General features: G+C 35.5%; 1 protein-coding gene, 2 long non-coding RNA genes and 1 pseudogene across 4 annotated transcripts; 2 read left to right on the top strand and 2 right to left on the bottom strand.

Annotated features, from left to right (window-relative positions):
• Nucleotides 1-37883: 37883 nt before the first annotated feature.
• On the top strand, nt 37884-53882 carry LOC123554118 (E3 ubiquitin-protein ligase XIAP-like; annotated as a pseudogene).
• LOC123540269 (uncharacterized) lies at nt 48529-51066 on the bottom strand. Of its 2 annotated transcripts, XR_008369556.1 has the most exons (7): nt 51001-51066; nt 50473-50530; nt 50181-50249; nt 49794-49859; nt 49512-49581; nt 49217-49326; nt 48529-48819 (listed from the first exon to the last, which is right to left on the bottom strand). It is a non-coding gene; the product is annotated as an uncharacterized LOC123540269 (long non-coding RNA). The 2 variants fall into 2 exon arrangements; XR_008369555.1 differs by having other exon boundaries at nt 50473-51061.
• A 1564-nt stretch (nt 53883-55446) lies between the features above and the next one.
• On the top strand, nt 55447-58339 carry LOC128554221 (mucin-5AC-like). The gene is made up of 3 exons (XM_053535471.1): nt 55447-55575; nt 55662-56288; nt 56427-58339. Exons 1-3 carry the CDS (start codon nt 55447-55449, stop codon nt 56802-56804), a joined length of 1134 nt encoding a protein of 377 aa, XP_053391446.1. The 3' UTR covers nt 56805-58339.
• A 4407-nt stretch (nt 58340-62746) lies between these two features.
• Nucleotides 62747-67241, bottom strand: LOC128554220 (uncharacterized). The gene is made up of 2 exons (XR_008369554.1): nt 67071-67241; nt 62747-66568 (listed from the first exon to the last, which is right to left on the bottom strand). It is a non-coding gene; the product is annotated as an uncharacterized LOC128554220 (long non-coding RNA).
• Between the last annotated feature and the right edge of the window lie 6 nt (nt 67242-67247).

Below are 67247 nucleotides of genomic sequence, written 5' to 3'. Positions count from 1 at the left end.
CAATAGAGTTAGTGTAGTGTTGCAGTGGTTTTTCTGGCTACCTGTGGTCAGTGATACATGTACAGACATTCCAAATTAAATTTGCATGGGGTTGTATTTTTGTGTCAAATGCAACAACCATGAACAATCTGGGGAAAAAATCCATAGGAGTTTGTAGTATAAGGATTGTTCTTCAAAAGTAACTGAATTGTGTCTTTGTAAATAATTATGTGTTTTAATGGAGTTTGACTGCACATAAGATTTCAATATTTTGGGGTAAGCTTCCTCTCTAAATGAGACTCAAACATTTTACTAGTGGCATATGTACTATAAATCATCATGTGCTTCTAGTTGATGATAATTTGGCAAACTGTTAAGGCTTTAGTGCAATTTCTATGAGAGAAATGCTTGGCCTGAAAACCTAAAAATTATGAACTAAATTGGGACAGTGGCGGCACCTTAATGTATGACACACCAATGCAAAACTCAAAACATATACATGCATCGCGTTTTTTTGGATTTGATACTATTAGCTGATTAGCGGGAAGCTGACCATAGAATATTGCATAGCTTACAACATCTGGCACCTCATTATGTAAGATTATCAAACGATTTACACACCCCAATGTAGGCATTGTAACTGAAAATACAAACTTCAAGTAGGAGCTCTCTATATTATATGTATGTGAAGTTAACTGCATCAGAATACAAGGACTGAAAAAACTATTAAAGTATCATTTCCTGAAAAAGAGTTATTTGAGCTGAAAAACATGATCCCGGATGGAATATTTGGAAAAAATGGAGACAACTCCGCAAAGACTTTATGATAGGTTATAATGCAGTAATGCGGTCAAAATGTGCTTCCGTGGTGTAGTCGAAAGAAGTCCCTAATAAATAGATCCTAATTTTTCCATTTTTCGCGCATTTGCGCGTAAATCGGGGGCCAAATGTGCATTATTTCACTCATGGAATGAATTTTACATAAAATAGGACACATTTCATGCTAATACTCGCATGTTTTCGAGTTGTTTGCTTGAAAACGAAAGTTGGGTGTTTATTCTGCGGACGACCGTTTTCTGAAATGCGGCAATATGAGGGTACCTGACTTCAGTTGACTTGCATTTCACTGCATACTATTCAACACCCCTTTTTCTTTTCGTTTTCTTGAAGCAAATGTATGGATATCTTGTGGAAAATAGGTCTACGACGGAGTGAAAATCTAGAAACTGTAACAAAATTGGTCTGAAGTAGCTGAATTTTATATGAAACAAAGAACAATTTCTTTTATTGGTATATAGCCTATAAGAGCTGAAATAAGACTTTTCTCGAAACACATCACAATTAGTCTTCATAGTCATAAATCGATTGTATATGTTATAAAATGATGTTTTCAATGCAAAATAATCATTAAATTTGAAAAATTTTGAATTTTGACCATATTTTGAGTAGATGCGCCTATTTCTGCAGCAATTTCTGCAATAGAAAGGCCAATATTTTGTCTCCAGAATGTGTGAAAATGCACAAAATGCGTCCATTTGAATCATATTCATGACTGAATGTATGATATTTCAGAATCAAAGTGAAAAATAATGCATACAGGTGAAACTTTTACCAAAATTTACAATGAAGCGACCATAGAGCCTAAATTTAGCCCAGAAAATGGGTAGGGGGTGGCCTCACTTAAATGTCTATATTTCTCTAAAATCTCGAATTTTCACAATGAAACTTGTTAACACGTTTGGTATTACATCTTTCTTGAAAATAGAGATGAAAATGTTATGAAATTTGATAAAAAGATATCTCTTATAGGTTATAATGCAGTAATTCGGTCCAAAATGTGCTTCCGTGGTGTTCTTCGAAAGAAGTCCATAATAAATAGATCCTAATTTTTCCATTTTTCGCGCATTTGCGCGTAAATCGGGGGCCTAATGTGCATTATTTCACTCGTGGAATGAATTTTACATAAAGTAGGACACGTTTCATGCTAATACTCGCATGTTTTCGAGTTGCATGTTTACTTGAAAACGAAAGTAGGGTGTTTATTCTGCGGACCGTTTTCTGAAATGCGGCAATATGAGGGTACAGTCCCTGGCTCGCGGATTTTTCATAGTCCGCGCTTCCCCGCGATTCGACCCTAGCGCGGACACTTGTATGAGCCGCGGGGATGCGCGTTTTTCCCTGCATCCCCGTAATATATTTTACAGCTTCCACCGCGACCAAAAGCAATAAATCGATTCCGGTGTATTGCGAAGACAAATCGCAGCGTGTCGCGGTGAAGAGCCGGTGGTTCGCAGTGAATTGCGGTGGATTGCCGCGATTTACAGGTAAGGGAATGACGTTATAAATGACAATATACAGTGTAGAATGCATATAAACTGACAAGAAATTTAACATGAATTATTTAGAGGAAAAAATTAAAAAAGTAAATGGCTTTTCATTGTCTTTAATAATAATAATTCTAAACATATCTTGCTTAGATTATTTCAGTTATACGTATTTTCGTAATATAAAATATTTCTGCTAACAAGATTTGATAACAATTATCTTTATATAACGAATGCATTCTTTGTGTTACTATTTATAATATAATGTTAAGTTTGTTTTTCAATGTGACTGTGTTATGTAAAAGATAGATATTTACATATAGTGAAAACTAAATTTTTCTAGTGTCATAATAATAAGATTATAAAAAACAATCACATTAGAGTAATTGATTTTTTGTATTGATATAAAAACCTTTACAGAAGAATGTTTTTTATCATAAATGTACAATCATGCATACCTACAGAAATATAACGCAACAGGATGAAATCAGATTATTGAGTTTCACCTGTGCAAGAAATGTCAAAACTCATGAAAGCAAATATGAATGAATATGGAAGATAAATCACATATATATCAACCTCTCTTAGATTAACGATATGTATGCAGTTGCTTTATACTGCAAAATGAACAGTCTACGCGTTTTTAAAATTAAATCGGTGAATGTAAAACAACATTCTGCTAGATACATGTATAAAATTATAAATATTTGTGCCGGTGGTAACGCGGAAAAAGCAAAATCCGCGAGCCAGGGACTGTACCTGACTTCAGTTGACTTGGATTTCACTGCATACTATTCAACACCCCTTTTTCTTTTCGTTTTCTTGAAGCAAATGTATGGATATCTTGTGGAAAATAGGTCTACGACGGAGTGAAAATCTAGAAACTGTAACAAAATTGGTCTGAAGTAGCTGAATTTTATATGAAACAAAGAACAATTTCTTTTATTGGTATATAGCCTGATAGGCTTAAGTGACAATTGACCTACTACCTCATCCAAACTACCCACTTTTTACCTCTAACCATGAAAAAAGCATGCATATTTGCCACATGGATTAGCAACCTTAATACAAAACTATGTAAAGATCAAATAATTGATTGCCCTGGGGAAAGTAGAACATTTTTTTGTGGTGAAATTTGTCAAAAAACAGACAATTTTTTTAAACAAGAGGACCATGGTCCTGAATCGCTCACCTGTTCCCACATGACCCAGTTTTGAGTATGACGTCGTTTTTTCTATTATTTGACATAGTGACCTAGTTTTTGAGCTCATGTGACCCAGTTTTGAACTTGACCTAGATATTATCAAGATAAAAATTCTGACCAATTTTCGTGAAGATCTATTGAAAAATATGGTCTCTAGAGAGGTCACAAGGTTTTTCTATTATTTGACCTATTGTCCTAGTTTTCGAAGGTTCGTGACCCTATTTTGAATTTTACCTAGATATCATCAAGGTGAACATTCTCACTAATTTTCATGAAGATCTCATGAAAAATATGGCCTCTAGAGAGGTCACAAGGTTTTTCTATTTTTATACCTACTGGCCTAGTTTTTGACCGCACGTGACCTAGTTTCGAAACTGAACTAGATATCATCAAGGTGAACATTCAGATCAATTTTCATGAAGCTCCATTGAAAAATATAGCCTCTAGAGAGGTCAATTTTTTTCTAATTTTAGACCTACTGACCTAGTTTTTGACCGCAGTTGATCCAGTTTCAAACCTTACCTAGATATCATCAAGATGAACATTCAGACCAACTTTCATACAGATCCCGTGAAAAGTATGGCCTCTAGAGAGGTCAAAAGGTTTTTTTTTATTATTGTCCTACTGACCTAGTTTTTTATGGCACATGACCCAGTTTCAAACTTGACCTAGATATCATCAAGGTAAACATTCTGACCAATTTTCATGAAGATCCATTCAAGGGTATGGCCTCTAGAGAGGTCACAAGGTTTTTCTATTTTAAGACCTACTGACCTAGTTTTTGATCACAGTTGACCCAGTTTCAAACTCCACCTATATATCATCAAGATAAACATTCAGACCAACTTTCATACAGATCCCATGAAAAATATGGCCTCTAGAGCGGTCACGTTTTTTCATTTTTGACCTACTGACCTAGTTTTTGAGGCCACATGACCCAGTTTCGAACTTGACCTAGATATCATCAAGATGAACATTCTGACCAATTTTTTTGGAGATCCATTCAAAAGTATGGCCTCTAGAGAGGTCACAAGGTTTTTCTATTTTTAGACCTACTGACCTAGTTTTTGACCGCATATGACCCTGTTTCGAACTTGACCTAGATATCATCAAGATGAACATTCAGGCCAACTTTCATACAGATCCCATGAAAAATATGGCCTCTAGAGAGGTCACAATGTTTTTCTATTATTTGACCTACTGACCTACTTTTTGATGGCACGTGACCCACTTTCGAACTTGACCTAGATATCATCAAGATAAACATTCTTACCAATTTTCGTGAAGATATCATGAAATATATGGCCTCTAGAGAGGTCACAAGGTTTTTCTATTTTTAGACCTACTGACCTAGTTTTTGACCGCACGTGACCCAGTTTCGAAATTATTCTAGATATCATCAAGTTAAACATTCTGACCTAAATTTATGAAGATCCATTCACAAGTATGGCCTCTAGAGAGGTCACAAGGTTTTTCTATTTTTAGACCTACTGACCTAGTTTGTGACTGCACGTGACCCAGTTTCAAACTTGACCTAGATATCATCAAGATGAACATTCAGACCAACTTTCATACAGATCCCATGAAAAATATGGCCTTTAGAGAGGTCACAATGTTTTTCTATTATTTGACCTACTGACCTAGTTTTTGAGGCCACATGACCCAGTTTCGAACTTGACCTAGATATCATCAAGGGAAACATTCTGACCAATTTTCATAAAGATCCCATGAAAAATGTGACCTCTAGAATGGTCACAAGCAAAAGTTTACGCACGCACGCACGGACGACGGACGCTGCGCGATCACAAACGCTCACCTTGTCACTTTGTGACAGGTGAGCTAAAAAGTCAAAACCCACAGAATTTCACAAGGTGAAATATGTTGAAAAGGCTACTGCTGGAAAGAGAACAATCTCAACTACCCATACATATGCGTCAAAGTATGGGAAAAATATCTAGAAATATGAGAAAATCGAAGAAATCAATTTCAAGACTGATAGACGCATAACTGTGTAATTATAGATGGCATTTATCATAGATAGGTTACTTTTCCTTTGCACTGATATAACATGGGCAGGATTAGGATTAAGAAACGGTGTTCACTCAACAATTTCACTATATAATTTGATTGTTTCCCTTGCGTAAAGAAGGCTTAGGGTAAACTTCTACCCAATGAGACCAGAAAATGCTTCGTAAACACAAAGCCTCTGTAAAACTTATGACGCAATACATCATTTACGCAGATGCCCACGAGATAAAAAGTCTCTGATTGGCCGCTACATATCACGTGGTACATAAATACAAAGAACTAAAAATACACAGAATGGCAACTGGGGATAATCCCGTGTCATCTCGTGTTATCTTATTTCAAAGCGTTTGCCGACTTGATCAATCGTGATCAAATCAACAGGCGCTTACTGACGTATAAAATTGCCGGTATGCACGGCGCGTAATAAACCGAATCGAGTCCCTTTTTCAAACGAAAACTGTTGATTTATTAGACTTCCAATCATAAATTCATTCCTTCCCCATGTAGAAAATACTAATATTAATCAGTTAATAACATTAAAAAAGCACCATTATAAACAATCGATCCGAAAGTAACCTAATTTAAAAGCGTTTGCCGACTTGATTCATCGTGATCAACATACGCTTACAACGAGATCTCATTCAGTTGTCACGGTATGTTGGCGAGATTTGCTCTATAGAGTCACGTTACCAATGCTCGGCCATTTTCATTACATTATTGCTAATACCGTTTTACTGAAGTTGTTCAGTTTCAATCAGAATCGTGTTTTAAACAGTACACCATTGTAGAAAATAGGTCAAGTGATCAAGCGCCTGATTGATCACAGATTTCAGAGTAAAATAATTGCGGTGCAACTAAGGTCAAACACCACTAGTTTCACCAGATACGAACCAATGCTCGGCCACCCCTATGTAACGCTTGTGAAAGGTATGTACTTTGATTTTATTATATTTTCATGTTATTAAACATGTTTCTAGAACAAATTATGAGTAAAACAACAATATTTCAATATTTTGACATAGGTAAATACACATATTAAACCTACATGTATTTCAATTTTTACATTTTTCTTTCAGTCAAACTAAAAGAAAGAAACAGATCAGGAATGAATTAACAAAATCCTGGCTAACATTTAACAATGAAAATATCACAGTTTAACACTTCAGCTACATGTCTCTATTAACTGTTTGTTTTTATTATGTCTATAACTGCAGTCAATGTGAACTGGTGATACATTATATTCCATTTTTCCTCCTGACAATAACGACAACACCAAACCCCTCCTGTAACAAGACTTAGATCTACATCCTCCTGTACATAGTTTGGTAAACACTCATAATGATACCATTTATCACATGTGTCGCAGCCAATCCAATAATACCCCTCCCTTGAACCAATCATACAGACAATACACAATGCCGTATCATCGGCATCATTTGCACTGGTGGATTGAACAGTGACCTTTTGTACAACAGGTGCGTGTTTGGTGGCTTTCTTTTCAGGTTCTGACAAAACAGACCTAGCTTGTGTGAATGACCTTTTACCTTTAGATTTCTTTACTGGTGCCGTAGAAGGTGGTTTTAGGAGAATATTTGCAAGTTCTGGGGCAACTAAACCCATTTTTACCAGTGGATTTTCTTTAGAGGAGCCACAGTGATCACACAGGTCTACCTTAGGATTTTCAGAAGCAGATCCGTGTTTTTTTACACCACACTCAGTACTGCTGGGCAGAAGGGCTGAAACAGAATTTTTGTTCAGCGGGTATATACCGCTTTTCTAGATGACACACTTAATTTCAACAGTCAGGGGTGTAACTGTTTTAAGTTATGTAACCTATTGCTGCTCTCACAAAGTGACCTTTAAAGTGAAATTAGTACTTAGCAAACTGAGGTTAATCAAATTCTCTTTTAGTCTGAGCATGACCTGATAAGCATAATGGGATAATAATGAGATATTAAGAGTTTTATAGCTTTAAAGCTTTTGGTAAGACTTTATCAGCCTTGCGTAAATATTTTTACTGCATAGCTGGAAAGATAAAAGGTCAAGGATTCAGGAAATAATTGCATGAGTCTCATTCAAAATGAGGAATTGGCACAGGAGGGCTTTGTAATATTTCATGATAACTAAAACAAGTTATGAAAGTTTAACCAATAACTCAAATGGGTTATAAACTGCGATAACTTGAAACAGTTACACCCCTGACTGTTCAAGGAGCATATAAAAAGGAAATGTAAAACTGCAATGTTGAATTATTTCAAGATCAAAAGTATCCGTAAATACCTAACCGAAGAAGCCACTGAAATATTGGTTTTGTCATTAGTAATTTCTCACTTGGATTACTGTAATGTTATTCTTTATGGTGTTGCTAATTGTGAAGTAGGTAAATTACAACGTATTCAGAATATGTGCGCCAAACTTGTTCTCAACCGTAAGATGCGTGATAGTTCAAAACAGGCATTATATGACTTGCACTGGCTACCTGTGAAGACAAGAATCAATTTTAAGATCCTTACTTATATGTACAACTGCTTTGTTGGTAATGCTCCTCAATATCTAATAGAACTTTTGTCTAGTAAAATTTCAAAACGTACACTACGTTCGTCAGAATCATCAGTAGGATGCTACGTTGTCCCTTATAACAAGAAAAAAACATTCAGTGACAGAAGCTTCAGTACGGTTGGACCAAAACTTTGGAACGAACTGCCATTAAATCTCAGACAAAGTGAATCAGTTAAAATCTTCAAAAAGCAGTTGAAAACTCACTTCTTCAAAGACTACTATTCATTGTTCTAAAATTCATACTACAGCAATTACATTGAAGCAAATCAAGACTTTGTGTTAATACTGATGAATTGTTTTTACTGTTTTTAATGCATGAGTGTACAACGCCACTGAAGATGCTTTGTGTGTTGAAATAGGCGTTTAAGAAAATTCTCAAGTTTCAAAAAATATACCGGTACATTAAAATGCAGTGGCAACTGTAGCACCGGTTATTTGGTTCAAAGCCTGAACAAGTAATTTGGGAAACAGTGACCTGGGAAGTGTTTTCATTCCCAAATAACCTACCTGAATTGCAAGTTCTGCAACTTTTTGTTTGAGGACATGAAAATAGCCAACATCCTGAGGCTGTAATATATGAGAGGAGTGTGCAGGTAAGTAGAGTAGCTCTATTTTATGTTTCTTAGCTGCATCCAGGAAGGATTTGGATAGATGGGTTATGTGGTTATCAAGTATCAAAAGAACCGGCCTTTTCTCACCAACATATGGAATAAAACACTTTGTAATCCACTCTACAAATAGCTCTGTTGTAATATAGCCTAGCTTTCTCTGTTGATTTAAAGACCCAGCTATCTGGCACACCATCTGTGTAACTGCGTGGAAGACACTGGCTATAAATCAACATAGGTGGCAGAGTTTGGCCTATAGCTGATATAGCATTGAGAACTGTTATATGGCGGCTCATATTAACAATTGATTGATAGGCGCAACGTGTTCCTTTTGACACAATGACCTTCTTAGAAGGGTTAAGCCTGCCTGATAACCCAGACTCGTCGCAGTTAAATATGCGAGCAGGCTCGTGAATAATGTTCAGTTTAGTCAAGGTCTCTCCTCAAAGTAATGATCCACTGTATCCTGTGTGACTGCTACCTTGCAAAGGATGCGCAGTTCTAAGAGATAACTCCGGGTGACGTTTTAGATAACACCGAAGCCATTTGTCAGTCGGAACAACATCGCCACCACCTTGCTGGTGAATGATGTCACGAGCTAAATGTGATTACTCAGGTTAACTAAATATCCCCCCACCACCAACACATACACAGCTCCGTTTCTCAAAAATCGACCCCCTCCCACCACCACCACCACCTGGTCCCTCAAAATACCCCCCCCACCTCCTGGAGACATTTTACCCCCCTCTCCCCCTTCCACACCCCGGTTACCTCAAAATATCCCCCTCCTTTTCCTCCCAATAGGATCCCTCCAAATACCCCCTCCTCTTGGGCTATTTCAGAAAATATCCCCCCCCCCTCCCCTCCCATTGGCCTATTTCAGAAAATATCCCCCCCCCCACTCCTGGAGACATTTTACCCTCCCCCCTTTTGCACGCAAATCAACAACACAAGGACTTAATAAATACCCCCTGCCCCCCTTCTTCGCTCAAGGCACCCCCCTGTTCCGTCTTATCTGTAAATTACCCCCCCCCCCACTGTACCAAAAAAACTGCTTCCACAGGGAGGGGGTGGATATTTTCTGGAATAGCCCAATATAACTCATGGAAGAATGAGATCCATTTTTAAACAGATACATGTTGTCTTAAATATAATGTATACAGTGCCGTAGCCAGACACAAATTTTAACCGAGGCAATCTACGGGGGTGCTGGGGCATGCTCCCCCCCTCCCACATAATTGTTTTCCCCATGACGTCTCTGGTGCGTTCTGGGCACTCTCTAACTGTGTTACATCACAGTAAAAAAGTAAAAATCGTTCTTTTGCCCCTATTTATCTCAGTTACTTTCATATTTTAAGAAAAAAATACATTGATAACTTACTTGTAAGGATAACTGGGGCTTTATCAAAATAAAATCAGAAAGCCATCAGTAAAGACATACAACAACATGTTATTTATCAGTTTACTAGTAGTTCATTAGTTTATAGCCCGAGAGGGGATAGGGTAGTGCGGGGGGGGGGGGCGGTTCTGTCCATGTTGGGGGGTGGGGGGCGGACTCAGGGGGTCTCCCCTAGAAATTTTTGAATTACCCTTCATTTTAGGGGGTCAGGGTCACTATTCCTAGGAAATTTTGAAATATAGATACGAAATAATGGCATATATTGCATTTTTTGGTCTAAATGTTGAGGTTCTGTAGGAGGAACCCTCTCATTTAAGGGGTTCAAGGGGCTCTCTCCCTGGATAATTTTGAAAAACAGGTATGAAATGGCAGCCTTTGGTGCATTTTTGGTCTAAATTTTAAGGAATGGAAGGTGGTTTCCCCCTCAGTTTAGTGTAGTCAGTGGCTCTCTCCTTGGACAATTTTAGAATATAGATACGAAATGGTGGCCTGTGGTGCATTTTTTTGTATAAGTTTTGAGATACTTTAGGGGAAATCCCCTCATTTTAGGGCGGTCAGGGGCTCTCGCCCTGGAAAATCTTGAAATACAGGTATGAAATGGTGGCCTCTGGTCCATTTCTTGGTCTAGATTTTAAAGTATGGGAGGGGTTACCCCCTCCCCCCACCCCCTCATTTTAATGGGTTCAAGGGGATATCTTCCTAAAATTTTGAAATATAGATACGAAATTGTAGCCTATGGTGCACTTTTTGGTCTAAAGTTTGAGGCACCTTAGGGGAACCCTCTAACTTTAGGGGAGTCAAGGGGTTCTGGCCCTGGAACAATTTGAAATACAGATACGAAATGGGGGGCCTATATGGTGTACTGTTTGATCTAAATTTTGAGGTACTGTGGGAGTTTCCCCCATCATTTTAGTAGGGTCAGGGGCTCTCTTCCTGGAAAATTTTGAAATACAGGTACGAAATGGTGGCCTATGGTGAACTGTTTGGTCTAAAGTCTGAGATACTTTAGGGGGAACCCTCTCAATTTAGGTGAGTCAGGGGGCTCTCGCCCTGGACAAATTTGAAATACAGGTATGAAATGGTAGCCTCTGGTGCATTCTTTGGGTCAAAATTTTGAGGTATGGGAGGGAGTTTTCCCCTCATTTTAGTGGGACCACGGGACTCTTTTCCTGGAAAATTTTGAAATATTGGTATGAAGTAGAGCTAGTGGCCTCTGGTGCTTTTGGGCTTAAATTTGATGATAATGATAATAGATAATTGGGTGCAATTGGTCACTTCTCAGTCAACTTGGTTTGGTGGGGGGGGGGGGGGGGGGGGGGGGGGGAGCACGGGCCTCCACGGCCTGGCCACTGAAGCCGGACCTGTCAAGGCTATCAATATGACTGCTAGGATTTCTGCCTCACCTTGCCTCAATAGACAATAATGTCATGAGGCAAATGATATTCTGAAATATTCGAATGATATTAATATACTTTTTTGAACTTTTATAACTGAATTTTTCATCAGTGTGATAGGCCTAATTTTACTTCTTTTTTTTTGCTCCTCAAATTTTAACCGAGGCAACCGCCTCGGTTTGCCTCAGTGTGGCTACGGCGCTGGTATGGCAACAGAGGTCTAAATTGAGGCTAGTTTCTGTTTAAATTTAGTTGTGGATGTGTTGTTGACATTTTGGTAGGAAAAATGGGAGAGCAGGTTGTATTTGGTGAAGTCAAGCTCAATTTTAGTATGAGTAGTACTTCCAGGTCACAGCAGTGTGATTTTGATGTCAGTTTACAGTAAGCAAATGTGACCAGAGAAATCTCTCTTAGAAGATACATGACCCCTACTTTTCTCTTCATTTTATATCAGTTTTATCATAATTCTTTAAAATGAGGTAAGGATTTGTTCACTGAAATGGGTCTAGCTATGTTTGGTAGCTCTTTGAAAAAGGTCAGTTTTATATAGAATATATAGGGAAAACTATTTTTAGGCTATTGTGACCAGTAGACACCTACTGGAGCATGCGCATAATCCAATTCCACGTGACCGTTCAACAACCAATCAAAATGTTTCAGCTTTTTAATTACTTTTATAAATGGAAAATACATAAATCAAATAAACGAACATATTACATACCAACACTCTATGATAACATCTATTGATTCTTTCAATAAAATTATACTTTGGCACCTCTATGTTGCAATTACACTCCATCCTTCTTGACACATATACGCATGCGCAAAAACTACGTCACTAGCTCTGCTACGAAGTAATATGACAAAAGAGAAATATCCATATTTTGATTTAAACATATTTTATTCCTTCCTTTTTATGACAACGTATACAATGTTCATATACAGAAAATATACAAAACATTCTAAGAAAGGTAAAAGGGTTGGACCACAAGTTCATATAACATTAGTAGTTCGGTCCGTCCCAGTAGGTATATTTAAAGGAAAATTTTATATTATAGATTGCATTGTATTCTTATAAAAATGACAAAATGTAATTGGAAGAGAACAAAGTTAAGCGAAATGAATAACAACAGTGTTGGAGAAGAAGTAGAATGATTTAACTGTAAAAATTAAAAGAAAGCTAGATAGATGGTAATATAAGAAGAGAGAGAGTCCAGTGTCCCAAGGGTCGTAACTTGTGTGGGGTACAACTGCGTTAAGTTTATATACTAAAGTAATACGGCAGCAATCAGATTTCTTAATGAAAACGATTTGTATGTTTGATATATTTTTGTACTGTAAAATATTAGTGAATTTTCTTCTTCAGTATAATTTTCATCTCCAAACAAAAGAGTACGCGTATTCAGTGGATGAAAGTTACGTGTGGCGTTAAAAAGTTGTATTCTTTGTAAAGCATAATATCTACATTTAAAGAGAAAATGTTCGGCATCTTCAGTATCGTGACCACAATCACATGCAGCATTGTCTCTCAAATGATTTTTATATAAATCAGCATTTAAATTACTGCATTTATTACGCATTTGAGCATGGTAAACCGAGTACAGCCTTTCGCCAATACAAAAATATGTAGGTACAGATGAAGGTTTGTATTTTAGTTTAAGTTTTGATTTAAAAAATGAATTGTGGATGACTCTCTTATATCGGATTCTAAATCGTTCCATAAAGAAGAAGCTGATGGAATAAACGAGTTAGCAAATATTTGCGTACGACGAGCAACTGTTATATAATCATTCCTGTTTCTTAGAAGATAGGGTACATCATTGGCAACTGTATCTGGAATAAGATTTAATAGATAGTCCGGTAATGTACGATGCTTAGCTTTATACATGGTAACGAGTTTCTGAATGTTTCGTCTATCGGACAGAGATACCCAACCAATTTCATTAAGAAGACGTTCGATAGAAACAGACCTCGTAAGACCTGTGACAATACGTGCAGCCTCGTATTGGAGTTTTTCAAGAGAATGTTTTTCGCAATCTGCACAGCCATCCCAGACTATTGGTGCGTATTCTAGAACAGGTCTCATGTAGTATATATAAATCTGATTTAACGTATTTCGTTTTAGTTTGAACTTTAATGCTCTCATTGACCCTAGAATTTTTGAGGCAGATGAAAGTATATTATTGATATGATCGTGCCATTTACCATCTGATCTAAAAGTAACTCCTAAATGTTTATGACTGTCAACATAATCAAGATGAACATTATCAAAGTAAAGAGACGGTTTAACTTCAGATCCGAGAGTAAAAAATACCACTTCTGTTTTGTTCGGATTAAAAGTTCCTAACCAACGCTTGGACCATTCAGCTATTTTATTTAAGTCGTCATTTAATGTACTTTCCATAGAAGCAATATCAGAGGTAGAAACTGCGAGAGAACTGTCGTCTGCAAAGAGCCGTGTTACACTAGCAAGGTTGTCTGCAATGTCATTGACATAGGTTAAAAATAATAAGGGCCCAAGTACAGAGCCCTGTGGAACACCTGCAGTGACATACTTACAATCAGAATATGAAGAACCTACAAATACCTTTTGATTGCGATTACTTAAATAATCTTCAATCCATTGCAAAATGTGTCCATTAATTCCGTTTTGTTTTAATTTAAAAAGTAATCCATCATGCCAGACACGGTCGAAGGCTTTTGAAATGTCACAAAAAACCATATATGTTGGGATTTTATTATCGAAGGAGTAACAGATTTGGTGATAAATGTCTAACATCTGATATACAGTAGAGTGCCCTGGTAAAAAACCTGACTGCCTTTCGTAAATTAACTTATTAGCAAATAGATGATTGTAAATGTGTTTAAACATAACTCTTTCCATAACCTTACCAACGCAGCTGATTAAAGATATAGGTCTATAGTTTGAAGGACTATTTCTATTACCTTTCTTAAAAAGTGGCATAACTACGGCCGACTTCCAGATTGCGGGATATTTTCTTTCGGATAACGACCTGTTAAAGAGAATACACAATGGCTTACAAATTGAGTTTTTAGATTCTTTTAACATTCTGTGACTTATTTCATCGGGCCCAGATGATTTATTTAAAACGAGAGAAAATAAGATATCAATAATTTCTTGTTCTTGAATATAAAAATCCTGTAAGACGTTATTAGTTTTTGGGAGAAATTCTGGAAGGTTTGTTCGTGAGTCATCAACTGTAGATATAGATACAAAGTAATCATTTAAACAATTCGCTTTTTCGGTATCTGACGTATAAATCACATCATTGCCATCGATATCGACATTTAATGGTGGTATAATTTCACAGTTTTTGTTGTCTTTTACTAATTGTTTAACTGTTTTCCAATACGATCTTGGATTATTATACATACTGTCACTTAATGTAGATTCTAAGTCATTATAGTATTTTTGTTTAGCATGTGTTTTAAGATTGTTTACTTTATTCCGAAGTTGTTTGTAAACGTTCCAGTCATTAATTTTACCTGATCTTATAGCTATAGATTTTTGACGGTCTCTTTTACGGGAAGTACGACGAATGAATGAGTCATACCATGGTCTATCCTTTGGCCTTATCGTTACATAGTTGGACGGAATACAGAGTTTTGCTAGTTCCATAAATTTAGTATTAAAATTTTCGGAAGCATCATCGATTGTGTTTAAATCAAGAAATGACCAATCAGTTGCAATTATCAAGTCGTTGAGTTTATCGAAATCTGCACGGTTATAATACCATACTAGTCTTTTATAAGGAACAGATGGGGGTAAATTAAACTTCATGTAAATAAAAGTGCCAAAATGGTCACTTATATACCTCGGGGTATGAAAAATACCGGAATGTGCAATATGGCAATAGGATCGATTAATGTTGATGAATTAGCTGAAACCCTTGTTGGTTCCGAAATAACATTATACATATTGTTTAATAAGAGGACGTCTCGAAATTTATGATTACTAGGGTTAAGCTGGTCTTCATTAATGTCCCCTACTAACAGAATTTTACCACATTTTTGAAAAGCATTTTCAAGACAAATACTTAGCCTGTCCCAAAATTCAACACCTGTGTTTGGTGGTCTATATATATTTGCAATTAAGTATTTTTCATTTCGGCATTTTATTTCAATCCAAAGAGATTCCGGTAAGTTATTTTCTAACTCAATTAATCTTTTAGATATTAAATGATCCTTAACGTATACTAAAAGTACACCCGAGTGACATGTATTATCTTTACGATGAACTTCACAGAAGTTTAACATTTTCAATATGTCATTACTGACTGAGTTATCCAAATGAGTTTCTGTGAAACAGACGACATCAAAGTCCAACCAGTTATCGCGTATATACCTTAATTTATTTCGAATGCTTCTGATATTTTGATGAAAAACAGAAAGAGCGCTTTCAACCAAGTCAGTTGGTCCGGGATTTAACTCGACATCACCAGATAACATTAAAAGTTTTATTAAGAGGAAACAAAATTGTAGATTCCTTGATTGGAATTACATGTCCGATTTATCGAACACATTGAAAACAATTTCGTTTGTAACAAGATTACCAGCATATAATGAAACTAGTATCCCAGTATGAAGATTTATAAGACTCGAATAGATAAAACAAGTCACTTTTCGTATCATAGATACATAAATTGACAAATAAATTATAACTTTCAGCAATGTTTCTAGAGGATAACAGTAAAAATGATCTGTTTTAAAGAACCTTTGAATGCCGTTATAAAATAAACCTATTGTCGCACGGTATGCACTTAAATCATTCACTATCTATGAGGGTATAGACATAATAAGTACATAATTGGTTTGTTGGCGACAGGTAGGTTATCAAAACAAAATAACGTTACCCCTGAAATGCTACACCCAAGAAGCCTGGACTCGAAAGACGAAGAAAAGTGAAAGAGAAAGAGAAGAGTAGGAAAAACATATGTCATTTTATCAATTTGTTTACATACAAAAACATAGAGGGAAAATCATAAATGATGATACCAAAATACAAGATACCATGCAAATAGTTCAATGAAACAAACACAAAACCTTTTTAATAGTATACTTAAACAGTTAACAACAATTTCTAGAGTTCTACCATACACAGCGTTGTTTATACTCTGAAAAGTGGTTGTTAGAGTCCACCTACTATTTATAGAAACTGAACATTATACATGATTGATATTTCTTGGATTTTATAGTGTTAAATGGCTATTATTAGGATTACATGTAGTGATGGATAAAAATAAAAAAGATCCAAGGTAAGCGCGTTTACATCTTTAAAGTATATGTTCAGTTTAGAATAATTTTAAAGATCATCTATAGAAATAAGAAAAGTACGGGGTAAGTGATTAAAAAACGTTCTTTACTATCAACATACAAAAAAAAAAAGTTTGAATCAAAGACAAAAATCACATATAATATATGATTATAAACAAAATAGTTTCATTGTAACAATAACTGTCTGTAGGTAAAGGTAAATGGTTTCTAGAGAAGGAATTGTACATTAATTTATACCAGTATACATGTATTCACAAAGTATACTTCCGACTGATAAAAGAAATCGAAATGACTGTGAAAATTAAAAATATCGCAAGAATTTATAGAAAAATATATACAAATATGTAACTGCATGAATAAAATATTGATTAAGTTCGTGAATGGATGAACAAATGAATGATTGAATGAGAAAATAAATGAATGGATGAGTGAATGAATGGTTCTTTGAACAAATGAACTATTTTAAAGAATGAATGAGTGAATAAATGAATGAGTAAATGAATGAATGAATGAATGACAAGATGAACGAACGAATGAATTAATAAGTAAGTGAATAAATTCATTTGAAATAAATAAATAAATAAATAAATAAATAAATAAATAAATGGGCTAAGTGATCGATAAGATGAAAGAATAAATACAATGAATGAAAGAGTGAATGAATGAATGAATGAATAAATGAATATAATGAATGAATGAATTTTAAATAAGTAAATAAATAAATTAATAAATAAGTAAATAAATGAGTGATCGATATGTTGAATGAATAATTACAATGAATGAAAGAATGAATGAATGAATGAATGAAAAGTTAATTTCCACCTGAGCAAATAACGTATATGTACTTGCTATGCATATGCATGAAGTTAGGCAGTATTAAGAGTTTGTCAACAGTCCGTCACCGCCTCATCCTGTGATGAGGGCAGTAAGTACTCAATGTCTTCAAATGACCTAATGTACATTTTTTTACCTTTTTCGGACTTTTTTGAAAAAATTCGCCCATCAATCGTCCAGTAAGAATGTATTTTACCATCCCGACGTGCTTGATTCAGTTCCTGAATAATTTCTTGTCTCTTCCTCGTGAGGTTTTCAGATATAAATACTTTGTGATCGTCACTTTTAACATTTTTTAAGTTTTTCTTGTTCATATAAATATTGTTTTTAATCTTCCAGTTTCTAAATTTGCAAATAATCTGACACTTGCCGTTCTTTGCTTGGCCAATTGTGTGTGACCTGTTTATGTCATCTACTGTGATTTTTGGTTCTACCTTGATATTATCATTACAAATATTCACAATCAGTTCATCAGTAGATTTGTCTTTTTCAAGCGGGACACCATGAAAACGAAGGTTTGTTCGTCGCCCATATTGCTCAAGGTCATCTAAGTGATCACTAAGTACCTCCGCACGCTCGTCTGTAGATCTTAGTCTTGTCCATAACTCTCTATTTTCTTTCCTAAGACTTTCAGTTAGAGAGGTTTGACTGTCAATTTTGGCTTCTAATGCCTTTATTTGAACAGACTGTTCACTGATTTTTTCTGAAAGAGGTTGGACTGATTTTTCCATTAATGATTTCAAAATTGGAGCCATGGTTGACGTTAAAGCAGCAATAACTGCGTCACTGGAAACAGCCGCCTGGACTAATTCTGTTAAATCAAAAGTCTGTTCAGAGCTTATTGGTGGTGTTTCATGGGTTGTGCCGTCTTGTATGTTATGTGTATAGTGTGGGCTACCTTTCCACTTGGCCGGATAAGGCACGTTTACATGGTCGCCACGATTACCTTCTACTGGACTAACAATATCTGCATAAGTCCTCTTACGATCTAGGCCTTGGTCAGGCGTGTTTATAATGTTAGATTTACCAGCACAGGGTTTTTCAGCCATTTTAAAGTAATAAAGGTTGACGAAAATATTTGCCAGTTCAGATGCCAGTTCAGATGTCAATACTGCTGATTTTTAAGTTCAAACACAAAGTCTGATCAATAATCCTTCATCATAACAATAGATTTTAGTGATCTTTTGTTATATGTTTTTCTCATTGGCGCGATCGCATAACAAAGTATCTCACAAAGAAAGTTGTTTCTCGAAATTTTCACATTTACAACGTCAAAATCTAAATTCCGTATATACTAGTAAAGTGTGTTTGTGTTTTGTGTTAGTTATGGTATCATTCTCCACTCAAAATAATATATTATCCAGAATTTTCCCTCTCTTGAAAATTTACGCAACCATTGTCGCCATTTTTACCGGAAGTTAATACTAGAAATATCCATAGGTACCTATGTAAATAAATACCCTTCAATAACTTTCGTCATGATAATCCAAAATTAATACAATATAAGTTAATAAAAAACCTACCATTTTTCAAAGTGAATAGATGATCTTGTCTGATTAACAGAGTGGGTCTGTTAGGATCTTCGTGTTTTTTTGTTTATACACGTTTAATTTGCTTCATTTTTCGGTCTTATACGCAGTTGACAGATAATTTCGTCCCGTCTATTGCTCAGGTGAGTTATTGTGTTGTGATCGCTCAATGTCCGGCGTCCGTCGTCTATCTGTCGTCTGCCTCTCTGTCGTCTGTATGCGACAGAGGCTGTATTTTGCAATTGATCTTCATGAAATTTAGTCAGAATGATTGCCTTGATAAAATCTAGGCCAAGTTTGAAAATGGGTCATCTGGGGTCAAAAACTAGGTCAATAGGCCAAATCAGACAAAAACGTTGTTTATGCAATAAGGACTGCATTTTACACCGGATCTTCATGAAGTTTCATCAGAATGTTATCTGGATGAAATCTAGGTCATATTTGAATATGGGTCACCTAGGGTCGAAAACTATGTCAAACAGTCCATACCTCATGTTTTTATTTCGATGTAAATGAGATGTGAATCCAAAATTTGTAGTCCTGTTTGGCGTCATATAACCTATACTGTGTTGGTGCGCCGTAAAACCCGAATAGATAAATAAAAGAACAGTCAAATAAAAGAAAAACCTTGTGTACGCATAGGAGCTACATTTTACACTGGATATTCAAAAAATTTAGTCAGAACGGTTGCCTAGTTCAAGTTCGAATATGGATAATCTGGGACAAAAAACTAGGTGGCTAGGTTAAATTAAAGAAGAACCTTGTGTAAGCATTTTACACTGGCTCTTCATGAAATTTGATCTGGATAACATCTAGGTCAAGTTCGAATATAGGTTATCTGGGTCAAAAACTAGGTCACCTGGTCAATTCAAAGAAAAACCTTGTGTCTGCAATAGTGGCTGCATTTTACACTGGATATTCATGAAATTTAATCAGAGTGTTTGTCTTGATGGAATCTAAAAGGAGTACAAATAGGGGTCATCTGGGATCAAAAACTAGGTCATCCAGTAAAATCTAAAAAAAACGTTGTTTTTCACTGGATCTTCATGAAATTTGCTCATAATGTTTGTCTTAATGAAAGCTAGGTCGAGTTTAAATAGGGGTCATTTGGTCAAAAACTAGGTTACCTGGTCAAATCTAAGAAATACCTTGCCTATGCAAAAGTGGTCGTATTTTAAGTAGGATATTCATTAAATTTGATCAAGCTGTTCTCAAGTAAGCGGCCTAGGACCATTTAGTCCACATGTTGCAGAGTATTTTTGGGGGGTGGGGGGGGGGGGGGGGGGATTAATTTCTCAGCAACACAGTTATAAGTCATGTGGCGATGTTCCGCTTTCTATGGTGGAGGGAGACTCCAGGTGCCACGCCGTGCATTATTTCGTCAGATATTACACGAAGAATTCAACGCCCTGAGTGGGCCTCGAACCGATAGCGGCACGGGGCAAGTGATTCTAAAGTCAGTGTGTGTAAATCGGTGTTTGATTTACTAGTAATGGCCGCTGCTAGAATGAAAATGCAGCCAGTTCTGCTTCTGTGTCCGTTTGGCCAAAGCTATCATGTATATTTTTATGCGAACACATGGCGGCTGTTGCGACATGTATGGTAAACTTGCAATCTGATTTGGTTCAACTCTATAATTAATAAATCAAAGACTAAACACACTACTAAAAAGCCCGCAAATCACCGCTAGTAAAAAATAATAACGTTAGACGTCTTTCCGCTTAAATATATCCGAATATATTCTTCTTTTTATCAATAAATATATGTATGAAGGTATGTATAGAATGCTTTTTGTGCCACACGTCCTCTTCAGATAAAGTTTGTTGGAGGATAATTTAATATTTTTGCGTCTAATAGTTTCTCACCGCACATGACTTGGATATCGAACTTTCATAAAATAAAGTGCGTCGAAGACAGCAAAATGGGAGTGCACGACAACCAGATGACACGTTGGTCACCTTGATATACTACTGCTGATTTATTTACTTTTAAATGTTACTGAATAAAAAAGCCTTTGTACAGTTTTTGTCAATCTGACATCCATATTATTGAGATAGTTAAACTTTGTTTAACTGTATATTTTAACTGCATATTTTTACGTACCGTTTCTTACAATGTTCTTTTAATATTTCAGTATTAAAGACGTTTAATATAATACAGAAGAATATAATACAGAAGAAAAAAAAAGACTGAGACAAGAATATTTATAAACCAGATATAAAGTATGGCAGATTGCCATCAAACCCAACAGTTGCAAGATATAGTTATATATTAATATGAAACTTTGCCAGAATTTCCACATAAAGTGGGTTGTTACTTCTAATGCTCACACGCATAATATCACGTATTTTGCTAAGGCTATCTTGTTTTTTCTTGCAATGATGTAGGGAACCGATAACAGTAATATTGATTTCGGTTCTTTGTTGACGTTAGTTGAAAGTCTGAAATAAACGATACATGCCTGGTATATATTTTCGCCATTTCCTGCTTGAAAGTGTAATATATATATGATGTTATTGACATGTTTTCATTTGTCATACTTGTTTATTGTTTTAACATGTATATGTTGATATGTTTACCATGTTTTATGCATAATACTGAAATAAATCAATCTGTCTATATCTAAATAATCTGGTCTGAATTAGAAAGGATACTTGCAATAATAATCCCAATATTTTCGATATCCGATATATTCTATATAATATTAAATATGTTATTAAATGTAGTCTGGATTCAGCTCAAGCAAGGATATCCTATAATCTTAGGTTGTTTTGTTTCACCTGTTCGAAATGTATGTGCCATAATTGAACAAACTAGCAGTCTGTACCGCAATAAATAACAATTTTCAGAATAATTTCCATTGTGTGTTTTGCATATCTATGCTTTTATCAGGCCTGGGATTTTTTTAGTTTGTTTTTCGCCGTTGCATGTGACAATCAATTGCGTTTCCTCGTGTTGAATAAAATATACACACTTCTTTTTATTTTACTTGTTCTTGAAATGTTGATCAAGGTCAACATGACGGAAGTAGTCACAATTCTTGACAGAAAGACGAGGTACTCTCAAGACTTTGATTACTACTTTGCAGATACCAGAAAGACGAATTTGACAAGGTCAGTTATTTGCTGCGGAGACATCTACATATAAAGTTGGAGACACACGCTAATCAAGACGGTATGCACCTCTTTATCAGATTCTGCATTTCGTGCCCTAGTCTATGTTTTAGTATATAGGATCAACCATGTTTGTATGGCTACTAACAGAAACTTCCTTTGAAAAGACCAATGAGAAAAGCGGAATTTACGAGTCCTGAAATAAATGGATTTTTGTCTTGTCAAGATTGTTAAAAGAAATTTGATTGCCAGGAGCCAAGTTCGTACCCTTTGGGATGGTACCGATTCCTGTAAAATGGGTAAAATGCGTCGTAAACGAAAGACTTATTAATAGCAGTGGGTGGGGCAGCTGGTGTGATACTCGAGTGTTTTTTATAGGATGACATTTTGTACATCTTATGCTGATAATGAAAATATTTGGTTTTAGCCTTATTCATTTAAAGTTATCACGCTGTCCTGAAACGCCCGATTATTTGGACTAATTTGGTGTGTAAGACTGACCCGAAGCAGACGGAATTCGGTACGTCTGATTTTTATGTGTAAATTGGCGATAAATTGCTATTCAGTTCATTCAGTATGTATACTATTTCAGTAATACAAAAATTCGTCCATGTGATATGTTGCAAAAAAGCTTTATATGTTACTTGCATTGTGGCTAATATTGCCTAGGCCAGATCAATAGTATATTGATGCATCTGGTAGTGTATGCAAACGGGGAGCATATTGACATTCTGCCGAAAGCTTTTACATCGGACTCACACTTCAGTAAGGTCAATGATAGTTGACCATCTTTGAAAGTATATGCCGTTTCTATATGCATTAAATTTCTCTAGATTCTATAAAAATTCTGTTTTTATCCTGTAATAAAACACTTACTTAAACACAGGTTGGTCAACAGTCCTTCAATAAGTGTATATTATAAAGCTTTAATGGACAAAACATGAACTGGTTATATGATAGATAGATAGAATTCTTTATTACCTCCACACCTTTTTCTTTGCTGACCGCAAAGTAACTCTATATTAAATACATACAGTCCCGAGAAAACGAAATTCTGGGGTTTCTACATAGTTCTAACATTTTCAAAATAGTGCAACTTTTTATTATTTTATTTGTTGGATTTAACGTCGCACCGACACATCATAGGTCATATGGCGACTTTCCGGCTTTTTAATGGTGGAGGAAGACCCCAGGTGCCCCTCCGTGCATTATTTCATCACGAGCGGGCACCTGGATAGAACCACCGACCTTCCGTAAGCCAGCTGGATGGCTTTCTCACATGAAGAATTCAACGCCCCGAGTGAGGCTCTCAATCGATGAGAGGCAAGTGATTTGAAGTCAACGACCTTAACACTCGGCCACGGAGGCCCCAAATAGTGCAACTTGTCACTCCTTCAGTGAACAATGTATAGGCATTTATAAAATTTCAAGTGTTGGATAGAAAACAAATTTGCCTGACGTTATGTTGATACCATACGAATTTGGACACAATATCGTATTTGCGAGTGGCTATAACACGGGTACTAAACAGTGCCTGCGGTACTGACTGTGCCGACGAGGATTGAAGGCACTTCGCTTCCTGTACCGCAGGTATTTCGTCAATGTTTACAAAACGAGCGAGATCGGCGAGTGATTTTTGTCATTTTTGTCATTTTGTTACTGCATGGAGTATATTTTCAAAAATCGGGGAATGTAGCGGGGTGTAGATGTATCTTATCTACATATCCATGCTAAAATTTGTGGCAAATGATCAATTTCCTAGAAACGTAAGGACAAAGAGGTTGAGAATGAAACGTGATTTTTTCACATCAGTGACTGTTTAGACTCGATTTCTTTTCGCTGACCCAAACGATGTCGTCTCTGCCGTCGTAAATTATATTTATAAATGACATGTGATCTGCTAAAACATAAAATGTGTCCAGAAAATTCTGAATTTGAACGTTATGCCACTTTTGGAAAAGTGCCGCAGGCATTTTGACGATGCCGCAGCCCCTTCGAGGTGCCGCAGGCACTTTCAAAAAGTATCGGGACATAAATTTGGCCGAAACTAGACAAACAGACAAATGGAAGAACAGAGAAACAACATTTCCTTCAAGAAAACGAAAAGAAAAACAGGTGTGGAATAGTATGCAGTGGAATGCAAGTCAACTGGAGTCAGGTACCCTCATATTGTCGCATTTCAGAAAGCGGTCCGCAGAATAAAAACCCTACTTTCGTTTTCACGTAAAACAACTCGAAAACAAGCGAATATTAGCTTGAAAAGTGTCCTATTTTATGTAAAATTAATTCCACGAGTGGAATGATGCCCATTTGGCTCCCGATTTATGCGAAAATGCGCGAAGAATAGAAAACTTAAGATCTATTTATTAGGGACTTCTTTCGACTACACCTACACCACGGAAGCACATTTTTGACCAGATTACTGCATTATAACCTCTGCCACGAGATAGGTAGGTAGCTGTCAGGATACTTCAAGAAATTATCGTGATAAAGCGAAGTTTTCTAATAAGAGTCTCAATAGTCAGAAGTTTCCTGTAAATATTATTGCGATGATTCACATTATATTCTCGATACCATTTGTGTAAGAGCCCATTGTTGACAGCTGACATTTACTAGCTAGACAGTTATTACGGTATAAAATCAGAAACTATATCGATGTTTGAAATTTTCTGTAGTTATTTTAATATCCTAACGTTTCCTGGAAATATTAAGTATATCTACAAAAAAAATATTTTAAAAATGTTTTCAGAAAAAAGGAGAACTTAATAAGTATAGCTCATAAACGATCAAACGGGAGAATTTTAATAGTTTTTACATGTACGTAATCAAAGGCCTGAAGGGCCTGAGTCGGCTAATGATTGATGTACTGACAGTATAGTCTACCAGTTTCAGTTTGTTTTTAGTTTTTTTCTTAAAATTTCATAACACAGCTCGATATTTACCCAAAATATTATATCCGGATACGCTTACACTTTTCTCCAGTTTTCAACAATATATTTTACAAATTGTGATGATACGAAGACATTTAGCAGCAATTGGCAGTATCTGACATTGAAGTTTACGGTTAAATTACCTCTTAATTAAATCTTTTCATAAAAAAGTTGTTTCGTTTCGTGAAAGCAGCCAAACATAGACGATCTACTTTCGATTTCAAAAACTACAAGAAAGTACAATTTAGTGTTTCGCCGATTTGTTTATTTCTCGAAAAATAAGAATTAAAATCATTTTTAATACCAGTAGTAACTAAACAAACCAGTAAGAGCTTCTTCTTCCGATAATTTATCCGTTTACTGACTGCAAAATTCAACCCACGCAAAGTTTATAGAAATCATACGATGCGTGTTTACGTTCAATGTGGAAGAATTAAGGCTGATCGGCTATGTTACCTAACGCATCCAGACGATTCAGATTTTGTTTTTAAAAAAGCATTGTGTGCGTTTCTGTAATTTTATATACGTTTTTATACGCTTAGAAATTATTAGACATGCGTATTTGCATTATTTCTATACGTAATTTACGCTAATACGCATCTTACCTGGAGCCCTGTGGAACTATTTTTTGTCTTTCGCTGGATGTTACCTAAGCTTTGTAAGCCTGCGCAATTCTTAAAATGCACATTTATGCTTAATGAGTTACATTCGAGTATTGCACAATTACAAGTCATAAATATGACAAATTACATCGTATATTGGTCATAGCAAAGGGAATTGACACAACTTAACTTCATTCATGCAGCGAACTGTTTGAAGTTTGAGAAATCTAATGGAACTACATCCCTTCACGTGTTATTCGGTCCATTTAGAGAATCGCTGAACAGCAAGGACTCGTCAAAAGGCTTTCAGCCTTTAGCCGACTCAAAAACCTATTTTATTCCCTGCAAACAAAACTTTGAAAAAAAAAACAACAACAACGTATCGAGCAGCATAGGGTTTTTATTCTGCGGACCGCTTTCTGAAATGCGGCAATATGAGGGTACCTGACTTCAGTTGACTTGCATTCCACTGCATATTATTCAACACCCCTTTTTCTTTTCGTTTTCTTGAAGGAAATGTTGTTTCTCTGTTCTTCCATCTGTCTAGTTTCGGCCAAATTTATGTCCCGATACTTTCTGAAAGTGCCTGCGGCACCTCGAAGGGGCTGCGGCATCGTCAAAATGCCTGCGGCACTTTTCCAAAAGTGGCATAACGTTCAAATTCAGAATTTTCTGGACACATTTTATGTTTTAGCAGATCACATGTCATTTATAAATATAATTTACGACGGCAGAGACGACATCGTTTGGGTCAGCGAAAAGAAATCGAGTCTAAACAGTCACTGATGTGAAAAAATCACGTTTCATTCTCAACCTCTTTGTCCTTACGTTTCTAGGAAATTGATCATTTGCCACAAATTTTAGCATGGATATGTAGATAAGACACATCTACACCCCGCTACATTCCCCGATTTTTGAAAAAATACTCCATGCAGTAACAAAATGACAAAAATGACAAAAATCACTCACCGATCTCGCTCGTTTTGTAAACATTGACGAAGTACCTGCGGTACAGGAAGCGAAGTGCCTTCAATCCTCGTCGGCACAGTCAGTACCGCAGGCACTGTTTAGTACCCGTGTATAAATAAGGCGTATACTAGTCCTAGTAGCTGGCACTCATTTGGCTTGTGGGTTCGAGTCCTGCATCTGACAATAAAGTATAGTACTTTTTGTTGTGTTTCACGCCACACCGAAGAAAGTATAGGACATATGGCGGCTTTCTAGCTTCTGATAGTAGAGGACAGTGGGAGCCCCTCCCCACCCCTTGGGCATTTTTAAGGCATGGACGGGCACTTGGATAGAACCATCAACCTTTCGTTAGTCAGCTGGACAGCTTCTTCACACTACGCCATAAGCGAGGTTTCGGTCAAACAGCAGGGAGGACAAGTGATTTGAAGGCAGCGACCTTAACCACTCGGTCACTGTGGCTCCAGTTACATTTCTTAGCTCACCGGAACTTTTGTTTATTTTGAACTGCATTAGTAAAGGTGAATGGTACGTCGTCAGCTGTCAGCTGTCAGCTGTCTTTCGTCAACTTTCACGGATGGTAAACGCGCAATCCAATTTCCGCTGGGAATACGCTTAAAATGGGTTGCGCAACGTCCGGTGCTAGTGTTGCGCGTAAAAAAAAGACGAAATTGAGGTATGGGAAGTTATGATTTTGCTTAGTATGAGACAAGAATAAATTTTCTCGTAAAAAGCAAAATGCTATTCGACACAAATATGATAATACATCATATGTGTAAAATATCTGGTTTGTAAGTTATGATTCGGCTCTATTATCACCAAAACTCATGCGACAAGAAGCGTGAAAAAAGTATGAAATCAACAAAAATTGACGTTTCTGGCCTCATATGCCTAATCTGAGGACATTTGATGCTTTTTATGATAACTCAACTGTTATAAAGTAACGAATATCAAAATTATTTGCTTCAAATCCTGCTTACGGGGACATAATTGACAAAAAATAATCGGGAATGGGGTTTCGCACCGGGAATGGAGTTGCTCATGTACATTATAATGTATATAATGTATACGCGCAACTCCATTCCCGGGGCGCAACCCCATTCCCGATTATTTTTTTGCCAATCTTTCCCCCAAAAGCAACATTTCATTCAAGTGTATGTAATATTCATGACTTTTTTACACGTGTTTGATCATTAGAAGCGTCACATTTCCTGAAAGAAGGCACAAGAGTTAGAAAATTGGCATTTTTCATGATTTCATGCTTTTTTGACAGTTCGAGCCAGCAGAGTCTTCGTGATAACAGAGCTGATTCTTAAATTATTAAGTTGGTATTTCACACATACGATCTTTATTCATTTTTGTGTCGAATAGCATTTTGCTTTTTTCGAAAACATTCGTAAATGTGTCATTATTTACAAAAACAAAAACCCACCTACCTCGATTTTGTATATATTGATGCGCAACTCCAGCACCGGAAGTCGCGCAACCCATTTTTAGCGTATTCCCAGTGGGAATTGGATTGCGCGTTTACCACCCGTGACATTGTTGCTTAAAAATTAAACATTTTTCCTCTGCACTCTTGGTGTGCAACATCCAAGCCTGGATCTCTTGTCAAGAACTTCACCCTTTAAGCGGTCGCTGAAGTTAAATAGAAAAAAAAAAACAACCTTCAAACGAACTCTTATAACGAGCATTTTCATGGATTTTCTCCAGATTTTGATCTAAGTATCTATATTGAAAACATTTATTTCTGTTGTACCTTATCATTATATATATGTTATTTGAAATTACCGACCCCTACCCCATTGTGCATCTTACATCAGTAGCCAAAAATAAGGGTGATTTGGTTTTACGCAACACGTATAATTTGTTTGGTCAAATGGTATACTATAAGCCATAATTTAATTATTGAGCATTATTTTTTTATTTAAATTATGTTAGAATTTTTTTTTGAAGAAACATTTTTAAAAATGGCGGATTTCCTGGAGTAAAACGCTCGTACATCCTTAATACGCCTGTGTAGCATCCTTGTACGGACCTGTCTCAATTTAATGATTTCAAATTTTTCTACTTGGCTCATTTTAGAGGCTGCCAGAGCGAAACCGCGGAAAAAAAATTAAGGTATTGGTCCCCTAATTGTAATGTTTAAAAAATGGTATTTGCTTGGTATATTCTTAAAGTTGACCGTATTTCGAACTGTGTTGCAATTTTTAAACAACTTTTACCATGCCGTTTTTTTTAATTTTGTATAATTTATGGTATTTCCTCAAGCTCAAGTAGAGACAAATTTCAAAGTGATGGCCACTGTCCAAAACTTTGATAAAAGAAACAAACTATTGGTAAACAATTATAAAACACAAAATAAATCTGTCAGTATAATTTTTTCTAGGATGTGTCTCAAGGAAACGGATTTAACGAGACAGAATTCTAACCCCCAACTTTGAAAAATTAAGGTCGAGTCTTGTTGGACTGTTTTAAATTTTGTTCACTTCATTCAAAAGTAACCTTGGGGCAGAAGTAAAACCTACCTACATTTCTTCCACAATATGTAATCTAAAGAGTAAAGGCAAAATAGAGAACTTCTACCGCATGTAACTCAGTATTTATAAAGATGTCTAACTCTACCCCCTCTGTTTCAGAGGTAAATTCACTTTGAACAGCATAAAATCAATTATCAAATGAAACATTTCTACTTTTGTACAATAAATCAATAATGTCTTGCAAAGAGTAAAACATTTATGCATTAGAAAAAAGGAAAATAAGGAAACATTTGTTTGGTCTTAGTGTGGCTTGAACCTACGTCCCCCACACCCCCCTTTTAAAAACAGTCAATACAAGTTCAAAGTTTATTTATTTAGTCATGGCATATTAAATGCATGAGACTATAACAATATAATACAAATAAAACATCAGTGTGTAATGCATATGGATGCTATAGCATACAATTGGAATAAGCATTATTAAAGCGGCATGCCTCCAGATCGTTCGACAAAAATTTGTTTTTGTTAGATGTCTTGAAATAAATGCTATATTTCTTAAGAAGGCATTTAAAACTTAATTACTGACAAACTTTATGTTACGGAAACATGAGAATTTGCTGTTTTTACTACTTTTTACGACGAAAATCGAAATCGTTTGTCACGCTTTCACTCCAGGTAAACTGTCTCGATTATAAATATCTATATTTTGAAGCCATTATTCACTACTTCACCTATAGCGCTATTGGTTACGACGACGGGAAAATGTATTTATTGCCGCGGCGATCCGGAATTCGATTCCCGACGCTGTCATCTTTTTTTCTTGATTTAGAACTTTTAGAATATTTTAGAAACAAAAAATCATATTCTAATGTTCATAATATGACCAAACTTCAGTTTGAAAGAAAATTTATTTTTTAGCCAAATCTGGAGGCATGCTGCTTTAAAATAGCTGCAAATACTTATATTTACTTTAACGACTAGAAAGGTTGCAAAACACATATGGATACTGCACACCGTGCACAATCTGAATGACTAGAAAAAAGACTATATATAGTTATAGTTGTACAAGCAACTGACAGGGATTTAGTCATAATAAGCATTTCAGATGTTCTCTTTCATGTTCTCTTTGATATTTACTCCAAATTTGGTGCTAATTAGAGTGGTGCTCATAGTATACTCGGGTCTAGTTCTTCATTGTTTAACATATTTGTTTCATTTCTTTTAGTTTTTATCATTATTATTGCTGTTTAAGTATATCAGTAACGTATTTAGAAATTATAATTTTGAATTTAGGAGAGAATTTACGACATAAATCAAGCTCACGACCGTATCTTTCGTTATTTGTCGATTTTCTAAATATAGTCAGAAGTTTTGAGAAATCGGGCTTAAATCAAATTCTACATTATAGAAAATATTGATCCGAACGTGAAGAACTACCTGGAGGCAAAAAGAAAACATTAAAACAGATTTTTCTCGTACTGCGCTTGTCTTCCTTTTTAATGCCAGGTCGTTTATGTCTTGTTTTGAGATGAATGTGTTTCACACTTATTTAATAATACATCATGACATATATTTATGCTCAAAAGATCATGAGAAAGTGAACGCCCTAAGAGACTCACGACCCTCGTTAGCTCACTTGAGCACAAAGTGCTCAATGTGATATATTGTGGTCACATGTATGTGTGTGTCGTCGTCGTGGGTCGTCAACAGTTTGACTGTTAATACTCTGGAGGTCACCATTTTAGCCAATCTCAATGAAACTTGGTCAGAATGTTACCCTCAATAAAATTTCAGAAGGAGTAATTACTGGGTCATCCAATAAAATTTCAGAAGGAGTAATTACTGGGTCATCCAGGGTCAAAAGCTAGGTACTAGGTCAATCATAAGGAAGAACTTATGAACACTGAAGAGTATAATATTGTCTACCTCATCTTCATAAAACTTTGTCTGTGAAGTTTGAAACTGCGTTACCTGAGTTTTTAAATAAGGTCACTAGGTCAAATCGTAGAAAAAACTGTTAACTTCCTAGAGTACTTGATCTGTATATAACTTTGTCAGAGTGTTGGCTTCTATGAAATCTGTACTGAACAAAACAGCTAACTCGCCATTGGTTCTTTTGTTGAACGTACAATCTACACTTAGAACAGTGTTGAACGTAAATCTACACTTAGAACAATATTCTGCTGATAAGTTTTCTCAGTTTCAAAAAAAATCTCAAATTATGCTTTCATATAAATTCGCTCATTTTACCACTTAATACTATTGTAATTTTGATATGTTAATATTGATAGATCTATCTAATTGTCAACTAAGTTAAAGAAATGTACTTTAAGTATTTTGAAACTATTTGCAAAATAGAAAATGTGGGGTTTGCTCTATGGTTCAATAAAGTTCAAGTTCGGAACTTGACTATCTAGGTCAAAGACTAGGTCACTGGGTGAAAGCGTAGAAAGACGTTGTTAACACTCAAACGGCCACAATGTCATTTTCTACCTGATCTTTAGGATATTTTGCCATAATGTCTAGGCCAAGTACCATAGGTAAAAAACTAGGCCACTATGTCAAATCATTGAAAACTTAAATAACGATCTACCTGGTTTACATAAAACAAAATGCTCTAGGCCAGATTGATACTATGTTATCTGGGGTATGAACTAGATCAGGTGTGCGATTGTTTTTAGGCTGAGCTATTGTGATCGCTCACTGTCCGGCATCCGTCATCCGGCGTCCGTCCGTCCACACTTTCCTTTAAAGAAACATCTCCTAAACCACCAAGCCAACGTTGATAAAACTTCACAGGGATGTTCCTTTGATGATCTCCTTTGAATTGAATTCCATTAAAAACTCTAGTTGCCATGGCAACCGAAAGGAAACACTTAAAAAATCTTCTTGTCCAAAACCACAGGGCCTCGGGCTTTGATATTTGGTTTGTAGTATCAGTTAGTATCAACTAGTGGTCCTCTATAAAGAATGTTCAAATTATCCCCCTAGGGTCAAATATGGTCCAGGCCCTGGGGGTCAAATGGTTTATATAGACTTATGTAGGGAAAATCTTTGAAAATCTTCTCGTCCAAAACCACAGGGCCTAGGGCTTTGATATTTGGTATGTAGCATCACCTATTGGTCCTCTACTGCCAAGACTGTTTAAATCATCCCCCAAGGATCAAAAATGGCCCCCGCTCTTGGGGTCACATGGTTTATATAGACTTTTATAAGGAAAACTTTGAACATCTTCTTGTACAAAACCACATGGCCTAGAGCTTTGATATTTGGTATGAAACATTGTGTAGTAATCCTTTACCAAGATTGCTCAAATAATTCCCTGGGGTTAAAACTGGCCCCACCCGGGTCTTGTATAGTGAAACGTCTGTAAATTAATTATTGTCTTAAACCATAAGGCCTAGAGCTTAGATATTTAGTTGATATGTAGCATTGAGTTGTAGTCCTTTACCATGGTTGCTCAAATTACCCACTGGGGTTAAAACGGGCCCCACCCGCGACTTGTGTAGGGAAAAGCCTTTAAAAAAATTCTTGTCTCAAACCATAAGGCCTAGAGCTTAGATATTTAGTACATGTATGTGACATCCAAGATTGTTCAAATCATGTCCCTGGGGTTAATATATGCCACGCCCAAGGGGTCCCTTGTTTTTACATTGACTGATATAGGAAACTATTATTATCAACATGTGAAGTTGTGTATCCCATCACCACCATCGCCTTGATCACAACCTCCCCCACCCCACAATTTTGTTTTTTCATTTTTTCTTTTTTTTTTAAACCTGAAACTTTCCATGAATATTTATCAACATGCAAAGTTGTATCCCCACCACCCCGATCATGCACCCCTCCCCCACAATAATTTATTTTTCATTTCTCATTTTCCACCAATTTTTATTATCAAACATGTATTTTTTTACCCCCCCCCCCCCCCAACAACAACAACAACACACACACACACACACACACACAAAAGATCATCACTTTTTCATTTTTATTTTAATCTGAATGATTCAATAGCCAGAAAAAAGCTAGATCTTGGGAAAGTTTAGTAATGGAAAGAAACGTAAGAGATAGTCTTTTAGCACTCTTGCATATACATGGTTATAAATGTAGAAATATTTATTAAAAATGTCTTAAGCATCCAGATTTAAATTTAAATTGTTACTTCGTTTGTCTTTTAATAGATATTCTAGTTTGATAAATATAATATTAGAGGACATGATTTCGCTGTAGATATTTTTTGGTTCAGTCTTAATACTTAATTATTAACCATCACCTTTAACTTAAACCAACAGACCAAGTTCGGTGAAGATCTTATCTCGTGAGAAGAAGTTTAAGCTTTATCTCATAAATTTTTCTGAAGATGTTTGTGTGAAATTCGCCGTGAATATGTAAATGCATTTGGCGCTGAACTATCCACCAATGCCGCCTACTTACCCTGAAGCTTGGTTCGGGTGAGCTTAAAGTCGTTTTGGATGCACTCTGTTCAAACTTAACTGCGTGTTTGGGTCACAAGGGCTTGTAATGAAAACATAAATACATTTAAAGTTGATTAATTTTAAACGACTCCATTGCATAAACCTCTTGTGTTCTTTAGAAGATGTAGTTCTTGGAATTCTCTCGACCTTGTTAAAATGTTAAGGTATGACAACATTTAAAAGGACCACTAAGGCAGATATTGCAAGAAAAAAGAGAGAAATAAAATGCTTCTTCTCAGAAACGGATTGATTGATATTCATTAAATATGGTTAGGAATGCATGGGATTCATCTTTTTTTCTCAATATATCCGCTTGACTTCAAAAAGAACTTAAAATAGCTAAAAGAAAGAGACGCGGAAACGATTTCTCTTATTGATAGCTTGGTAGATGTTACCGTAGCGCAATTAAGAACGGTATATTTTTCACCATTGGTGCAAATATGCATACTGAGCTGATTTTTTTTTCAGAGAAAGTGTGAAATGAGGTTCTATTTTATTTCTAGTTGGATAATCTTAAGCGTATTTAACCTTCAGTGGTTATACAAATAATTTCCAAGTTTCCTTTCCTCATGATTTTGAAAGGGTTTTTGTGCTTGTGCAATTTCATGTTTTAGGATCGAAGCAGTACAAAGGCTTATATCAAACGGCGTAACTAGGGTCAGTCTTCCATACGGGAGAAGTAATATGATTTTTTTTCTAGTCTACGTGTCTGTCCGTCCGTCCGCCCGTTTATATTTCTGCCTGTTTGCCTGTCAAAAAAGTTTGTCAGGATTACTCGTAGGATTGCAAAGGTCAAGATCACAATCACCCTACATGTATTTCCGAGTCCATTATCTTGAGCATACTAGACCTACATCCTTCTAACGTTATAGGATTCCTTACTGTGTTCAGTTAATGATCACTTTTGTAGAAGATGTCAGTAAATCACAATATTACCTTTAGACCCAAAAAATTTTTCCGGTCAAAAACCAGTGCACGTTAGGACTTGCAAGCTTCAAAAACTAAATCTAAATTTTTTATAGGGACCAAATGGCTGAAAACTGTTTCTTGTAATTAATTGGAAAATGCTAGGATATATAGCCTTCAAAATTCATATCGTGGCCAGCAGATACTTTTTGCAGTACTCATTAGGCCAAGGTCAACATACGTTATATTTGAAATAGCTTTGTTAACCGAGTTTGGACATAATGTGGGGTATGTCTGTTTTGCGAACTATTTGACTAATTATTGTTGCATACAGCTTCTTGTGCCATTTTTGTCATTTGTCCGACTATTTTCAAAAACATAACTAGTATGTTTTAACATTCCTGTTTAGTCTCCAAACGAAGGTTTGTGCCTTAGTCGGATTATTTCATTTTACATGAAGACATATTGAGGCATTTACTTTGCTAAAAGTAGTTTTGAATTTCGTTTGTTTTTCCTTTTGCAAAATGTAATTGGTGACCTGATCTGGACGAATAGTTTGTATTTTCAGACTGTCAAAGGGAATCAGTGTCTGAAGAGAAGAGTTATGTTTTATATTCCTTTATTGCTTTAATTCATTTATGTCAATGTTTTTGCAAATTGTTGATAGGTTTTTATAAACTTTTAATAAAAAGGACTTGTACAAACAATTTTGTAGAAATTGCATCGTATCAGTGTATACCACAGCCTTTTGTACAGTTCAAAATGGCTGTGACAAAATCAGAAATAAATAGCGTCTATAGTATACTCAAACATGTCTTCCAAGTAAGATAATGTTTTAAATGAATTACGTGATAATTATTAAAAGATGATGATTAGATCTTAATACAGTCCAAATGCTTATTTTTACAGAGAGAAATGTGGCGATGAATTCACTTAGAAAGGGAAATGGAGGAAAATTGCTTGGTTCATCACTCGGTTTGGCTACACTGGACTGTGAATATAGATTAGATAAAATCAAAACTGCAAATAATGCGGTTTTCAGTTGTGTGTACTTCCTTCACACATCTTTTTCGCAATTGGGCATGAGAATCTTAATATGGGCACATTTTTCGTTTGAGAGCAATCAGTTTAACAAGCATGTTAGCATTCGTTACCTATTCCAAAAAAATCTTCCGAAGGCAAATGTTCAAATGTTTATGAGCACCAGGGTAATGTCATGTTTTACATCGACATTGATTGAATGTGAAGACATTCTTTTAAAAAATATGGTTATTGACCGCTTCGCTAAAGATATTCTAGTGCACGACTTGAAACTTCGACATAAGAGTTACATGCCAGGTTTGAGTAGTTACAGAAACTGTTCCCTAATTTCTTTCCCGTCTGAAATGAAAATATTTTTTCATACTTGCGCAATTTCATTCCGTTCGACCGAATCAGTCTGTACAGACTTAACTGACATGATTTTGTCACCAACAGATAAATACGTATAATAGTAGATACATCCGATATCAAGCTTCTGTATAATACCTTGTACCACAATTTTAAGTTAAATAAGAACATAATTTTTCACATAAGGTGTTTTATCGCTTGTTTTATGAGAATGGCATTTAGGTCCATTGAAAAGAAATTAATAACGAAGAGATGCGCTGTCGAGTCAGACATTATTATTGATCAGAATTCAACGAACTGCGGGAAAGACAGAAATCGGTATATTTTTACACTGGACCATCTGTCTGTGTTAAAAGACATTTTTAGACTGTTTCCACAATCTGAAAATTTAAGACAAAGAACTAACATCACAAACATATCTCTGAAAAATCAACGATCAAGGACTTCTTGTACCGTTGATTTAAAAAATGAACATTATCGTGACAGGGGAAATTCTCTTTTTAAAACACACGAGTTTAAAGAAGATGAAAGTATTAATTTCATTAAGGCTGAATTAAGGCAGTTGACTGAACTGGTACATCCTAATATTTGTGGACCTATTAAATATACTGTGGCTCCGGTATTGAAAAAAACTAATTCGGAAGCAGCTAACAATGAATGCGATGGTGGGGAGAATGCTAGGGGTCTTTCAACAGAGTTTGCTTCATCACCAGATATTAATGATCATATGCAAGGAGCTTATTGTATCCCAAACGATACAGCACGTGCAGAACTTTTAAATAATAAAATCAGTGTTGATGGTCATTTACAATCCTATACAGCGCAGACAGTTTCAAAACACTCATCTCACAACAGCAGTATAAATTCGACTGACCACGTTAATGACTCGCAACAAAATAAAACCGTCTGTCAAGCACCTGCTGGTGAAGTAAATCGTATGTCTAGTGATGGTAATAATGCCCTACCTAATCCCAATGTTGAAGATGAAGAACTTCAACGATTTGAGCCTTTAATGAATAAACATTATTGATAAAATAGCTGACGGACAAGTGTTCCGCCACAAATCAAGATGCAATATGAAATGCTTAGATTTTGTACTTTAAGGTCCTTTCCGAAGGAAAACAAACCGTATATTATAAGACTAGCACAAGCTGGATTTTTTTATGCTAATAGTGGCGACGAAGTTGTATGTTACTGTTGTGCGCGGAGGCGAAGCAATTGGCGTGAATCTGACATACCTATGGATGTCCACCGTGAAATGAATCCTAACTGCAAATTTCTTCCAAAGAAGTATAAAATACACAGAATGGCAACTGGCTGTAATTTCGCGTGAGCTCGTGTCAGAGCGTGATTTGGCGTTATCTTACTAAAAACAAACATCGGCGAGCATGGATTTACAATTTGTACCTTTAAAACCACATTTAAAATACATGTTAGCTTCTAAAACAAAATTAGTTTAATGTGAAATGGTCTTTAGACACGAAGTACACGTTTTATTTTGCCATCGAAAGAAGCGTGGTCATATTACCGATGAATAATTGCTTTCGCATACAAAATGGCGCGTGGAGAAAGCGCCACTTCCGGTAAACGAGATCTCGTTTTTTTTTGTCACGGGAGGTTGGCGAGATTTGCTCTATATGCCTTTCAAGTTGCCAATCTAATTATTTTTATAGCTCTTTGTTTCTTCTCCGTAATTCTGAGGTTAACATTCCTATCAAATCTCCTGTGCAGGCTTCAACCATCCCAAGAACCCCTGCTCATACCAATATATTACCTGAAAATATTCAGCCAACAACCCGACCTGAAACAAATCCTACCACTAACACATCATTACAACATACGGGACGTCATAAAGATACTAGAAACATGGCTGTGAACAACGTTCCTCAAAATGTATTACGAAAAGGTGCTTTCAGTTCAGATCAACGAATTAATCGTTCTTTTGATCAGACGCATTTGGGTAGTGCTCAAGCTAGGGCTCATGGCAATTTTGTTCATGTAGACACGCCAGGTTCTCGGCCACAAGAACATGTAACAGTCGGGGATCGTGACTCTGAGGTTTCTAAAGTTGGTTTCGATATGACATCACCAAATGGCAGAGTGTGTGAAGGTGTGTGTTTTATTATCTTGTCATAATATAACTTCAGTTGGAAAACAAACATATTTATTGTCAAGTAACACATTTAATAAACAAAATATTTGAAAACATCCTTTGGAATAACAAGTTCTAGCAAGTAGCGAACTCATTTTCAAAGTAACTGCACATTGTACCGAAACTTTAAATAAACTTTTGCATTAAATCAGTAGAAGATTCAGTCCAGAATAGGTACCGAAATTGTATCCATTAAAATATGCCATTTCAGGGACAACTACAGGTACTTTGGCAAAATATCCCAAATACGCTAGCAAAACTGTGCGTGTCACAAGCTTTAACGACTGCGGTGATATTGTTATTCCACCTGACAGTTTAGCTGACTCTGGATTTTTCTACGCTGGTTTTTGGAGACTGTGTGAGATGCTTTCAGTGTGGTGTTGGTAAGTTAATATATTGGCAATTATTTAATTTCTTAATGGCACCTAAAATATTTTGTGAATTACCTACTATATACTAAAACATTAAACGGTATTTTTTAAAGATAGTAATATGCTGCTAATATTTCTGTCGTTTTTTTTTTTATTTTGATGTTGAATATTTTCTTATGCAGGTCTTCGGCACTGGTCTGAGGAAGATGATCCTTGGATTGAGCACTCGAGATGGTCAAAGGATTGCTCCTTTGTAAGGCAAATGAGAGGTCAAGAATTTGTTAATCTTGTGCAGATGGCAGTACAATATTCGCAAAACGTAAGTTGTTTTAAATTGGAATTATGCGCATTTTGCAAGTAGAAACCCAGCTGAAATAGATGTATATTTAAAAATGGTGGAGAGAATTATAACTTTTAACCCAATATACCAAACTCTTCCTATTACCAGTACGAAATAATAATTTTCTAATTATGACTTCTTATTTTGACTGGGCCAGTCTTTTTTAAATAAGTAAAACTGCATGTAGGAGTTGCTTAAATCTCATCCCATAGGTAAGGGAGATCACTGCATAGAAGATTGAAGAAAATAACTATTATTTTATTGGTCCGATTTCATTATTCTAAAGAATCAACTTCAAATACTTATGCGGCATTATCGTTAATCTAACACATTTAAATGCACAACAACCGAAAATTGCTTTAATAAAACATTCACCAAAACACACTATGTGCTGTAAGATGCGCACATAGCCACTTTAAGTTTGAATTACAATCTACAACGGGAGAAGATATAGTTTATTTAAACAATAAGCTGAATTAGTTTTATTCATTATTCAGATATTTACATCATTGTTAAAACTCAATAATTTGATCTTGTTTATAAACACTAGCCGCAAGTTTCATAATCATGAAAAGGTCAAACAATTGAAAGTGATGTTTTATGTTTATATACAATACTTATCAAAAAACAGTAAAATTATTCTATCATAAAAGTGCAACCACTGTAATTTAATATACCATAAATAATCCAACTTGTTTATTCTTAGAATTATTCCGTCAAGTATTACTTTGATCAGATGCAAAATCTATATCGATAAAACACCTATCATTATCTGTTATAGCAAAACGAGAGCGGAGAGAGCTAGAGTAATGCTACTGCAGGTATGTACTTCTGTGAAAATACATTTTATTTAATATCTAATTGCCCAACTGTTGTAACCAGTAACCACTTCAAACTTCAATTAAAACGTTTTGTGATATATTACACGGTCCAAAAATATACAGTATTTTAAATTACTATAACTTGTAATATATTTGGCCTTCATTAATTTTAGTTTTTATTTTGGTTTTGTAGCGTCAAACGGAGAGACTCGCGGCGGGGAAGATGTAGAAAACCTAATGCACACCGACGCTGCTCAAAGTGTTCTAGAAATTGGATACCATCCAAATATTATACGAAGGGCTATTAAAGCGATAGTAGAAGTAAATGGTAAGTAATCAGCATTCTCAGTGTATTTATTATCTTTAGGACCGTTAAAGCATTCCTTACATTCGAAAGTGTACGCTTACGCACATGTATATGCGGATCTGCTTGTATATTACTAGTATTATAAGCGCAGTTGTATGCCCCCTGCGACGAGTTGTTTCTTTGACATTCAGACTGAAAACAGTTCCAGCCGAATAACTGGAGAAATCGTAGACCTACCGTCGTCAAACTGCATAGGATGATTGCGTGCGGTCAGTAGATTATCTCTATCCAGAATTCAAAGGTAAAGTAAGTTAAGACTGGAAACGCCACCAAGTCCACTCAATAACTGGAGAAACCTTAAACTTAAAGTAGTCAGACTTCGTAAGATGAGTAGATGACCCCTATAGTTTTAAGGGTAAGTATAAAAAGGTCAAGGTCAGACTTACCTCGAAATTGAAAACCGTTTCCTATCAGTTACTTTAATTATTGTAGTCAAACCACAAAGGGCATGCCATAATGTGGGAGCATATGTGTTTTACAAGTTGTTCTTGCTTTTTTATATAGTCAGTTTAAATGTCGTTAAAATTACGACTAACAACATCTTCCCTTTCTTAAATCTAATTTCAGGACAGAATGACTTAACAGCTGCACATTTAGTGGAAAAGATATTTGAGATAGAAGAATCTGACAATGCCTCGAATACAGTACAAAATGGAGAACACCGTCAACAAGAAGAGCAAATAACACAGTCGTCTCTTTCTCGACATGAACCTACCGTTATGAATGGAATAACATCAGAACACAGGGATCGGAACAGTATTGAAACGCAAAGAACAACAGAAGCGCAAGCGACGAGTACAAATGAAGCAAACAGTTCGAATTTATCTTCAAAGCCAAGTTCTGTAGGGCCCTCTTTGTCAACTCACATGAGTGGCCCAGAGAGTTCAAGAGAAACACGTATGTACTTAGTTTCAATTGGCGTTTTTATTAGCTCACCTGAGCCATAGGCTCAGGGTGAGCTATTGTGATCGCTCACCGTCCGGCGTCCGTCCGTCCGTCCGCACATTCTTTTAAACAACTTCTCCTAAATCACCAGCCCACTTTTGATGAAACTTCACAGAGATGTTCCTTGGATGGTCTTCTTTAAACATTATTCAAAGAATTGAATTCCGTACAGAACTCTGGTTGCCATGGCAACCGAAAGGAAAACCTTTAAAAATCTTCTATTCCAAAACCACAGGGCCTAGGGCTTTGATATTTGGTATGTAGCATCATATAGTAGTCCTCTACCTAGATTGTTCAAATTATCCCCCTAGGGTCAAATATGGCCCCGCCCAGGGGCTGACATAGTTTACATAGACTTATATAGGCAAAACTTTGAAAATCGTCTTGTCCAAAACTACAGGGCCTAGGGCTGTGATATTTCGTATGTAGTATCATCTAATGGTCCTCTATCAAGTTTGTTCAAATTATCCCCCTGGGGTCAAATATGGCCCCACCCATTGTTTATATACACTTACATAGGGAAGTTTGAAAATCTTCTTGTACAAAACCTCATGGCTTAGGGCTTTGATATTTAATATGTAGCATTCTATAGTAGTCCATTACCAAGATTGTTCAAATTATGTCCCTGGGGTCAAATATGGCCCCGCCCTGTGGGTCACATGGTTTATATAGACTTCTTTGGGGAAAACTTTGAAAATCTTCATGTCAAAACCACATAACCTAGGGCTTTAATATTTGGTTGATGCATCGTATAGTAGTCCTTTACCAAGACTGTTAAGATTATTCCCCGGGGGTTAAAAATGGCCCGCCCTGGGGGCACATGGCTTAAATAGACTTGTACAGGGAAAAGCCTTTAAAAAAATTCTTGTCTTAAACCATAAGGCCCAGAGCTTAGATATGTAGTATGTGGTATGCTCAAGTGGTTTTGTTACAAGATTGTTCAAATCATGACCGTGGGGTCAATATAGGCCACGCATGGGTGGTTTCTTGTTTTACATAGCTAAGAGATTTTGACCACTTGTAAAATGTTTGATAAAAATTTCAATACTCATCTTGAATAGTCTTAATTTTGACCGACTGACCTACTTTCTTGTTTTTGAAATTACAGCAAAGTTATTTGGACCACATGTATAATTTTTGATACAAATTTCAATACTCATCTTGAAAAGTCTTAATTGTGACCTACTGACCTACTTTCTTGTTTTTGAAGTTACAGCGTAGAATTTGGACCATGTGTATAGTTTTTGATACAGATTTCAATACTCATCTTTAATATTCTTAACCCTGACCTACTGACCTACTTCCTTTTCTTTTTGAAGCTAAAGCAAAGAGATCTGGATCACCTGTATAATTTTTCGTACAGATTTCAGTAGTTATCTTGAATTATCTTTACTGTGACCTACTCGCCTATTTTTTGTGTTTGAAGCTTTAGCAAAGAAATTTGATCAAGCAAGCAACTAAACTCAGGTGAGCGATATAGGGCCATCATGGCCCTCTTGTTAAGTAAAGGGATCTAATTAATTAAGCATGTTTGTGAGACTGAATATATTGTTTGATGCACCTTTTTCAGTAACAAGGTTTTACCCAGATTTCTTTTTAAATATAAGACAATACCATTGATATGATACATATTTCTTAAGAACTCTGAGGGTGGAAAAAAATCTTTTCTGATTGTCAATCAGACATTTAGGACACCGAAATAATGATATAAAAACAATTTTGACTTAATTTGCATGTGGATTGTTAAACTGATGTCAGAGTATCCTAGTTAATATAAAAAACAATACTCAATGCAAACATTTTTATAAAATCTCTCTTTTTTTATGTTAACATGTAAACCAAATATGTTTTTCATATCTTTAAATACTAGTAAAATATAATCCATTATTTAGTTCCATGGCAGTTAAACATATTACTAACATTCCTCTCAAACGTAGAAACAAGTCTACAAAATAAAAATTAGTTGGACTTAGTAATGAACTTTTAAGTGATTAATGAAGTTGCAGATTGAACACTTAAAACAAATAGCTGAAGAAAGTATTACACGATAATACATGTAACCCCAGGCGGTTATTTGAAATCAAAGTACCGATAGCACAGTACTGATGGAATGTGATTTATGTTAGTACGTGTATGAAAAGAATCCATTCCAAAAATGGCACAAGCGCTAATATGTGTATAAAGACCCGAACTGTACCCCACCCACTACATTATAAAGATAATCATATGAATTAACAGGTAGTTTCCATTTAGTAACAATGATGTGTATATAGCATTATTTTTACAGTGTTACATTTATTCTTATTATATACAATTTTATTTTACAAAGAATTATGAGATCTTATAAATATATTTATCTGTGTAAAGTATCACTTAAACTAACAACCTCAGTAAATATCGAGATGGCACATTATAAAGCAGAACTTTTGTTTATAAGTAACAAGCAATTACTTACTGGAAAAATGTATATAAATAAAATGCTGCACATTACATGTATTACATTTTTCTGGTATTAGTATTTTAACAATATGTTTTTTTTCAAACACATTCAGTGCAATAATAGATTTATTCATATATGTGTTCATATTTACAATCACTTCATCAAATTTAATTAAACATACACTTCAGCCCTATTAGAGATATCTATCTTGAATATAAATAGTAAAACAATAAAACAGTTATGTCAAAATACATATTGTTTGCAAAATTGATACATACAATACATGCTAAATTCATAATAGCATGTGATTGAAGTCCTGATCTGTACCCCACCCACTTTAATACATAGGTACATATCATGTAATATCTAGAATCCATATACAGTCAAACCTATGTTGAAGACCACCTGTAGATAAGACCACCTTAACAAAAACACTGATGCAATGCCAAACGGCACCAGTTTTTATTACCATGAGACCATTATTAATGGATATTTCACCTGTTAATTGAGACCACCAGTCAACAAAGGTAAGTTTTTGTTCTTCCTGTTTGTGGTTTTTACAGAACATGTTCGGCTGTAGTAACAATAATATGTTTGCACTGTTATCAAATTTCTACTGTTATTCTCATTATATGTACAATATCACTGTATAATAAATTGTGAGATCTTAGAAACTTATATACATCGGTGAAATTAGCTCTTCCGTGTGACTACAACATAATCGTTTGTTAATAATCTATAGCGCTATGACAAAATACTTTGATTAGCAGAGTATTTTAAAAAGCAATAAGCATGTACTGACCAACTGAAACATAGTAATATAAATTATATGGTAATAATTATAACTCATTTCTAATACTACGTTTTTAAATAACTATGATACAAAATAGTCTGCCTTCAAATGTAATGAAGTATACAACAGGCTTAGTAGATACATTTGCAGAGAATGTTATACTGACAAGTACTTTTCATGTTGACAAGTATCAACAAAGAAACATTTGAGACTGAGGGGCAAGCAAATATTATCATTAAGCTTCAGTATCCCTTCATGCACATTATTTAATTTTCCAGTTCATCTTCTACTGATTGAACATTGCTACAACCGATTCCATTGCATTCCCCACAGGCAGTAGAACAAGGCAGACCATGCTTACGGCAAGTGCATCTTCGAGAGTCGCAATTTTGTTTGCAGTTGCATCTTATGATTTTCAAAAGTCTCTCTGGCGCAGCAGGTAAATCACATTTCAGTGGGGTAAGCCTGCCATCTTTTTCATACCAGCCCCATTCCCGTGGTTGTAGTATTCTTTCAAGCCATGTCTGAACTTGTAGGTACACCCTGTAGCTGTGATATTTGGCCGATCGAGAAGTTGGTGGTAAACTCTGTACTTGTACAACTGTTGTGCCTGTACTGACACGCTGAAAAAACTTTCTGTATCTTAGCCTATCTAAACCTTCAATTTTCTTGCCATTGAACAACGTACACATCATTTGCTCTCCTGCTCTTTCGACCTCTTCGTGAGTGGACTCTTTCAGAAAAATCTTTGCATTTGCATGGAAATCTGTGTCGACCATGGCTTTTTTTAGAGCAATTCCTTTTCCTATTCCGTATATCCTCGATGTAGTGTCACAACCGCAGAATGCGTGGACAACAGGTAAAACACTGCATATGCCTTCAGTTAGTACATTCTTTGTCTTAGAAATATCCCAAATTTTCTTTTTCTTTGAACCAGAGTCAGACTTAAAAAATATCTTTTCCCTGCCTTCTTCCGCATGATGACACAGTAAAACTAAAAGGTCTGTATCGTCACCAATAACCACCGTCGGTTTTTCATCTGATAATTCCACTGTTGTTTTCACTATCAAGAGATCAGCATCGTCTGCCGCATAGTGGACGTTACAATTGGTATGTAATAATTTTTCTCCTAACATCTTGATGAAGTTCTGTTTGTTTTCTTTATTTGTCAAGATCGATTCCTTTTTGGTTTTACAAGTGTAACTCTCGCTGAAGGATATTTTGCTCCTATTCTGCCTTTCGTCCTTCGTTCGTGTGTTGTGTCTTTTGTAGAAGGCCCATTTTCATACCCGTCAAATACAATATGTGCATTTTTATAGTTTGTTTCGACAAATCTGCAATAATTACTACATATTGCTCCAAACGAGGATCCATATTCCCAAGGGATTCGTTGAAGTAGAGATCCGCCATCCAAAACAATATGACACACGGTCATGGGTGGTATATATGTTGCATCACATTGTCCCAAGTCCCATATAGTGTTAGCGATTTGAGGCTTCTGTGCTTCTCTCATTAATCCTGAATTGTCAAAAAGTGCTGATGGATTTGCTGACAACTCATGCTTAAATATCTCCTCAGGATCATCAGTATAGCTGTCCGCAACTGCCATAATTCTTTGGAACAGTAGCTGAGGGTCTACATGGAACTCTTCTCCACCAACTTTGATATTTGTTTTGGACCCCAATGTAACAGCTTGATCGGTACGTTTAAACGAATGTTCAAGAACCTTTTTCCCTTCCATGTTCTTCAGTATTTTCTCACCTACATTTCTTGCCGTGTCCGCGTTTACATTTACGTCTGCTAAACTTCCCGTTTCAATATTTCTCAGGTTTGCTTCATCTGAAAATGGGTTTCGCTCCCGAAGAAACTCTAAAAACACTTGCCGATCTTTCTCATCCCTGTCGATTCGAGATTTTGCAATATCCTTGTGCTGATCACTTGTATTGTATTTCTTGTTAGTATATTCTTGCATTGCAAAATTTATTTCTGCACAGGCTGGCATAGACAAAATCCACTGCGTTCGTTGTAACTCTGACAATCCTCTGCCTCTTGTCAGTCCACCTACAGACTTGACACTGCGCATAAGTACTTGTTCAATAACCAGATCGGTAGAAAGACCACCCCACATTCTGTTTGACCTTCGGACCACATGCAATCCCTTTTCAAATGCTTGGCAAACTTCAGGATGTGTTATATGAAGACAGTTCATTTGCTGACGGTACATGTAGCTTGATTTCGTGTACAGATTATGTCCTGCAGCTGCAAAAAAAGGAAGCATGTTTTTCAAACTCTTGAGGTGACATCGCCAATTCCCAATCCTTTCAGCTGCGATAAACTGTTTCAGTAGGTTGATCATTTCTAAGTATTGTAGCCATAATTTTGCAGTTCTAGAATTTTTCAATGTATGCTTAGTACTTTCAACTTTGTCAACCATTTCTTTAAGATTTACATTGTCTTCAGTTACTAGTAGCCGTTGATCAATTTTCTGCTCGAGTACACTTTCAAAAATTGTGACTAATTTTCTCTGTTCAGGTGAGTAGGCTTCATCATTGCTTCTCCCTTTTCAGCATTATTGTTATTCTCATCTGTATACTGCGTTTCCATTAACTCAGGAAATGTCTTCTCCATAATGAGCTGGTCAAGTGCATCACTGGCCAAGAAATGACCTCTAATTGCCCTCTGAACCGCCTTTCCACTTAGCATATGGCAAACAGTGTTTGGAGCATATACAGTGCTTAGTAGTTCTGAAAGACCGCTATTTTCCATAATCTTCCCTATACACCCCAAGAAACTCATTTCCATATGAAAGGCACCAAGTCTGATTACAGCTCTCTTCAGCTCACTAGAATCTGGTTCGTTTGTTATGATAGTCATGGCCTTCCAATACAGTGGTTGGTCAAATGTTATGACAGGGTCAATGTTCATCAAACGGGCTTGCTGTGCAACGTATGTCAAGGTGGAATATATGCAGGACATATCACTTGGGTTCATGTCTATCATGGGAAGGAACTGGACTTTGGACTCTCCTGGATGTTCACCCTTCTGAACAGTTTGCATGATTCCAGACCAGCTTGGTGTCATTGGTCTTAGTGGGCGTGTAATTTTAACAATAAACTCGAAGTTTCCAGGTATAGGATCCTCACAATCTATATCCAACAACTTCTCAAATATGACATTTTCAAGGACATTGTCATTTTGTTTATAATATTTTATATTGATTTTCCCAATTTTGACAAGCTCTTCATTTGTTACTTGTATCCTGGGCACAACTCGTCTTTTGTTGTCCTTTGGTGTAAATGTTGCAATTATGCCCATTCCATGGAATGTGTTATGGCCGTCAATCGTCGCAGTGTTGTGATCTATATTGTCAGCAACAAATTGTACATACTGTTCAACATTGTTCCTGTCAACTGCATTGCCTTGAGTATATGCTGCACATTTCTCGTATTTTTGTACTTCTTGGTAAGAAGAGCAGAAGCCTAGACTGTTTAGGGTCTCTATGAGAATTCTTGATCCAAACTGGTGATGTAACTGAACACCTAATCCAAGCTGGAGAGGACATATTATACTTCTAGGAATCGCTGCTTGGACAATTGCTTGGCTAATAGCTGTGATAATTCTCTCTGGGTCCTTTTGGTCAATGAGTTGCTGTAATAATGTTACTAGACTAGGAGGTACATATTTTCTGTTGCCTTCAGTTGACATATCATTTGCAGATGGGTATATCTCTGTATTTTCCTCCATATCTTTGATGTCATTCAGAATCAGTTTTCCTGCTGTCTTTATGATTGCCAGTTTCTCACTTTCACTGTCATTTTTATTTTGTCTGTGATAATAGTTATGTAAAATAGCATGGGCTCTACTTCTGAAAGTAACAACATTGGATTTTCCATTCAATTCTGTAATTATAATACTATTACCATAATGCTCTAGCATTCTTCTTTTCATATATGTTGTGCTGTACGAGTTATCTTCACCACAAATGGATGCCATTTTTTGTACCAAGTCGCTGATTGTGGTAAACCCAATTTCAGTTTCCTCAAATTCTTCCAAAACAGTTTTGAAGGCATTGTCAGCACAAACGCAAGCAGGTCTGCCTTTCTTTGTCTTGCTGCACTGGTCCGTCTCATATGCTGCTCCATCATCTGTCACTGGTGACTGAAAACATTTTGGAATTTTATATCCAGACCTAAAATTAGAACAACAAGACTGGTGATATCTAGCTTCAGCAGCAGGAAGATCACAAACACATTCTAATCGGCCTAATACTATATCACCCAATCATCATTTCTTTCTAAACAAACATCTTTAATAGACTTTTGAAACTCTAATGTTAAAACAGGGTGAACATCTCTACCTCGTTTACGTTTATGTTGTTTATGTGTTGCATTTGTTCCACAGAAAAAACACTTCGTTTGAAAGTCAAATGATAATTCTAATGACTGTCTAGTACTTGGACTTGTATATAAATTTTCTTTGCTGCTGCTATTGAGACGATTCTGATTGGGGTGGCAGTAAATCCTCCTGCATTCCTTGTGAACTTGCTGTCCAGGTGAGACGACCAACGTTCGACCTGTAATTCATACAAATTTACTTTACTTATAACTAATAAACCTTACATTAATCTTTATTTATGCTTTCATTTAGAATTTCATGTTTCTTACATATTTGATGTTGCTGAAGAAATATATTTTGGATAATACACGCATGTGCATGCATGTGTGCGCGTGTGTGACAATAGTTTAATCATAGACAATACTGAATGAATTCATTTCAGCTTTAGTAAGTATAAAAGAAACGATTTTACAAGTTTTGGAAGAAACAATTTAAGAAAATGGCAATGTTATTGTGCTACCTAGATAATGTTATACTAGATGACACTATAGTACGAAATATTAAACTGATATATATAGATCAGGAGAGCCTACAACACAAGACCCTTTAAATACTTGCTTTTAAGAAGCACTAACCCTTATTCTTGCTGGCTGCTATGATGCTCTGGCATCCCCTGTCGCCAAGAACTGAAGTGGGGTTGTCGTCTCTAACGCCACATAAAACGCAAGTGTTTTCATCAGAAGTACTGCAATTGGAATAGAAATACAAATGTATCAATAATCTATACTATAATACGAAAAAGTTACTTGAAATTCAAAAGATCATTGAACAATCTCTATGTACATTTAAGAGCCAAGAAAATGTTATTATCATACAAAAATCCATTCAAAGATGATGAAATTAAATAACTAATAACTTTTAAGTAATTACCTCATGATCTGAACTTCAGTTGAATACCAATATCATTATTCACAACAGGTGTTGAATTCTTCTGCAGCAACTGTAATAATTAAAAAGAGTAATAAGTTTAAAAAGAATATAAATAAATAATGAACCAAAAAATAAGGGACATCAAGAAGATAAATATGCTAAGAAATTGTATTTAGGTCTGTTTACAAATATATTTTATATGCTTAATAGCCAAGAAAATAACATTATCATACAAACATCCATTCAAAGACAATAAGATTAAATAACTATGTAAGTAACTACCTCATGACTTGAACTTCAGATCATAATACACAACAGGTGTGGAATTCTTCTGCAGCAACTGTAATACTGAAATAAGTTACAAGTTTATTATAGGACCCAACTAGTAAACAAAATTCTCAGTGACATCAGGAACATAGATATGCTAAGGAAGTGTAATGGTTACAAGTACAGGACTATTTAAAAAAAATAATAAAAAATGGACATTATTTTATGCATAAAATTTATGTCCACGATGGCGTTCCATAGTTAAATAATAAAAAAGAGAGACTTTCTTTATTGCTTTTCCCCCATATTTCCCTACATGATACTCCTGAAAGCATATCAAATATATACAAATTCCCTAATTTACCATTTCAGTCACAAATAACTAATAACTTAAGTATTTACCTCATGACCTAACTTCAGCTAAATACCAATACCATAATACACAACAGGTGTTGAATTCTTCTGCAGCAACTGTAATAATAAAATAAGTAATAAGTTTAATACAGGATCCAAATGAATATAAATAAATAATGAACAAAAAATCAGGGACATCAAGAAGATAAATATGCTAAGAAATTCTATTTTCAAGTCTGTTTACAAATATATCTATTATGCTATATAGCAAAGAAAATGTTATTATCATATAAAAATCCATTCAAAGACAATGAGATTAAATAACTATGTAAGTAGCTACCTCATTACTTGAACTTCAGATCATATTACACAACAGGTGTGGAATTCTTGTGCAGCAACTGTAATAATGAATAAGTTGTAAGTTTATTATAGGATCCAACTAGTAAACAAAATTCTCAGTGACATCAGGAACATAAATATACTAAGGAATTGAACTTGTTTTAATCCTGGTTACAAGTACATGACTATTTAAAAAAAGAAATAAAAATTGATATTATATAGTTTATAAAATTTATGTCAGCGATGGCGTTCCATAGTTTTAAAAAATTCGGAAAGAGGGACTTCCTATACTTCGGGTTTTTTCATTTTTTTTCTACATGCTACCTTTGTAAGCATATCAAATATATATAATTTCAATACTTTTCCCATTTCAGTCGCAAATAATGTTTTTTAGGTGCATAAACCGCATTTCACATTGCGTCGTCTGCTAGACCGCAACAAGCATAAACTTTTCATGATTTTCATTTATTTCCGTACTGAAGACATATTTATGGATTTTCCCAAGAAATATTATCATAAACAAACTTACCACATGCAGAATGTTCGATGATTGCCAATGATTTAAATTGTTTTTTCAGTTATTGTCCGATTCCGAGACATATTATTTACACGGTATAGCGTTATATTTCCTAACCGTGAACTTTACTGCGGAGTATGGCAGGACGTTCGAGACATAACATTGTGTACAGTACTTTGCAGATTAAATACGTCTTTTTTCAAGTAACGCCTAGGGATTTTGTTGAGGACTTTTAGTATGTTATCACACTTGTATTTATCTTCGTTTTTATAATAAATACTCTTGTGAAGGAATTTGTTTGACCATTTCTCCCAGACAGCTTTGCCTATAACACTGCTTTGATAGTAAGAAACCCAATACATATAGGATTTGATTCGGCCAACCATATCATCAATATGATACTGCGCTTTGGTGATATATACCGTTATGCATTCAAACCCCCCGTAAAGTAAAAAGATGTGAAATAATGGCATTCAGCCGATAGTTATTCGTAGGAAATTACTGCACCATTGGTATATATTCAAAGTATGTTGAACAATTTTTACTGGGCATGAGTGGCTGCCTCAAAGGTGGTGATAGAGTAGGCCAAATGTTCCGGTCTGTAACGATAATGACGTCAGAGGTGGTAAATTATTCCGCATTGAACTACATTGTACAGCGGATAGATACGAAATAGTTGTGAGACAGTCTGTTCCTGATTAAATTCTGTTGTACGGTTACATAGAGAAGGTGATTTTGAGTAATCAGAAAATCACCTTCCAATAATAAGCTGGGGGATATGATTAAACAAAACCTCATTCTGTAAATTTAATGAGTTTCTTGCGTAAACTAATTATAGATGTGTCTTATTTCTCTAGGAAAATCTCAACTGTTGGAGCAGAAAAAACTGAAAGAGGAAAATGAGAAGTTAAAGCAACAGTCAATATGCACAAAATGCAAACAAAACGACGTTTGCATTGTTTTCCTTCCTTGCGGACATTTAGTCACTTGTGAAGAATGCGCACCAACAGTAAGGTACTGCACGATGCAGACCTGTGGTAAATACATTAAAGGAACGGTCAGGACGTATTTGGCTTGAAGTGGTATTCTATACATAGACACATAAAAAAGTTATTTAATGAGCAGACTCTTTCGCTATATTGTTTCCCCACGCGAAGGAATTGTAACTGCATAAAACAAAACTCAAGGGAATTCATTGGTAGCAACGGGAGAAAATGATCATTGAATGAACCATAACTATCTAAAACATTTTGAATAACCTCCCTTTTTGTACTTAAATGATTCTAATTTTTGTCCGCATAAATATTTACATTTAAAGAATCACGTTTCAATGATAGGCTGCAATAAGAGGAAAGCTCAAGCCAAAGTACCTTAACTCTGTTATTTTAAATATTTCAAAGGTTTGCTCTTACAGTAACTTTACACTGTTTAGGGAATTTTAAAGAAACTTCAATTAATGATAGACATAAATAAAGGAAAGTGCTTGGCGCAAGAATTCTTACTAATTTCCGAACTGTTTCTTTATTATTTGACAAATAATTTGCTAATATTGATTGGAATTTATAGAAAATGGATTACTAAATTAGTAGAAGTAATACTTTGTTGTACAAATGTAGACATGTTTCTTTTAAGGCGTCGTCTTCACAGACAAGTGGGCGTGCATTAAAGAAGACTAGTGTCAGAGTGGTTTCGGAAAAGATGCCTATTTTGAGATACTTCAGATGCAGTTGCAACAGACGGGATACCTACACAGAGATCGGTTTCAGTAAAGACATTTAACTGTGCTTTGGTTTTCCATACAAATATAATTTACTTAATGTTGACCTGTATAAAATGATGAAAAAGATATATTAAAAAAAAAGAAAAAAAGACGGAATATGTATCAAATATTGATATAATTTCGCAAAACTTGACGGTTGTTTTATAGTTAAAACTTTCCGTTTTCAAAAATATATGTTTTCATTGTAATGATTTATGTAACTTTATATACTAAAATAGGTATATATTTTCTTTGGTACACCTGATTTATATCTGGCAGCGTACCTTCATGACGGAGTGGTTTTGTTCGCTGATTTCAAATCGCTTGCCCCGCACTGCTGATGGTTCGATGTAGAAATATTTAATATGAGGAGGCCATACAACTTGCTTACGGAAGGGCAGTGGTTCTACCCAGGTGCTCGCTCGTGCCTGAATAATGTCCGTCCTAAGGAGCTCCTGGGTCTCCCACCTGGAAAGTCGCCATATGACCTATAATTTTGTTGGTGTGACGTTAACACCAACAAAATTATATCTAGCAACCATTGATCAATAGCATGATAAAGAAATATTTTGAATTAATATTGAATTCTTTGTTTTGTTGTACGTTTAGCGTTCTATTCAAAGTATTTCAGAGAGAACACATACATCGCCCTGGCGGGGATCTAACTCACAACCCCACGTTCCAATCATTTGAGCTGTCTATATTGAGTTAAGCGGATGGGATTTTGAAATAGTTGTTTGCTGCTAAAAACGTTTATGTGCAATGTTGAAACGAAATAATTACTGGGTTGATTATATTGATATTATGTTTGTTTGTGATATGCATAAACTGTCTTATATTTGTATTTTATTATTATAACTGAATATGGTACACTAGTATTAAATGGCATAAGGGCACAAAAGTTTTGTATGCTATGTATAAATTGCTCAATAACATTTAAAACATGTCTCAAAAAACTTTAAACTTATCCCCTGTCATAATATTTGATATCATTTGTTCTGTTTATTTTTTACCTTGTAAAGGTAATATCATGTTGTTACTGAATGAATTATGTATATATATATTTGATTAAAAACGCTTAAATGCAGTAGCCGTAGCTTTCGACCTGCGGCTTATATAAGAAAACTGAATTGACGTTACGTCCTTGACGTGTGTTTCTTATGATTGTTAGACAGTGGAGCACTATTTTTTTTTTGTATTTATGTCATAGGGCCGGTATGTCCTTAGTTTGTTTTTGATATGTTTTCAATTGTTATGCGTGCAGCTTTACCAGTCACATCACCGCAAAGCCGACCTTATTGTGGCCGTTGGTGTTAAAATGGACGGCCACTGGATCGTCATATTTTGTTGTAATCCCGGATAGGTTTAATAAGTGTCTGTGGTACAAAGTATCGCCGGTTTTCCCTACATATATGTCGGACTGGCAACGTCTACAGTACACCGCGTACACTACGTTTGGTTTGAACTCTTACAGTTAATTCCGTTGCGCATGTTATATGTCGTTCCGTTGACGTGTATGAATGATTAGGCTTTTATGATGTATGGACACACGGCACAACTTGATTCTTTTTCCTTAAAGGCCTAGATCCACTACTATATAAGTGCCCCCCCCCCCCCCCCCCTCAAACAAGCACCTCCCATGTTCATTATCAGAGATTATGTAACGGTAGCTGATTAGAGGGCAATTAACACAGCAGGGGTCCCAACTAGACTATGAAGATGTGTGCATTGGAGTTGAAAGAAATTAATTTTCCTTTGGTAAATGTGGAATAATAATAATAATAATTATATAGATAATTGTTGTTTTCTGATAATTATATTCTAATATTACAAATGAAAATAATGATAAAAGATACTGTAATAATATTAAAAATAGTAATAATGATAAAACTCGTGTATACTGTAGCAATGAGTTCTTTGTGTGGACAAACAATATCTTATAATATCATGATTATAATGAAAAAGATCATACCGATATGAAGGTGATCCTTCCATTATATTTATATAGAAAACTTATATAAAGAATGGGAAAAGATTTTATCATATACATGCAATCACCATCATTGGAATATAATATTACCGTATAAAATCAAAGTATTGTGTTCTATCTATACCGATTTTTTATTTCAGTAATAAGTTGCCTAACGTGTACTTTTTCATGTTTACTTTATAACACTGAAATGGACATTCGGTTTTCAATCTTAGACAAAGTTATTTACAACATTCTGTAAGTATTAAAACAAAACTTTTAGATGAGGGAATGTCACATTTTTTCTAAAACATCAAATTTGAATTTGTGCATATCTCCAGACAGAACTTGAAAAAAATAAAAGCTTGCTTTTTTCCCTGAAATTTGTAACATATTCCTAAATTAGTTTCTTATTATATTATTATCATGTTTGATCAACAAATATTTTCCTTATTATAATAAATGCCAAAAAGGTATAACTTTTAAAGTTATCACATATTTATTAGATAAAGACACTTCCCCTTCTTACTAGTTGATACAGGTAGACTGACTTTCCAATTAACAATGACCCTTGTTTATTTAAACCATACTGTGATAGTCATTAGCCCCCAACTGTGTTCATGAAGACAGAAATCCCTTGACCCACTGCCAAGATCTAGGCCTTTAAAAACTGTAAATTGTGTTCCTTATGTATAAGAATGTCTGACAGATTGCACTCTAAAAGGTTATGATGGGTGCCTCTAGAATTATTTGTTGTCTTATTTGCGAAGAAAGTCCAGATAGCGCAATAAGTCCAAGTCGTGAAGCAAGATCAGGTAGTACAGTAAGTCCAAGAAGTGAAGCAAGATCAGGTAGTGCAGTAAGTCCAAGAAGTGAAGTAAGACCACCAGTAAGTGCAGAAAGTCCAGGTAGCGCAAGTCAAAGTAGCGCAGCAGGTCCAGGTAGCCGAGTCCAAGTAGCGCAGTAAGTCCATATAGCGCAGCAAGAACAAGAAGCACAGCAAGTCGAGTTAGCGCAAGTACAAATTGCGCAGCAAGTCCAGATAGCGCAAGTACAAGTTGCGTAGCAAGTCCAGATAGCGAGACAAGTCCAAGTAGCACAGCAAGTCAAAGTAGCACAACAAGTCCAAGTAGCGTAGCAAGTCCAGATAGCACACTAAGTCCAATAAGCGCAGTTAGTCCAGATAGCGCAGCAAGTACAAGTAGCGCAGCAAGTTCAGGTAGCACAACAAGTCCATGTAGTGCAGCAAGTTCAGGTAGTGCAGCATGTCCAGGTAGCGCAAGTACAAGTAGTGCAGCAAGTACAAATAGCGCAGCAAGTCCAGGTAGCGCAAGTACAAGTAGTACAGCAAGTCCAGGTAGCGCAGCAAGTCCAGGTAACGCAGCAAGTTCAGATGCTCAAGAAGTGCAGCAAGTCGAGGTAGCGCAGCAAGTCCAGGTAGCACAAGTCCAGGTAACGCAGCAAGTTCAGATAGCACAACAAGTCCAAGAAGCGCAGCAAGTCCAGGCAGCGCAGCATGTCCAGGTAGCCAAAGTACAAGTAGCGCAGCAAGACCAGGTAGCACAAGATCAGGTAGTGCATTAAGTCCAGGTAGCGCAGCAAGTCCAAGAAGCGCAGCAAGTCCAGGCAGCGCAGCATGTCCAGGTAGCCAAAGTACAAGTAGCGCAGCAAGACCAGGTAGCACAAGATCAGGTAGTGCATTAAGTCCAGGTAGCGCAGCAAGTTCAGATAGCACAGCAAGTACAGGTAACGCAGCAAGTCCAGGTAGCGCAAGTACAAGTAGCGCAGCAAGTCCATGTAGCACAACAAGTCCAAAATAGCGCAGCAAGTCCATTAACCGTAGCAAGTCCATGTATCGTAGCAAATTCAGGAAGCGCAGAAACCCCAAGAAGTACAGCAAGTCCAGGTAGCGCAGCAAGTTCAGATAGCACATCAAGTCCAATAAGCGCAGCAAGTACAGATAACGCAGCAAGTCCAGGTAGCACAACAAGTCCAAGTAGTGCAGCAAGTCCAGGTAGCGCAGCATATCCAGGTAGCGCAAGTACAAGTAGCGCAGCAAGTCCATGTAGAACAACAAGTCCAAAGTAGCGCAGCAAATCAAGTAAGCGTAGCAAGTCTATGTATCGTACCAAATTCAGGAAGCGCAGAAACCCCAAGAAGTGCAGCAAGTCCAGGTGGTGCAGCAAGTTCATGCGTGGATGACTTTACTAACCTTAATTGATTCATCGAAAACCGAAGTGATTGGCCATAAACAAAGGCAAATTAACATTGTGAGAAGATCTTTTTGACACCGGCTAAAACAGTCGTTCACGCTGAATCAAGCACGTGACTTTACACGTTTTCTTCGACCTGATATTGATATTTTGTCAGTACATTTCTAGATTCATGTCATATCATTATTTATTATACCAGATTTATAATGTGCTCTATTCATGATAAACGTGTTCAAATTCGCTTTCTACTCCGGGCGCAAAATTCATCCTCTACTTGTAAATGACCAGAGGGGCAGAGTAAGAGAAAGATGGATCCATTAGATACAGTCCTCTAACTCTGCAGATATACAGTCTGGTTCTTATAACGTGCCCGGTGTATAGCACCGATACACGCGAAGCCGTCTTTCCTGTGAGGAACCAGTACTGGCCTCTTTATTTTTCAAGTTTTCCAGTTATATAATCCTTACCAATGTTCCTGGATGCCAATAAATGCCAAATTCCCCACATGAGTCGGGGACGGAGAGCGAATGATTTCAGGTCAGACTAAATGCCTTGTATCATTTCGTCTCGGAGAACACAAGCCTCACCAGAGGATCGAACTCATGACACCGTGATTCGCAGATTTGTGCTCTCTCTCTCGAGCTCAGCGAGCGGGCTTATATGGGAAATGTAGATTGGTACTTACTGATGAATGTTTTTTATTGAAATAATAATGAACATTTAAGTATCATTTCAACAGTTCCCTTAATTGTCCAAAAATATTGATATTCCTATAGCCCAATTCAGCATGATAAAACACAGTGAAATAACTAGAGCACTTTTCTGTACCTCTACGATAAAACAAGTTATAGAATATTTCTTATCTCACGCCGAAGGCAGAGGGATATAGTTTTGGCGTCGTCCGTCTGGAGCTATAATATCTAGGACGTTGAGTGGTAAATTAAAAAAAAAAAAACTTCATATACATATTCACCACTACTGGAAAATGCGGCCCGTCAAGTTTCAGTCAGATTGCCCATGTAACATCAGATTTATTGCCCTTCGAAGTTTCTAGTGTTTGCTATACAGGATACGTTAAATATGGCAATTTCTGCTTCATAACTTGTGACATATTTGACCTAAAACTATGAAACTTAAACTGAATGTAGATCACCATAACTTGGTAATGCACACACAACTTGGTCATAATCTCTTCAGTTACTTCAGAGTTATTGCCCTTTAATTGTTTAGAAATCCACATATTTGTACATAACAAACTAACCTTTTGGTAGAGAATTTCATTAAACTTAGTTAATTTTTTTCCATGAACGTTTATTATCAACATGTGCAGTTATGTACCCACACCCGGTCACCCCATCGCCCTGGCTCTCCATTTATCAACATGCAAAGTTGTACCTTCCCCCACCTCGCTCATCTACCCATTCATCACCCCCCCCCCCCCACACACACACACACACACACACCCCACTCCCGGCCCGGCGCCAACAATGTTTTTCTGCCTATTTAAATCTTTAAATCTCCAAGGGTAAGCCACACGAGCAAAATTTAAAAAAAAATTCCTTTGAAAAAGTAAAGAAACAAAGAAAAAACATCGTCTATAACATTTTCCTGTGCCAAAGAAATATTGCCCATATCATTCTCTTTACACATGAAATGTATGGCGATTCGCTCGGGTGTCCCAGATATAAATCCCTTCTATTTTGTATGCAATACTGTTAGGCAAACCAAGGTTTAGGCTATATTGGAATGCATGTACAAAGTTATAATTTTGGAATTGCATTACGAAGCAAAAACGCATCTAATTCTAAAACGTATGAAATTCAGGAAAGGAGAATCAAAACTACACATTTACATGACTAAACATTGAAGGCGTCAAGAATGGTCAAGAAATGGTAAAGATTGTTCTGAAAATAAAATTGAATCTTCTATAAAGTCAGCAGTAGATTATAAGTAAGAATATTTGAGAGTGCCTCTTTATATGAGCCGCGCCATGAGAAAACCAACATAGTGGCTTTGCGACCAGCATGGATTCAGACCAGCCTGCGCATCCGCGCAGTCTGGTCAGGATCCATGCTGTTCGCTTTCAAAGCCTATTACAATTAGAGAAACTGTTAGCGAACAACAAGGATCCTGACCAGACTGCGCGGATGCGCAGACTGGTCTGAATCCATGCTGGTCGCAAAGCCACTCTGTTGGTTTTCCCATGGCACGGCCCATATAATGTCTAGTTTTAGATAATTTACAAGTTTTGGGTTGGTGGACCCGCTATCAAACTCTGTAAGACCTACACTTTCTTTATTGATGTATTTTTGACATCTTATTAGAAAAGAATGAAAGGAATAAAATAGAGAAAAGTGGAAACTTCACAGGTCGCTCAACACGACAAAAACAAAATGTTGCAGGCTCGGTTTGATTGAGACTGTTCATGGACGGTAGTGGAAATGCATGCTACCGTCCACGCCCTCTAGCCCCGGGTTGAGCAGAACTCAACATTTGCACATGCTAAAAGTACAAAAAGCAATTTAGAGACATCCGCAGATGTATTTAAACGGCGGTGAACATGGAACCTTCAATGATACACGTGTTGAGGCGTGTAATTCCATGAAGAGCGGCGTTTGGTCCCCAGATAAAGTAAAGGGATCTGAGATTATAGAGCCTGCGTATCATAGGAACTGTCAAAAGACAAAATTAACAAGCAGGCACCGTATCCAAGAAACCCGATTGTATTTTTCTGGGCATCATTTCAGTGAGCAAATATCGAATAATCTTTTAGACCACACACATCAACGTTGTTGACGTTTTATTCCCTCATAACATGTTTCACTTTGTTTGTATTTTTTTTATATCTTAGTGTATTGCTGTGACTTTTCAAAAATGTGCTGCAGTTATAAAATAAGTAAATTCATACGATTTCACTGCCTCATTTTATTGCATTTCGATATGTTTTCAACTACACTTTGGTCGGAGGTTACGCTTAACTTTAAGAATTACTTTTAAGTTACGGATATTGTCAAAATAGCTGATGGCGGGGTAGTTGTTTTGTTCAGTGTATTTACCTGTTTGATATACAAGCACAAGCGATTTCATGAAATAATGGGGGGGGGGGGGGGGGGGGGGGGGGAAGGTGTTATTAAAACAGTTTTGGACGAATAGTCGTTCATGCATATCTATCTATTAAAAATATAAATCAATCGTGTCCAATTGTTTTTGAAAGTTTTGGTGTGGCTGGAACTAGTTCTCAATGAAGTTATGCGCATTATATATTGTATAAAGATATGAAGGGGAATCAGCGTACAGGTCATTGCGTCTGTTAGATGTATTAAAAAATTACCTTTATGTTGTAAGTGAAAGTAATTATAGGAACTGATAGTTCTCTAGTTTGATAAAATTGGTGTTGTGTTATAAACTATCAACAATACAGGAAAACATGCGTAGGAACTATTTTTATAGTATTTCTGGATTAATGACAAGAGTCTCAATTTCTTGAAATAAAATAGTTGAAGGAAAACAGACATAAATATACATATTTACTATGTCATTATAATGTTTATAAATTATTCTGATTACAAATCAATATGCAAAAATAATATATTTGCCAGTTTTACAACATGCAGCTGTCCTCTCCATAGTTTAATATAAGAATGCTTCTTACATCATGTAGGAAAAGGTCTGGGTTCAAGTCCCAGTGGAGAGTATCTTACTATAAAAATGTTGTAGACTGAACAAAAACATATCTGATACAGCTAAAAAGTTACTAAATAGCATGTGACCCAGTTATAACTAAAGCATATTACTTAAACAGATTTACTGAAAAAAAATAAATAAAGAATTCAATATGCCTTTTCGACTGCAACCGTTAAGACTTTGTTCACATAGATTACTGCCACGAAAGTTTTACACATTTACTGCTCATAAACTACAGGTCAGAATCACATCAAACTTGGTTTGTTTGTAGAATTCTTATATCGTTACTGATTAGAGATATAAAGTTTCACCAAAACGTACAATCTACTATTCATTTAGTTGGAAATACATTAAGTCATTATAAATAGACACTGTAGTGTGTAATTAGGTTACCATCAAAATATAGCAGTTCTAACGGCCATGCATAGACATCGTCCATGATAACAAAAACCTGTTTTGTTAGTTGTTCTTGTTTATTTTTGGTTGCGGGTTTATCCCGCTACCAAAGTTACAAGTGTATTTCTGACAATCATATAGCATCTTTATTTTATTCCGAATCACATCCAAACGATGTTCATGTGCTACACAAAATAGTCCCATTCATGAAGAATGCGGATGAATTATCATTGAACAAGCAGTTCTTAAACCTTTATCCACTCACATTGACCATTTAGATTATATAAGATCTATCAATGATAAAGTATTCAAGCCCATGGTTACATCACAAGCTAGGTCAGGCATCTTAGATATGAGGCACATTAAATTTGTATTTGTTTCTCATTCATGTATATTCATAGACTGGCATTTAAACAGAAAATAAATCTACTAAAAACCCGCAACCATCAGACATTTCAAGGCTTTGATTGCTTCTGTGCTTTGCTTGAATGGAACTTATTTTCTGGCATAGAGCGTTACTCCCAACTTTTGACTTGAAGTGCACTTAAACGTAGATTGAAATATTAAAAGGACCCAGGTTAAGAACCATTTTAGTTTGACATAGCACCTTACGTGCAAAATAGCTGCTCAGTGGTGGTCTCATGTTTGATTCTTGTTACCATACATAAACAGGCACGGCTAATGGCTAAGGTTACCATGGGCACAACTCATCTTTATAGAGGCGTTCTAACAGCCACCTTTTGAAAGGCCTATCTGTATCTTTAAATTTTGAACGTATATTTTACCCTAATATATCATAAGCTACATACGTGTATTTCTATGATTTGACTTAGAAACCCATTTTTGACCAAAATGATTCAGTTTCGAACTCTTCTGCGATTTTATTAGCACAAATATTCTGCTTAATTTAGAGGATATGACATCTGACATTTTGCGTAAGTTTTATTATTATTTGGCGAAAAGTGAGATCTTTTAGAGTGTTTTCCAGTTTTCCTATGATTTTACATAAAGACATTCATAGACAGCGTGACCTAAAAAGAGTTATAAATTTGTATTATTTGACCTAGTAAACTAGTTTTTTTACTCCAGACTATTCAGTGTAGAATTCGTCCAACACTGTATTAAGGTTCAGCAGTATATCACAAAAACACAGATTTTTTAGAAAACATACAACATCTTTTAAAACAACCTATCTGTCCGATACTTTTTTGCCATTCCGTCCCTTAGAATTGGATACTTAAAATATTCTAAAAGAGTTACCCCCCTTTAAAAAGAAATGACATTTGTAAAGAAATAAAAGTAAACAATTGTCAAAAACGATGTTTAGCCTAGTTACGTAATATTTAAGCACTGGTACATTGTTGCAAATGCATCAAAACGGAGACGTAGCAGCTTTTTGAAAAGGGTGTTTTAAAGGCGTTGAACTGTCCAGAAGTGTGGTCCGTTCATGCAGTCCCTTTCCGGAATTTAATACATAATTTGACAATGGTTGTTTGCTTTATATGCTGTGTAATTTTAATGGAAAACAATTCTTTTTTTCTATGATTTGGTGATGTTCGAACTTTTTTTTTCTCCGAAACATGGACCTAACTCTTTATATATAAATTCTGACTTAGTTTCATTAAGATTGAGCCAAAAATTGTGACTTCTAAAATGTGGATGCCAGATGATGGACGATATAGTGTTAATATTTAACTTCGGATATTTGGTTCAGGTGAGTAAAAATCACAATGCAAATTGCTCTTTCTCGTCGTTTATTTTCTTAGTTGCTTAACAACGTATAATATCATAATAACATTAACGTGCAAGCACATAATATAACACTGTCAAACAAAACAAGAAACTAACATGTTAATACGATGGTCATTCAAGAACTTGAGACAATTGTCGATTTACAACCAACCAATCTGCTTAAATGAACCTACTTTTTTTAAGATTTTCACCTCTAAATCTATATCAATCGTTCTTTTACTTGAAATAAACATTTCGTTTTCATAATGCACAGTTTTAAAACTAACGTTTGGTAAGATGGATAAAGTGGTTATCATACTTTCAGTATTATCTGACATTTTAATATATGACTACTTAACCCTTATCATGCTGGACACGGTTTATTCTGCTTTTGCGACAAGTGTAGATCATGATCTGCACTGTTCGCCATTCAGTCAATATATTTTGGGTAAGCACCCCTTTAAAAGTTAAAGGAACAGCCCAAAACTAAGAGATGGATACGTTCATTATAGAAATTTAGCAGGGTACGGGTTAATACTAGTATTATGATGCCAGAAATATTAGTTTCGTATCATATTGGTAGGTATCAAAATATGTGGCAAATGTTCAAATATTGAATGACCTTCGTATAAAGATAATATGAAATAGCTAAGATTTATCATCAAGGTAAAATTATAACTTATGTTAAATCCACCTTGCTGCAAATCACACTTATTGCTTACATCAAAGTATGCCAGTTTTAGTAAGACTGTGTGAAAAAAACTATTCGAGATACATTTCTACTTCGAAAAAAGTACATCATTCAAAAAGAATGCAGGTTAAAGATAAATTATATAATTGAAAAGCAACCACAAGAGATTTTAACTGTATAAATTAAAACAATTTAGACGTGATATACTTCGGCAATTTTGGTAACAAAGAGATATATTTTGACAAATATGTTAAAAGATCCATCACTAAAACACCACCTGCTTTAAAAAAAATGTGGCGTAAGTACAGTATAATATTTCTCTAATTTAAAAGTTAAAGTTGGAATACAGTAGATTTTTTTTCAATGTCAATTATACATTTAAAAAGAAGAAAACATTTGTATAATGCAGAAAGTTGATACGGGAGTCAATGTAAATCATTGAGTAATCCTCTAGTATTTTACTAAACTGAGCACATTTGTACAAACTAGTGCTAGAAATAATGTGTAATATAGTATGTCATCCGCGTCATACGAGTATTTGCATAAAAATATAGAAAAATAAATGTATAAAATATATATATATATATAAAATAAAACTCCCAAGTATATACTAACAATGACTAGAGATATGTCTTGAAATAATAGACATATGGCATGAGGAAATGATAATGCATTACTCATGGATAGCTCAATAACTTTTCATTAACGACAATGACAATTATAAAAGTCATTGATAATTGAAAATTATTTTGTTAGTACGACATTTTAATCTGAAATAAAACGTAGACAATATTCTGGCGGAGTAAAATGCTTTATGGCATTTCATTCGCTATAGTTTTCAAAGGTCTGAATCTTTTAAATTTCGTGTGAAAACAATTAATTTTTGAATAGGTCTTTAAAGTCTGTAAAACAGATACAAGACCAATAGTATTTCTTATACTGGTCACTAAATTTGTGACTAGGCTTAAATCTAGTTGTAACTCCTATGCACAAAAAATTGTATGGCATTTTATGCAGTACTTAAGGGAATAATGTCACATAATTTTGAAATTTGTCTTTAATTTTATTTTGACATTTCCCTCAAGCAGGTGTAGTGTACAGAATAAAGAAAAAAACAGGTGTTGCAAATTATCTCTAGTTTTGTTCAATAAAAATTGTAGAAATATCCTTTGGAAGCATATTATATGCTATCAAACTGCAATAAATAAATACAATATTTTGAAGATTTTCGTGAATAAACTGTCGTGAAATGTCATACTTAACCATAAGGTGACACGATAAATAACACGATATTAAAACTTTTATCAAATTGATAAAGTGTTTGTGTAGAACCCGCAACACATTCGAATAAACAAACATTGAAATACCTTCACACTATATAACTGATATGTATCATAACTATCAACTTTGAGTTGATAGACGTTTCATTTTGCTTAATTTAGCGCCTGGACGAATATGTTTTTTTTTTAAATCGAGATTCAAAAGGTTAATGGAAGACAAAACTGGTAGCCTTGCTTTCTATGATGTTTTCTATAAATACGAAAAGTATCATGGTGCCAAAAAAAATGGTCCCAATCAATGGGAAATTTCCGAATTTAAAGCTACTCGCCCACAGATTGGGTGAAATTTTTTAACATGTTCATTTCCACCAAATTTGGCATTAATGTGTATATGACACTGGAAAATGATAAAGTGGGTGAGAATAAAAGTTACATGTAGATATTAGTAAAAAATGCAAGAAGACTGTAAATTTTCTGCATTATTTCAAAAGCGTTGCCACGGTTTACTACAGTCTGCACAATATTTGTTTGGTTTTGGTTATTTATAAGAATATATTGCAAAAATCTTAGGTCAACACGTTTGTACCACTAGTTACTTTCATAGTACTAACTTTTTATGGATTGTTCGCCTAAAATGTGTGGATTTGTCGTACAAACTTGCAAAGAACTAGAGAAAGAAAGTTGATAGATTTTCAGCTTGAGATAAATCAACACAATTCTGTAACAAACTCGTTTCTACAATAATTAATGACCAAAGAGTAACTATAGAGCTCCTATTTAAGTCATATTCACAAACATTACAAGTATGAAACAGATTGAAGAAAGTTGTAAAATCGTATTCTGCAAATGATTGTATAGAAAAAGTTGTATATTTATTGATTGAATACTTCATCTATAAGTTCAAATTAAATTGTGTACCATGTCTTAAAATTGTATTGTTTGCTCTATACTTAAAACAAAAAATATTAACAATAGTATGGAAGATATTGTTAAAGTAAACAATAATATTTCTCAATTTGCTAAAACTGGACAACTCTTGACCAGCAACCTATAACCTGAAGACAAAAAGTGGATTTTCTAAACAAACAACTTAGTTATCAAAATATCGACAACCTGGTAAAATAAAAATATCCAAGACTCGTCACTAATAAATTGTTTAAATTAAAAAATCCTTAAAAAAACTTAGAGGTAGATTTTTACTTAATATGACACCGTGCGATATATATAAATATTAACCATTGCACTAATTATGGCCCAAGCCCATTTTAAAAGACACACGTGTCATCTGTAATTGTTATATGCACTGAACACAAAATGGATGTCTTGCACAGACTGTTTCCATGAAGACATTTTGTTTAATGAGTTGCTATGAAAGAATTCTCTTTATCGGACAATTTAAATTTAAGATATCCAAATACCAATATCAACTGTAAGCGAACTCTAAAAAAAAAACCCCAAAAAATCCGACTTCTTGTTGACTCTTTTTTTTCTAATAATACAAATATGGAAGAGACTTATTTAGTGAACACAACCTGTATTACATTTACATAACTGATAATGAAATAATGTTTCATCTTTCGACATCCATCAGAGCTTTAACTATTGTATCACAGAGGGGGCATCTGTCAAAGTACATAAAACAGTTATGACAAAGAGCTAGATGCGGAGACGGGCAGCTTAAGAATAATACATCTCGAGATACGTCCCTACAATTTATACAATAGTTTTGGTATCGCAAATATTGGTTCTCACGGATTAGATCACATGTCAGTTGTGATAATTCTATCTTTTCCACGCTAGTAGAGAACTTTCCAGATATTCTTCGTACCAAGCTGTCAGTAAAGGGGTCGACGTGATCTACAAACAAAATTATGGTTATCGTAAAAACGTTGTTATGGGGTAAATACGAACAGAAATACCACAAGTAAAACAGTAAACGCTCTTTTCCCTTCAGCTGGCCTCTTTGGACGCGGTGGTATTATTCGATTGGCCAACACTCATAAGCTCTACATTACACTGAATCTGCTTACAAAAATAAAGGGATCTTACGCTCAAACTTAGATGAACAACTACTACTCAGTATGTACCTTAACATGAACTAAACTGGTGTGTATCTGAGCAGAATTATATGTTAGGTTATAAAATTAGCCATAGAATGAATATATTTCCACTAAATGTCAGGGTTTGAAACAAATGACTGTTTTAATTGTGAAATGATAATTTAAACATACACAGTTTTATATCTAACCAAGTTAAATACATTATATGAGGTTTTCAACATTTACAGTTAATATCTAATGATACTTTATTTAGTGAAAGATGCGCATGAAGTATCTTGAAAATAAATTATACTGCATACTTTGACCCCTGGTCATTTCCGGTCCACCGGAATGTGTTGACACAAAGGGCATGTCGTCTCTAGCCGCTGTTTGTTCCATTGGGGCGTTTGACGAGGCTGGAATGTTTACTTCTACAGGTCTTTGGCTTCGTTTAGTATGGTTATCTGCATTCGTTCCAACAGTTGGTAACTCAGATC

This window comes from Mercenaria mercenaria, unplaced genomic scaffold (assembly GCF_021730395.1).
Source record: "Mercenaria mercenaria strain notata unplaced genomic scaffold, MADL_Memer_1 contig_4848, whole genome shotgun sequence".
Lineage (NCBI taxonomy): Eukaryota > Metazoa > Mollusca > Bivalvia > Venerida > Veneridae > Mercenaria > Mercenaria mercenaria.
Note: the sequence above shows the minus strand (reverse complement) of the source record. Positions and strands in the feature narration are given on the sequence as shown.

Excerpts from the sequence above, each read along its gene's own strand:
- LOC128554221 (XM_053535471.1), top strand. The coding sequence starts at position 55,447 with ATGGGTGCCTCTAGAATTATTTGTTGTCTTATTTGCGAAGAAAGTCCA. Across the intron at positions 55,576-55,661 it reads AAGCAAGATCAGGTAGTGCA|CCGAGTCCAAGTAGCGCAGT; the intron begins GTAAGTCCAAGA and ends AGGTCCAGGTAG. Across the intron at positions 56,289-56,426 it reads ACCAGGTAGCACAAGATCAG|GTAGCGCAGCAAGTTCAGAT; the intron begins GTAGTGCATTAA and ends CATTAAGTCCAG.